The 72089-nt window shown below is 34.1% G+C and overlaps 3 protein-coding genes across 4 annotated transcripts; 2 read left to right on the forward strand and 1 right to left on the reverse strand.

Moving 5' to 3' along the window:
- Positions 1 to 1082: 1082 nt before the first annotated feature.
- On the forward strand, positions 1083 to 1421 carry LOC111022073 (auxin-induced protein 6B). The gene has a single exon (XM_022299235.1). It carries the CDS (start codon positions 1083 to 1085, stop codon positions 1419 to 1421), a length of 339 nt encoding a protein of 112 aa, XP_022154927.1.
- A 28850-nt stretch (positions 1422 to 30271) lies between these two features.
- LOC148213238 (uncharacterized) lies at positions 30272 to 30865 on the forward strand. Its single transcript, XM_088123761.1, has one exon. The coding sequence runs from the start codon at positions 30272 to 30274 to the stop codon at positions 30863 to 30865; it is 594 nt and encodes a 197-aa protein (XP_087979887.1).
- A 4493-nt stretch (positions 30866 to 35358) lies between these two features.
- On the reverse strand, positions 35359 to 38126 carry LOC111022082 (serine/threonine-protein kinase RHS3-like). Of its 2 annotated transcripts, XM_088126696.1 has the most exons (4): positions 37950 to 38126; positions 37391 to 37435; positions 36598 to 37304; positions 35359 to 36521 (listed from the first exon to the last, which is right to left on the reverse strand). In XM_088126696.1, exons 2-4 carry the CDS (start codon positions 37427 to 37429, stop codon positions 35588 to 35590), a joined length of 1680 nt encoding a protein of 559 aa, XP_087982822.1. In that variant the 5' UTR covers positions 37430 to 37435; positions 37950 to 38126; the 3' UTR covers positions 35359 to 35587. The 2 variants fall into 2 exon arrangements, with proteins under 2 accessions (XP_087982822.1, XP_087982818.1); XM_088126692.1 differs by lacking the exon at positions 37950 to 38126 and having other exon boundaries at positions 37391 to 37889.
- Positions 38127 to 72089: the final 33963 nt, after the last annotated feature.

Consider the following 72089-nt stretch of genomic DNA (forward strand, 5'->3'; position numbering starts at 1 on the left):
AACAAGAAACTTAACATTACCCAAAACGGTTTTGTGTTTTAAGTCCTAATTACTGTATGGAAAATTATTTTAGTCTTTACATATATAAATTTTTATAGATAATTTAATGTCGAATTACAAATTTAGTTCTTTTTTTTTTCTTTTTAGTAAAACAAATGCGGGCATAGTTGTAATTGAATCTTCCACCTTTAAAAGATGAACAAAATGTGTGTTGACTGTTGAACTATACTCATGTTAGTTGAATGACGTTCATCAAGCTCTACCTTCTTCAGTTCAGCTCTACCTTCTTCAGTTCTAACAGGTTTATGTTGTAAATACCATAACAAATTATTGGAATAACCAATGATAATTTGACAAAATACCATATTAAAATAAAGTCTCGCAGACCAAATAAGAAAAAGAAATGAAAAGACTTGTTTACCCACCCCATTAAAAAATAGATATATTGGCCATTATTATCCATTAGGTATTATTATTTATGAATCTTATTCCATAAATCACTTAAACATTCAATTAACCATCTTTAACTGGAACATAAATTAATTGAAAAATGTAGGCACCCAACCTACCACACAGCTTTAAACAATATCATTAAATAAATATATTAAACGCTGAACTGAGCTTAAACCGTAATTGACATGTATCTCCGATCAAGATGTCATGAGTTTGATTCTCCTACTCTACTTGTTGCATTAAAAAAAATTAATAAAAAAACATTTAATTAAAAAACAAAACAAAAGAAAAGAAGTCACTAGAATATATATATATATATATATATATCTTTTTCTTTTTCTTTTTCTTTTTCATCAAATGGAACAAATGTTAGGGAAAGTGGAGAGGCACACGCGCCTTCTCACCATCTTCTTCTCCAAAATAATAAACGAAATAACCAACAAAAATGGAGAAGTCAAAAAGCAATCAACACATGATTCGATTTGACAATCTCTTAAAGAAAACGAAATTCCCATTATATTATCTCTCTCCTCTCTCTATGTGTGTATATATATAAATATGTGTCCTTTAGAGCTTCGAGAATTAAGAAGCAAGAAGAAAAAGAAAAAGGAAAAAAAAAAAAAAAAGAGATGGGTGAGAGGAAGAAGATGAAGGTGAAGAAAGGATGGTTGGCAGTGGAAGTAGGGTTGCAAGAGGAGGAAGATGGAAGAATAGAACGTTTTGTGGTTCCAATTTCCTATTTGTACCACCCTCTTTTCAAGAAGCTTTTGGACAAGGCTCAAGAAGTCTATGGCTACCATGCCAATGGCCCGCTCCGGCTCCCATGCTCGGTCGACGACTTTCTCCAGCTCCGGTGGCGGATCAAGAAAGAATCCGACCAACACGATGGGCAAAATGATCGCCACCGCCACCGCCAGCACCACCACCACTACCACCTTCCATTGGCTTTGTCTTTCCAGTCTTGCTGATGGGAGTGCTTTTTTTTCAATTATTGGTTTGGAGTGTAGGGTTAGAAGTTGGGAACCCTAATTCATAAACTCTTCTTGGCTGTGTATCTTTTAAATTGCCAAAGGAGATAGAATATTGTGTGTTACGACTCAAAGGTTAATGAATTGGAGGTTTAGAATAATTTTTGTTCTTCCACACCCTTCATTTTGTGAGTGATTCTGAAGAAACAAAAAAAAGTAAAAGTACGATAACTTTATGGCCACAAGTGAAAAGAGTGTGGAATTTAGCATTTATGTTGATGAATTTATGTGATTTGAATCATTGATCAGCTAAAGGTGATCTTTATATGTTCAAGAAGTTTTGATGCAAAGGTAAAAAAAAAATTAAAAAAAAGGGTAGAAGATGTCAATCATTTGACACCACGTGTCCCGAATCAACATATGGTTTAGGGACGATTCATGTCGATAATAGATTCTAACTTGATTGTGAAGTTATGTTGATAAATAGACATAACTATACATATATAAAATTAATATAAGTAAATGTATACGCGAAGGATAATATTACCAATTGTAAATAGAGTCGTCTCATGGCTTTTGATCTGAAATTCAAATCTACCTCATAATAAGAAAAATAGAAAACTATCCTTTCATCCCTAAGATTTGAGTAATAGTTCCATTTCAGTGTCAATTTGAGCATAGCTCGACGGATTAAAACATTCATGTCTGACAGAAGGTTGTGAGTTCTTTAACTCCATTCCACGTACCGTACTAGAATATGTAAATATATATTTTGTTCCATTTTGCCTCTAGGTTTTAAAATCTTGTTCTAATAATAATAATTACAAAAGTAAAATAAAAAATTTACACCCATCCTCTTTCACCACTATTCTTAGTGTGACCCGCTCAAACACAAGAACTCATGTTTAAAGACAAGAAACTTTAGATACAAATCTTAGAGAAAAAAGATAACTTAGAGATGAGTCCGAGAAGAATATTAAAATTTTGGAGGGAAAGTTTCCAGTGTCCACAATTAAACTTTTTATATTGTATTCATTTTTTATGAGAAAGAAAAGAAATTATCTCCTCAGTTATTAGAAAAAAAAAGTGAGATTTTGAATAATTTATTAAAAATTTTACAGATTAGTCCCTTTGGTAACGTTTACATTTTTATTGTTTCTTATTATTAATAAAACAAAAATAGAATTTCATGATCTATATAATAGCAGTTTCTACATCTTTTTCAATTAACACATAAGAATAAATTGGAAATAGAAAAATAAACAAAAAACTAAATTTTATTGTCTCCAAAATTTCTATACAAATTTTAGACATATTTCTTAAAAAAATGACAAGTCAAAAACATACACACAATTACGATAAGATTTATAATAAATTTCGAAAAGAGAAATAAGAGTGGCTTAATGAAGTGACTCTAAAGTCATTTGATAACCCTTTCGTTTTTATTTTTAGTTCTTAGATTTTGATTTTTGAAAAGACAGATTCTTTCTTTTTATCACGGATTGAATTTTATAATTCTGTTTCCCACCAACGTTTTTAAAATTCGAAGTAAATTTAAAGAAAAATATATAGTTTTTAAAAATAGATTTTTATTTTTTAAAAGCTCATTTTTTTCTCCTCGTACTCAACTTTGTTTTTCTTTTGACATATTTCTTTTCACAAATTTCTTTGTGGGTCTAAAATTTGGTTGAGCATAAATTTCTCTCATTAAAAAATTTATATTTCTCCCTCATTTTTGTATATATATTTTTTCATCATGGTATAACATATCACTCTCATTTTTCAAACGTACTCTCAAAATTTAATATTTTCTTGAATTTTGGCCACTCTCCTATTTCAACTTTTATAACTTTTATTTCTATTTCTAACCTATTTTTTTCTAACAAATATAACTTCAACTTTTCTCTATTCTAAATTTTGTTCTCGTTCAATTTTATTTCACTATAACTTTTATTCTTCATTTTATTTATTTATTTCCTCTAACAAATATATTTTGAACTTTCTTTTATGGTCTAAATTTTTGTCTCTTTCTAATTTTTCTTTCTTTCTCTAACGTATCGTTCGCTCTCAATTTTTCTCACTAAAATTTTTTCTAACTTTTTTATTCTCTAAATTTTTTTCATCTCTCTAAATAATTTTGGCAAGGATAGCTCTAAAATTTCTTTTTTATAAAGTTTCCAATTTTTGTCTCAGGTAAACTTTTATTTTTGTATCTCTGCATTAGCTGTGACGAAAATTCCCGCAAGATCTGGTCCCTACTCCACAAATAGGAAAATCAACCTACCATGTCCCGACTCCGTACCCGATTTTATTTTTTAAATAATATATATATATATATTTTTTATTTATTTATTTATTAATTGTTTTACTAAATTATGAATAAAATATTAAATATTTTTTAAAACTAATTATTTATACTACTAAATAATAATTTTACACTAAAATACATATAAATTATATATATTTACTGCCCTTTTATTTTTTAAATTATAAAACAATTAAAATTAATTACTAAACCGATAAGTTTTTTCACGAAGATTGCTGTCCCCGGATCAGGTTTTCTCAACCTGGACTTCCATTCTCAGAATCAAGGACAAGGTGGAGACGCAATTAAAAATTTCTACGAAGATGCGAATGAGAGAGAGCGTCCCGAACTGTCACTCCACACTGTTGTTATCTCTACTCAACATAAATTTTTTTCTATTTAATACATCTCTCCAAGTTTCTAATTTTGTAAAAGTAGAAAATAAAAAATTGTTAGCATATTCAGTGGTCTGTTTTCTAAAAACAATTATCAAACATATATGGTTTTTGTTTTTAAAAAACAAAAAACAGAATTCATTATCAAACGGCTCTTAGTTGTTGAGAAATTTCTAAAATCATGAACTTTTTTAACGGTAAAATAATAAGTACGTTTTAATATCAAAATTATTGTCTCCAAGAGATATCTTGGGTGGCTTGGGGCCTCAAGGAATAACCGACAAAAGATCATCAACTCTTTGGTAATTAATATATATATATATATATATATATATCAAAATCGTTAAAATAAAAAACATTACAATCAAATAATTTAGTAATGAAATAAATTAAAGTTGATAATTGGGTATCATTGTTTTAATTAAAATTTATATTAGCATGCTATTTAGTAATTGCATTGTTTTATCTCATTCTAAGTAGTTTCTAGTAAACAGCATTTAAAAGAATAATAATCTTATTTCCATCGATTTCATTCCAATTAATTTTTGCTTTGATTCTTGTAATTCTAATTTATGGTATAAGTAAACAGGGTTTCAAATCTCAAATTGGCAAAAACAAAATAATGGAAAAGGAGTAAAATCACAACTCTCAAGAGAACGTTTAGAGCTTACAATAGAACTTCCAAGAACATCTAAGAAACGTAAACTTATATATGAGTTTGACCATTTATGTATTGCTAAACTTATATATGAGTTTGACCATTTATGTATTGCTAAACTTATTTAATAAAATCAAAATTTTAAAAGATTATAATAGATCGTAGTTAAATTTTGTTATTTTATTTCTTTTTTAATTCTATTTTGTTAAACCTTTGAGATTATTATATTTTTGGTCTTAAAATTCAAAATTTCTTATTTCTCTAAATTCTCAAGTGTACTCTATTTCAATCCATAACCGTTAAGAAAGGTATATTTTAGTTTTTGAACTTTTCTTTAACAAAGAATAATATTATGAATTCGAATATTTTTATTAACATACTAGCATAGATAAGAATTGGAGTCACATAATTTGGTTGAGGTAAATGATTTAGTGGCCATATATTAGGTAGTTGAATAATAGCAAAATTGTTATTTTTCAAAAGTTCGAGGACTAAGTTGACATTTCAAACATTAGGAACCAAAATGTTTATTTATTTTTTAGTTGAAAGACTATAATATATATTTTAAAATTTCACATACTCTAAGATAGAAATAGAATAGACTTGAGTTGTAAAAATAATTAGATTAAATTACAAGTTTAGTTTTTAACTTTCATATTAATATGATACGTCCCAGAAATTTAAAAGGTGTGTAAAGTCTTCAAACTTTAAATTTTGTGTCTAATAAGTAATAGGTACCTAATCTATTTGACACATATTAGACAATTTTTAAAATTAACAAATCTTTTGGACATAAAATTGAAAGTTGATGGACTTATTAGACACAAAATTAAAGTTTTAGCGACTCACTGTACACTTGTTAAAATTCAGGACCTATTAGACCAAAATTGGAAATTTAAGGATTATTAGCTACTTTTTAAAGTTCAGGAGAACCTATTAGATACAAACTTAAAAGTTTTGAGATTAAATTTTAAATTATATTTATCTTAAAATTTAAATAATTGTTAAGAGAAAAAAATGGTTAAAAACTATTTTAATACCCGTACAGTGAATATTTTGATCTATTCATTTTCATATTTATCTCACTATTTTTCTATCACAAGTTTAACATGACAATTCACTCACTAAATTTTTTAAAATATAGTCACAAACTTGTATTAAAGAGTTCATATCTCTATGACAAATTTTATAAAAAAATGTGGACTAGAATGATGTCCAAAGATCAAAATAGATATTTAAAAGGAACGTGGAGAGTAAAAAACTAAAATAAATCAAATTCCACGTAGATAAAAATGTAATCAAAATAAAATAAAATAAAAGAAAAAAGAATGAGAGTGAGAGAATTGGAAAGGAACAGTTCCATGATCATCTTTGCGGTGGGTCGGCGCCGGCCAGGCCAATATGCGCCTTGATTTTTGTTCCATGTTGGGCGGTGTCCGTACACTTTTTTTTGCGCTTCCTTTACATGTTATCCACATTGTCCTACACTGCAGGTACGAGCGTAGGACTAAAGGAATAAAAAAAAAAAAAAAAGTAAACTGACCATTAACCATGAGTTCTCACTAGAGTATTAGAATTTGAGATCATGACTCAAGGGAAGTAATGAGAATATCGACTTGAATAAGGTAAAAATTGGTGAGAATACAATTTCTCGAAAACTTAAGGATTCCTCCGCAAGGTTCACGGAGGGTGAGTCAAGGCCTAATATCAGGTCGAAAGGCGTAGCCAATGGACAACAGGTGAATATTCCTGTACTAGTCTTTGTTGGTCCTGAGGGACGGAGGAGGCTAGGTTAGTCGAAAGATTGTTATCCGTTCAAGGACGCAAGGTGCCCCTGCTTTTTCAGACTTAGAAGGGGTAGAGAAAATACCTCAAACCAATGTTCGAGTATCAGGCGTTACGACGCTAAGGACGTCAAAATAAGGAGTGAGTCAATATTTCCAATTTTCTATAATGTCACAAAAAATTGACGAAACATAAAAGAAATAAGGAAAATTTGCATAAAATCACAATTTTGAAAATGTTTCGAAACAAGAAATATAAATAGTTATAATATGCTTATGTTTCTTAATAAATTGAAAATGAGAAATAAGGAATTGAATACGATAAATTATGTGGATTGTTACAATCACACATGAATTTTCAATTTGATTAATCACTCACCTAAACTTATGAAGTTGTTTGCAATTAAACGCAACGCTATAACATCGATAATGATAGATTTTGCAAATTGCACAAACCACTCATAAAATATAAGAATTAGGTTTAATAACTCTTTGAAAGGGGTCTCTTAGCAATAGATTGCAATTATATTTTGTAAGTTTATGAGGACGGTTGATTAAATTTAAAATTCATGGGTGTGATTATGATTGCAACAACTTTTATAATTAAACGGTGGTTTGTGCAATTTTCTCAAAAGAATATCAACACAATATCATAAAGGTAGACGTAATATTAATAATAAGATTTTTAAATTTATTTAAAAAGAGTAAGAGACTTATTTGTTATTTTAAATATTTTTATATTTTTATGATATTTTAAATAATTTATCCACATAAATAATTTATGGATATTTTCATGATATTTCCATTATTATTTCTATAGGATTGGAACCTTAGCATTTCCACTCATGTCAACCTTTAAAATTTTTCATCTCACCTAAAAAAGAATTACAAAAATCACTTTGAATTATAAAATTTTTTGTAACAATACGACCAAACTTTCAATTTGAACAATTATCTATTAGGGTTACGCAACAATATAATTTCAATTAGATCGTACTATTATAGGTTTGTTAATGGTTAATCGTGGGATATCGTTCATTCTAGATCCCGTGTTTGATAATTTTCTAATTTTCTAACTTTTTATGTGAGATTATTTTCATAGTTTTGTTTGGTTTGTTGTTACTTTCGTTGATTCGTTCTTTCTTCTTTCTATTTTCTTTTTCTTTCCTTTTTATTTTTTTTTTTGATAGGTCTCTTTGATTTTTTGTGTAAAAAAAAAATCACTAGTTTTAAAAGTAATCTCATAATTTATGAATGTTTTAAGATTTAATTGTAAGAAACATTTATAGCTCAGGGGTAGGTTAAACATTTTTCATATTGCAACTAATAGGGCTATAAGTGATTTTTTTTAGAGGATGTTTTATTTTTCCCTAAAGATTTTATCCTAAATATATAAGTTGATTCTTATTTTATCATTTTTTACTTTTGTTTAGTATTTTAAGAGTTTTGATGTAATTTTTACATATTTAATTTAGATTCTTACTTTTTTTACTACTATTTATTAATGAAATTAATATGACATTAAAATAAAATGTTTTTCACTAAATTAAGCTATACTTATATTTGCACACTAATTCTTAAATTGCTTCTACTATTTTAGTCTTTGTAAGCATTTTTCAAATGTTATAGTATGTTTATACTTTTTTTTTAAGCTATATTTTTACTGACTTCATAAACTCAAGTAGGAACGTTCATTTTCTCCATGGAGCCCCATCTCCGTTGGGACCCACCTAAATGGAGCGGGGAAACCCCGTTTAAATTTCCCACGAGGCGGGGATGGGGAAAGTTTTTTCCCCGTCACCTAAATGGGGACGGGGATGGGGAATGCAATTCCCCGTTCCCGTTCCCCGCTCCACCTTGCATCGCATTTTTAATATATATATATATATATACACACACTAAAAAATCTTATTTTTCTTTCTATACTTACATATACTAATAAAACCATATTCTTCTCTCTCCACCAAATATATAGGGAATCCGATCCCAAACAAATATTTTATAAAGTTGAGTTATAACCTTGAGATTGTTGGGAGTAGTTATGTAGAAAGAGAATAATATGATGCACATGTGAGGTTTGTAGTTATTAATATCCATGGGTTCCATCTCAAAACCAATTGGCAATATGAGAGGAGTAGCTCATGTCTATTATAAACCTACATGAGGTACTTTTTTTATCAATGTGGGATCATGAATAGTTGTCCTTCACACTTCCTCTAATTCTTTACTAGAAACTATAATTACAAAATATGTTTAGGCTTCTGATAACTCTCCAGGACAGTTATCATGGTACAAGATTTGGGTAATTTTGTGCAAAATAATGAAGTTATGTGTCTGAGTTAGCTCGTGGGAGCAAGAAATTGATGTAGAATCTGAAGAGTGAGCTTTACTCCTTTAAATTTGATGTTTTGGCGTAAGTTAATGCTTGTTTCTCCTTTATTGCTTCTTTTGTGCACCAAGAAAAGCTGAAGGACTAAGTAGAGAGAAGAGCATTAGATCCAAAGGAGAAGTGGATAAGCATTCTTGTGTCAAAGCATGAAAAGCTAGAGCAGTCAGATGCGGTAGCATGAGATATTCACAGCATAGTAATTGACCCATCCAAGAATTTTTACCATGTCCGTACAAGTACCAACTGCGTGCCTTAAAATTAGGGCCCAAGAGAGAAACATACCTTGCGTGTAGCTGAAGACAAGGAAGGGAATGCTCGTTTTTGGGAAGATGCTGACGACAGAGGAGGAAGCTGCCAGTTTCGTGTGGCTGGCAATTTTTAGACTGCGTTTTTGTTTTCTTCTTAAAATGGGTTGTTTCTTTTACTTACCCCATTTCGTTTTCCCCCTTCCCCATGAACTAAACCCTATTTTGGGGGAGATTTCCATATTGTAATTTATGAACACGTAATACTTTAGCTGATTTAGTATGCTGTTAAATAGAGCTATGTGAATTTTTTTTCATCTTGCTGAACTTTGTTGGCCACTCTCTTCAGTTAGCTAGCTTCTGTATGGTCCGGAAGGATATACGGTTAGTGCGGTTTGCTCTATTTGTAGCTTAGCTACTTTTCTTTAGTAGGTTTACGGATACTTAGGAATAATGTCCCTTAACCATGCTTAGAACTCGTTTTTAATTGCTTGGATATCTAGTAATGGGAGTTGTGGGTATTCATGTTTGGGTATCTCGAGAGGGAACTGTATCGAGTTGAGTAACATATGCAAGATTATGCTAGAGTATAGACCGAAGGTGAATGAACGTTTAGAAGTCTCCCCCATCTTAAATCCATATTTGTTCCCCTTATTTTGTTCTCGGTGCTAGAGCTCATCTTGTCCCAGCATTCGTAAGCTTTGTTTATCTCTTGGAGTCGTTTACTGCGTTTGTTTTATGTTTAATCGCTTACCGTTTTAGTACAACTTATTATTATTTTATTGCCTTGCAATATTTGGTATTCTTGAACATAATCTTGAAATTTTATACTAAGTCCCCGTGGATTCAACCTCATTCGTACTACAACTGACGAATATAGTGTATACTTACACTGGTATTCACCTCAGTTGTTAGCATGTAATAGCTTCCCCTTGCTGACTATCCCAATTTTACTTTGGTTTCGCCAAAACTAATTGACCGCCAATGTGGTCGGTCTATCGACTCTATTAAACCTTCCAAAATTGAGGTTCTCCAACCAACATGTCAGTTGTAGGTGTCAGTTTGGCCCCAAAACTCATGGAGAATCAGCCGATGACTAGCCTTAGGGTTTACTTTCAATTATTTTGTTCCAATGATTTTAAAAGTTTCAATTTGATCCATATAATTTGTACTTAACTTCAATTTGGTCTCTATATGGTTTGATTAAAACCACACGCGTCATCCCTGAATAGTATTTCACCCACCAAAAAAAACTAGACATATTTTTTTTCTTCTATTTTTTACTCGAGCTAAACCCTACTAAAGCAGTAGCAAAAGAGAAAATATAGATCCATTGTCATATAAAAAAGTTTGCCCATAATGACAAGAATGACACATAAAATTTGACTAAATCACAGGGATCAAATAGAACTTTTAAAATATTTAGGTATTAAACTATACGAACCAAATTGAAACCATTAATCCTGAGGAACCAAGTTTGTAACATAACCTAAATATTTTCTAAAATCAAGCTAGATTAATACAAATCTCTCTCCTTTTCTTTCAAACAGTTGTAATTTGGTTTCTGTCATTTCAAACTCCCATACGAAAGAGACTCTAGCTACTCAAAATCATCTTTCAATTTGATGTTCTCTACATATTCAAATGGGAAAATTGAGTGAACTCTAGAATTCCCTTATGAAAATGACAAAGAGAAAATGCACCTTGTAAGCTTCAATACATACACGATTCATAGTAGGGTTTCAAAATTCAAAGGGTAAAAGAGAGATTTCACAATAACATCGAATCAAACTTCATGTTTTAGAAATTTTCTTAATGAATGACAAAATTTTACACATTCTAACTAATCGTTCAATTCTAAATATTTAAGAGAGGCAAATTAGAGAAAAACTACAAAATCTTTGTGTACGTAATTTTCGAACTAGGACAAAGTAAGAACGAGGGATTGTCCCGTCCCAAATACACATTTTAGTGGTTGGTGGTGTGAGTCTTGACGATGACTCTGACTTCCACTATGATTCTGTGGTACCAAAATAAATAAAAGTTATTGTCATTTTTTTCTTTTAGTGTAAGCAAAGGCTAATTTTGTCAAATATAGCAAGATAGGATGAATTTGGACATTTCACATCAACATTCTTCTTTCTTTCTTTTCTCTTTTTATTTTTCATTTCTTTCCTTTTATGGAGTCGAGATTTTTAAGAGTTGATGTCAAGCCAAAAATTCATGGTTAGTTTGATGAGTGAAATTCAATAAAAACAGAGTTGTTTTGAGTCTTTTCAAATATGTATTTGATAGTAAATTTAAAAATTAAATTTCAGTTTAAAAAAGTGTTCTAAGGTCTACTAGTAGTATTATCAACTAAATATTTAGTTAATTATAAAATAATACTAATTGATTTATTAACATATATATTATAAATTTTGTATTATTATTATTTTACCATATACTTTATTTTACATTTTTTAGTTTCAACATAGATGAAATGGGTTTATAACATTATATAATATATTTATCAAAGTTTTATCATTTTTATTGTAATTTTTCATTTGATTCACCTTTATGCCCATATTTTGTTTACTACAACATGTGAGGGGGATCGTCGAACTCGCAACCTCTTGGTTGGAGATATGTCAATACTCACTGAGCTATGCTCGTTTTGGTACCTTTATATCCATGTTGAACTCGTCAGAAAGTTAATTAATATTTGAAAATGAAAGAAAAACCCACATAGTTATTTTATAACCATCCACTCTGTTATTTTCTTTTAAACACTTTGTCTTAATCTCATAATTTTACATAAAAAATTATATTGAATTACTTTCCAATTTGGTCCTTTTGGTTTCATTTAATCTTTCAAACCTTTAGTACCTTAATTTAGTACAACAGGAACATAGTTTCGAACTCATGATCTCTTAGTCCATGATATATACCAATTATCGTTGAGCTATACTTGATTTAGCAAAAACTTTACATCATTATCATATATTTTAATGATATAGATGAATAGTTTTCTTTAAACATGATCGAATGAGGTAATGAGTCGACATTCTAAAAGATAATTTGATCTTAATTGCATGAGAGATTGTTGTATTAGATTTGAATTGGATTAAAAAGATAAAGGGACAAGTGAATTAAATTAGTTGAAACTATAATACACATTCAATCTTATACTATCAGTCAATTTAAAACTTCATAGACACACCTACCTTATACTATATGTCATGCCTCTCATAGCCAAAATATATAGTAGGGACAATTGAAATCAAGCACAAATTGTATAGGGCTCGTTTGGTAACTTTTCCATTTAATGTTTCTCGTTTTCAAATTTTAGAAACTTAAGCATTTTGCAACTAATTATGTTTTCTTGTTTCTCTTTTTTAGAAACATTTTCAAAATTGTATAGTAATTTTGGAAACAATCAAAACAAGTTTCTTGTTTCTTGTTTCAGTTTCTAATTTATTACAATACATGAATATAAATATTGTTTGATCATAATTAAATTCATGTTAGACCATACAATTCTATTTTTCTTTATTAAAAATGAAGAAACAAAAATAAGAAATGAAAACGTTACCAAATGAATCAATAGATACCAAAATTAGTTTAATAAGAAAAAAAAATTAGTTCTTGCTATTAATTTAAATCTAATATAGACACATGTCTTGTTCCCTTTGCCAATAGGTACCTGCAAGGACAAATACTTGAGTCACATACAATAGATTTGGTGTTGAATATAATTTCAAAATGGATTAATGTTTATTTGTCAAATAAAATAATGGAAAAATAACAATAATACATATAATTTTAATGCAAAGTTCGATGACTAAAACATAGTATTTGAAAGTCAAGGAACTAAAACAAAATCTAAATTTTTTCGGGGTCAAATGATAAAATAATATAAACCATCATGCCACAACTACCAATCACACAATCAAGATCCGATAAACTATCCAACCTAATCATAGTTCTACTAGTCAAGATACCTATCTCCGATCAAAAGATCGTGAGTTTGAATCTCCACGCACATTTTATATTTAAAAAATCCAATTATAAGCTACAAAACAAATATTATCACTCATATCGAATGTTTGATGAGCTCAACTTAGAGAAGGCTAAGGAAGGAAAGTTGAGTTGTTCACTACACTTTTATGGCAAATAAAACTACGAAGTAAGAACCGAATGAAACATTAGGAGAAAAAATGAAAGTACCAAATAAATTATTTTCCTCCTTTATAAAGAAATCAAGAGAATTAATACCATCAACTCTCTCCTGGCTAGTACCAAAAAAAATGTTGAGGTGTTTATCGATCAACACCTATCCTTTATGGACCAACCATCAACATTTAACAACTTTTTATTTTTTGAAAACATAAAAAATATCATTTTATGTATTCATCTTCTCTACTTGCCAAAAATTTAATGATAGTTAGTAAAAGATAGATGCAGACTGATGAACAACTAACAACTAAGTATTTTTGCTAGAAAAATAATCCTCTTCGTGCCAATTACCGATATACCCCTAGTTACACACATTTAGTAGGGTTATTTTGGTCTTTTAAGTTATATTCTTATGTAGGCCGAATGGGCACTGTTCTTTATTATTTGTTTTTGGGCCATTTGTGGGCTTGTGTTATTTTGAATCAATTGGTCTGTTTGATCCATAATTGGCCGGGGACCCTTGGAGTTCTGTTAGGATTACGAAATCAAGGTCATATTACACATGGTATGATATTTTACCAATGTCCTTTTTTCTTTTTTCTTTTTTTTAATATTTACAAATTTAGATTTTCAGAATTTAAATAAGTATTTTTTATTTTTAAATTACCCTCGATGAATTTCATTCTATTATATTTATTACTATATTTTAAAATGTATTCTTTTCTGGTGAGAATTGATAGTGTCATTTAATCAATTATTAAATGATAATATTTAAATAAATAATTAAAAAAAATATAGTAATTAATAAATGCACTTATTTTTTCTTAACTTCGGGCATATATTATTTTTTTAGAGTTTAAGGTTTAGGGTCTAGGATTTAGACTTTAGGGTCTTATTTCTTTATTAAAAAAAGAAATTGTCTCATAGGGAAATCCTTAGGAATGGCTACTCACACGTTATCGTTAAGCAAAATGGCCAAAGTTTTTCTAAATTGCATGGCATGGCCAAAGTTGATTTCCTACATTTTAGGAGAGGTGTATAATTCTTTATCTATCCATCTACACATTTCATGCCCATATTGCCCTTGCAGTCTTTCTCTATTTTACCCACTACATTCCCTTAAATCTCTCCTAAACTAACAATGTTATCGAGTTAATATTGAAACCACCTTAACAACAAAATCTACATAATTCCTAAAATCTTTCCACAAAATTTAAACCACAAAATCTACCTATATCATACTTAATATTGAAACCACCTTTAACTACAAAATCTATATAATTCCTAAAATCTTTCCACAAAATTTAAACCACCAAATCTACATATATGATTCAAACAAGTTTAAAATGTGTAATTTTTTTAAACAAACCAAACTAATTGGTTTGAACATTCCACTGTAATCAGCAACCTTAAATACAATGTTTCTTTAATATTCTTATACAAGGTATAATCCCCACCCATTTTATTTTTACATTTTTTCAAGAATTAAATCAATCAACACGGGAACATTATGCGATTATTGTTAGCGACGATTTTAGTTGGGAGGAGCACAACAATTATCAAGGGTTCATTACCGGGCACGTTTCAATTCCATTCGATTCCACCCTACAACAACTCTGCGAATGTATCTCTAGAGATCTTCATTTTCTAGAAGGAAAAAAATTACACGTCTTTCACTTTTCAAAAATGGTACTGGCAAGTCGATAATTATGAGGCTGTTAGTAGATAGGGATGTGGCGTGGGCCATATCCCTGTTGGCAGATGTCAGGTGCAGTGACTACGACATAGTTGTAGATACTGACCCCGTATATAACACCATCTATGGGGGTAGTGAAAGTTCAAACGCCGAAAATAGATTGAAAACTATCTGCAGAAAATAGTCATATTTTGCATCACATAATCTTTCTTTATCACTAAATCGGAACAAAGATCAATGCAAATATATGACAAAAAGGTAACCAAAACCAACAAAATCAAAAATGCATATTAGCAATCAAGGAAACATATATTAATATTTACCTAAGGAGAGATACGATGGATGTGTAAATATATGGTTACTAGAGGTTATCTCACAAAATAAGTAAGAGACGTCAATATAACGGGGTAGATATAGGATTCTATAGAGTAGATGACCATTTTGATTGGGTTATCCTTGTCCATCAACATTCATGACTAATATGCCACGATTATTACATTCTAAGAAGCTGCATTTTAATTCTTAATATATGAGAATTAGTCATCGAGTTACTGAAACATTACTCGAAAGAATCTTCCTATTGCAGCAAACCCAGTTCTTAGAAAATTAGATTATTGACGAAAAAAGAAAACTCCACAAGATTCAACTGTTGAATCAAGCCCAAAAAAAATTCGTCCGGCAGAACCAACAAATAAGAATGTGTATTCCTAATATTGTTAAAATTACTTAGTTTCTAATGAGTATCAATTAGTACCACATAAGTATCTATTAGTTCTACAGGAATCTAATTGGATGTTCTTGATTTTTTTACAATAAAATGGTTACATTGAGCTAAAAAACATCGGAATTGACAAATTCCAGGTACTAATGATATTTATTGAAACATCAGAATTGAGGTATGAGTTTAAATTTATTGAAATTTGAAATTTAAGGCGAGATTTAAGAATGAAAATTTATTTAATTTTTTTTTTTTTTTTGCAAACTAAACTACCTGACAATCTAATTTTAACAATATTTTTATTATTTATTATTTAATCAAAACTATATTTTCAATATAATCTCCCCAACTGACCATATCTACAAGGTGTCCGTTGTGTCCAACAAATTCCCTTGAATATTGGAGGTTGCTAACAAACAGTCAATTATTTAAACAATATTCAAAATCGATTGATGAATACCCTTGTTGGATAACAAAAACAATGAGGTTTGGAGTATTACAAAACAGTCGATTAAAAAAAAAACAGTCTACTACTTACCCTTGAAGGAGGAACGTCGAAATTTGGAGGAATTTAGAAGGAGGATTTGAGAAGGAATGCCGATGGATGATTTCAATTTTTGATTTCAAGGATTTTGTACCCGAAAGCTTTAAGGGATTTTGCCGAAGGAATGCTAGAATCTAAAATTAGGATTTTGTACCCAATTTGAAAGCACACAAGATTTCAATTGAAGTTTCAAAATTGAAATCACACAATCACCTAGAATTTCAATTTTTGATTTCAAGGGATTTTGCCTAAAGCTATCCACCCATTGAAATCAAGGGATTTTGATTTCAACTAGAGGAATCAGAGATTACGAAGCTAGGAGATTGTGTACCCCAAGAGGGACATCGAAAGCTAATTACCCGAAGGAGGTTATTTAGGTTCTGGCAAGAGTGGGAAGAGGGATGCCGAAGATTGTGTACGCCGAAGAAGGACGCCGAAAGCTTGAGGCGCACGAGGCTTGAGGGGCTTGAGACTTGATTGAATCAAATTTTATTTGATTTTAGGAAGGAAGAGTTAGGGCAAGTGTGGGAAGAAGGAGTTAAGGGCAAAAGCGGGAATGAGTCATTTGAGTTGCCTTCCCTTCCGAAATGGATCCTAATATGGTATTAATCTTCAACTACTCCATTTATAATTTTAAAAACAGTACTTTACGGCTTCAATCTTTATTTTTCCACTTTTCTAATTTGATTTTACGTTTTTTTTAGTCTATTTTACACTTTGATTCAATCTTTTTTTTATTTCAAAGTATTCAACAGATTTATCTTACAAATTTGGAAATTTTGAAATCTATATATTATTTAAAATTTTTGAACTCTATAATTTCCATTCACTATCTTCTTTCCTACAATTTAAGTGCACTACACATTTATTGAAGGGTAGTTTTGTCACGAATTTATAGGGGTAATGGTAGGATAAATTTACCTATTTTGATGGGAGGGTAAATTTGTCTACATAAAATCACGTAGTTCGGTTCTAACTGTTATTTAGCTATTTTTCTGATATCTGATTATTTTTGCCATTTTTCAAATCAAACTATTTAATTTAGTTATTCCTCTAGTTGCCCCTAATTTTTACATGGACATCGTCATAAACAAACATCTATTTTGACAAATCTAAAAAAATTAGAGATTTTAGACATTTATAATTATGTGCCTCTAGGTGTAGTTGTATTCTTATCCCTTAGAAAAATTTAGATGTGTCAGAGACTTTGGATGACCTACAGTCTTTTACTTTTTTTTTACAACAAGTGGTGGTGGGTGATTCAAATTCATAACTTGAGATATATACCAATTATCGCTGAGTTAAGTTCATGTTGGCAAATAGCGTTGCCTTTTAGCCCGTCAATTTTAACTTTGACGAATTAATTAAACTCCTTTGAACTTTTCTTTTCAACTAGCCAAGTGATTCTTGATTTTTTTTTTTTTTGCAATTCACCGCATTTAAATAGGCCAATCACTCTATTTGTAAATTTGAGTTAAAGAATGAGCCTCTTGATGATTGATCATTAGATAACATTTTTAAGGGTATTTTATGACTTTTTTTAGGTTTTCCTCCTAAATCCATTAGTATTGTGATCAAGGGGTATAAAGAGGAATGAAAGAAGGATTTAGGAAGAAAGTCCCTGCTGCACAAGATTAGAGAGCTCAAAGATACTAAAATATAGAAAATGAAAGTAAAAATATCTCTTATAATTACAGCAAAAATAGAAAGCAATAAGATTGAGACAATCTGAAGACCAGGCTCAAGATTGTGATTCTTTTAACTCATCGAGTTTTACCATATCAAATTTTTAGACCGATTGCTCGTTTGAGCATTTTAGGCTTTGATACCATATTAATATTCATGGATTCCATCTCAAAACCAATTAGCAATGAGAGGAGTATCCTATGTTTATTCTAAACCATTGTAAGGTCTCTTCTCTTTTCAACGTGAGATCTTTAACAACAATTAGTTTTAAGATAAATACAAAAGTCAGTGGTACTTCATCTAATAATTTGAGATCCTCTCCAATTTACAGCAAACCCCGACCCATAAAGATTAATAGGTCAATGTCTTATGGAAGTACATACCATATACTCCATAGTTTTTTCTAAAAAACGACTAATGATGTGTTTTACATCTTGAAGATCCTTGTGAGTTGGAGTTTGTAGGTGTTGACACACTTCGTTTATAATGTGTGAACAATGTTAAGCCAAGCGTGTAAGTGAGATATTGAAGAGCTCGAACAAAGCTGTGGTGTAAAAAGTTGGTCCATCATTTGGAGCTTATTTTCTTTGTATGTATTAGATATCTTATAAGTGATTAAATTTGTCCTAACTTATTAACTTAAGTTTTTGGATTCATTGATGATTTAATCATGTTTAAGAGTATGGTCATAGGTATGTTGAAGTGTGAACGTTCTCACATATATTCTTTAGCGAGAATATTTAATATATTAAGTTTGAGAAAGCTGATAGTCTCTTTTCAAGATACTTTACCTAAGAAAGTAACTTAGAGAACTTAAGCCCTCAGGAGCAAATTCGATACATAAGAATTGAAGCCAAAGCGAGTAGAGCTCACCGGTAATTGACATATATCTCCAACCATGTGAGTTCGAATCCCCTCCCCAACATGATATACTAAAAAAAATACTTAAAGAAGTGAACAAGCTATGTGATATACCAATTTTATTATTACCCATAAGTATAATATTGTTAGATATTCTATAAATCACTACAAGAATTAATTGTTTTCCTAACGAAAGTTTTCCCCAAGTCAAAAAAGTCGTCGGAAAAAGTTATTTTCTTTGACTAAAACATAACCGTCTAGAAAACTTTAAGTTTTGCCGACGTTTTCTTATAAAATGTTGGCAGAAGTAAACTCTATGACAACGTTTCCAAGAAAACGTTGGTATAGATTTTACTCCGACATTTTACATAAAACGTTGGGAAAATGAGTCTAAAAAATCAAACATAGCAAAATTGCATGGTAAATTTTCCTGTTGTTTTATAGAAACATGTGGCGAAGTGTTCCTTTCACGATACTTTCAGCAAAACATTGGGTAAAGTTCACTTCTCCATACGTTCTTACTAAAATGTCGGGAAAATATCATTTTTCCCCATGTTTTGATACAAACGTGGGGAGAAGGTAAGTTCGCTCGTGTTTTTATATAAAAACGTCTATAACGTTTTATTTCTTCCAACATTTTACAAAAATGTCAAAAATATTGGTTGATAAATTCAAATATACTAAAATTGCCGGCTAAATATTCCAAAAGTTTTTATAAAAACGTGGGGGAAGACATCTTATCCCAACGTTTTTTTAAAAGCATTGGGGATAGTACACCTCTCCCAACGTTTTTCTAGAAATATTGAGAGAGTTCACTTCTCCCCATGTTCTTATACAAAAGTTGGGAAAAGGTCACTTCCCCCACGTTTTCTTGTAAAAATGTTGGGAATATAGGTTGAGAAATTTAAATATATAAAAATTGCCCGTTAATTTATCCGGAAGGTTTTTTATAAAAACGTGGGGGAAGTCATTTAATCCCAACGATATTTTAGAAACGTTGAGCAAATAACACTTCTCCCCACATTTTTATACAAATGTTCGGAGAAAATAACTAGCCCACATTTTTTATTAAAATGTTGAGAGGAACCATTTAATGAAAACCTTGTTGGGTAAATATACGCTGTATATGTAAATTGAATAATACTAGCAAGAATTTATAACGTAATTGGCTACAAACGATACAAATTCGAACGACTTGATGAACACCACAAACTTGATTAAATTAGTCGAGGCATGCTTCAATAGCGTTGACCTAAAGACAATTATTCGCTTTGCACAAATTTCTAGCAGACTACAGTGATCATCTCAGCAGGATACAACGACGAACTCCGATAGAATTGCAACCTCGAACTACTTGGATCTGGCAGAACTCTTAGATGCTTGCTCTCAACACAGACAAGAAAAAGAACTCAAAAGAAGAGAGAACTTTTGTGAGGGGATGAGGAACTCAAATGAGATTTGATTGATATCTCAAATGAACACAACAATTACTATTTATAGTTGTCCAAAACAAGTAACATCTTACAAGTTTTTAATACATATGTAACCTTTTTACATATGTGACATATGTAACTTAACACATACAAAGTTACAAATGTGTAACTTTGTAACCTTAACAAAATAAAGAAACAATTTTTCATTTAAATAAATAACTTCAAGTTTAATAAATGAAAAAATAAAACCACTAAAGAAATAAACATATTCACAACGTATATGTGAATAAATTTCTTTAACTTTCACTTTCTTTCACACCTTAAAATCCAACAATCCCCACATGAAAGAAAGTGAGACAGACAAAATACGACTAAGACGTTGAGAGCACATAGATAAGTTATGCATTAGGAGAGATGTCTTTTGGACTTGAACCTTCCTTAGTGAATATTTATCGAATTTACCGAAGAAATAATGAAAACTAGTTCTAGAACTATCCTTCTCGTGATAAATTTAAACAACAAATATCACATATAACTTATCTTGTATCTTTGAGTTCTATACGGTTGTATCCATTTTGGTCCTAGACAAGATCCTAAATTCATGAGAGCTTTACCCTCTGTTTGACATCAAGAAAGTTGATGAAATGATTTTAAATTCCGTGATTTGAAATCCGAGAAATGATTTTAAATTCTTTATCTTGTTTGGAACAAGAATGATTTGAAAAGAATTAAATTAGATTTCCTTGTTTGGATGTTCACTGGAAATGAAAAGAAAATAGAAACTTTTACTAATTTAGGCTTTTATTCTAAATTTATTAGTTAGAAATTAAAATATGACGAGGTTAAATAGGTAATTTACTTCAAAAGTCTATCAAATCCTGCAAAATCGACTATTTTGATCTGGAAAGTTTTTTAAGTAAAAATAGGATTTGAAATCCGATAAGATGTCAAATCATTCAAAATCATGTGCTACCAAACAATGGAATTCATTTGAAATCCGTCATAATTTTGAATTCCTTCAAAATCCAAGGTACCAAACAGAGCATTAGAGAACATAAGTCATTTGAAAAGTTCTCACAGAACCGACCCAATTCTACTCTCTCATAGGCGATATTGATTAAGAGTATTCTGCCACTACCCCTCTTATAATCAAGATATCAATATGACCTTAACATCAATAGATCACACACATAACATCATAGAAACGGGAATAAACTATAAGTTTTTTAGTGTGTCAACTATGAATTATCCAGCCAGTTTGCTTATTGAACCTAGATATTGGGATCTCCAGTCAACTAGGTTAGCTTACCACCAGATACTTTATTTCATAGGCTTTAGTCTCATTTCCCTCGATGTATACGCAACTTGCTCTCTTGACAATCTTTTCGTCAAAGTACCTGCAATATTTTCTTTTGATTTCACATAATTACTAAGCTTTCACAATAAATATATATAGCACTTTCAAGCTTCGACCATAATGAAATATCTTTAAGAAAATTTCGAAGTCATTCTGCTTCTTCTCCAGCCTTATCAAGAGCTATAAACTCTGATTCCATAGTAGACCGTGCTATACACGTTTGTTTCGAAGATTTCCATGACACAGCTGCTCCACCTAAGGTACATATATACCCACTAGTTGACTTAGTCTTCGTGCTATCAGAGATCCAGTTAGCATCACTAAATCCTTCCAGTACAGATGGATATTTCGTATAATGCAATCCATAGTCTAAAGTGTACTTCAAGTACTTTAAAAGTCTGACTAACGCATTCCAATGATCATGCCCAGGATTGCTAGTATATCTTACTAGTCTTCCTACTGAATAGGCAATATCAGGTCTTGTACAATTCATTATGTACATTAAACTTCCCATAACTCTAGAGTATTCTAGAGAAGATACACCTTCATCATTATTCTTCTTCAACTTAGAATTTGGATCAAACGGAGTAACTACTGGCTTACTCTCAAAATTACCAAATTTTCTGAACACTTTCTCTATGTAATGAGATTGAGAAAATATATATCCACTTGGATTTCTTGCTATTTTGATTCCAAGGATAACATCAACAAGACCAAGGTTTTTCGTATCAAAGTTGGAATTCAACATCCTTTTAATGGAATCAATGACACTTCTAGTTGTGCCAATTATCAACATATCATCCACATATAAACAAAGAGTGACGCAATCTTTATCTATGGTTTTAACATAGTCACATTTGTCACACTCATTTATCTTAAATCCATTAGATAACATAGTGTGATCAATATTCTCATGCCATTGTTTGGGTGCTTGTTTCAACCCATAAAGAGACTTGAAAAGTTTACAAACTTTATTTTCAAGTCGTTTTACAACAAACCCTTCATTTTGTTCCATATAGATTTCTTCATCTAAGTCTCCATTTAAAAACGCAGTTTTTACATCCATTTGGTGTATTTCCAAATTTTGTAAAGGTGTTATAGCGATTAACATACTTATAGATGTAATCCTTGTCCCTGGAGAATAGGTATCGAAGAAATCTAGTTCTTCTTTCTGACGATAGTCTTTAGCTATTCAACGAGCTTTATATTTATCAATAGTGCCATCAGCCTTTAGCTTTCTTTTGAAAATCCATTTACTACCAATTGGTTTACTTCCAGGAGGTAAATCAACCAATACCCAGGTATTATTTTGCAAAATGAATTCTATCTCACTATTGATAGCTTCTCTCCAATAAAATGCATCTAGAGATGACACAGCTTCTTGAAAATTTTGAGACTCCCCATCTATCATATAAGTTATGAAATCAGGTCCAAAGGAACTAGCTTTCTTAGCTCTTTTGATTATTTTAGGTTCGAACTCAGTTTCCTAATCGTTTTGACCTTTCGAAGAGCTAGCTTCATAATTTATTTTGGTACCATTATCTTTCGATCTTTCTTCTTTAAAAGGAAATATATCCTCAAAGAATTCAGCTTCAATAGATTCCATAATAGTATTATTATTAATATCAAGTATTTCTGATTTAATCACCAGGAATCTATAAGCAGCACTATGCATAGCATAGCCTATAAAGACACAATCAACTGTCTTAGGTCCAAGTTTTGTCTTTTTTGGTAAAGAAACTTGTACCTTTGCTAAACACCCCACACTTTTAGTATTTTATATGAGGGTAACTCTTTTTCCACACTTCATAAGGTGACTTATTAGTCTTCTTATGTGAAATTTTATTTAAGATAAAATTTCATGTAAACAAAGCCACCCCCCCCCCCCCACAAATTATGGGGTAAACCTGAACAATTTAACATGCAATTTACCATATCCTTCAAAGTTCGGTTCTTTCTTTCAGCTACACCAGTTTGTTGCGGTGTATAAGGTGTCATAGTTTGATGGATTATACCATTAACTTCACAAAATTCAGAAAGTGATGATATTCATATTCACCACCTCTATCTGATCTAAGTATTTTTATTTTCTTTACAAGTTGATTTTCAACTTCTGCCTTATATGTTTTGAAAACATCTAAGGTCTCATCTTTACTATGTAATAGATATACATAGCAATATTTACTACAATCATCAATGAATGTGACAAAATGTCTCTTACCATCTCTTGTGGGAGTACTTTTCAAGTCACATACATCACTGTGGATTAAATCAAGTAACTTATTACTTATTTCCACAGATGAAAATGACTTTCTAGAAAACTTTGATTCAACACAAACTTTGCATTTTTGTCTATTATCAATGTTAAAATTATGCAATAGTCCTAAACTTACCGTTCTTTGTAAAGAATGATAATTAACATGCTCCAGCCTAGAATGTCATACATCACACAACTCAATAATATAAGCAGAAGAGTTATTATTATTATCATTATTCTTGGGCACTTGTGCCAATACATTCAATTTGAACATGCTATAATTCAGATAGCCCTTTCCCACATACATACCTCCCTTAGTAAGTATAAACTTATATAACTAAAATACAAGTTTGAACCCATTTTTGTTTAGTAGGGTTCCTGATACAAGATTCTTTCGAATCTCTAGCACATGCCATACATTAGTGAGGGTAAGTATCTTTCCAGAAGTCCATTTCAGCATGACTTTTCATCTGCCTTCCACTGAGGCTGTTGAAGTGTTTCCCATATATAGTATATCACTGCCATCTAGCTTCTCATAAGTGGTGAACAGTGATTTGTTCCCACAAACGTGCCTAGTAGCACCAATATCAATCCACCAACCTTTGGTGTCAGAGACCATATTTACCTCATAGATGACAACAATTAAATTGTCATCTTCCATAATATTGGCCTAGTTGTTGGAGCTTTGTCCCTTCTTGTGTCTACAATTTGCAGCTATATGGTCACTCTTGCCACAAACCCAGCAGATTGCACGAATGCGCTTGTTAGTATCATTCCTTGACCCAAGATTCTTTGTCTTGGATTGGTTCTTCTTGGGATGACGCCTTAAAGCTTTTGCAATATGTGTTTGAACTTCAAATTTCGGTGGCTCTTTATCCCCTTTCTATTGTCCTCTTCAATGTGAAGTTTCACAGTAAGATTCTCCATGGACAACTCATTTCGCTTGTGTTTGAGATAACATTTGAATTCTTTCCAAGCAGGAGGAAATTTCTCAATCAGAGTAGCAACTTGGAATAGTTCATTAATAACCAATCCTCACTTTGCAAATCACTAATGATAATTTGCAATTCTTCAAACTGATGAACTACCAACTTGGTATCAACCATTTTGCAATCTAAGAACTTTCCAACAAGGAATTTCTTAGTACCAGCATCTTCCAACTTATACTTCTTGTCTAATGCCTCCCACAATTGCTTTGAAGTATCAAAGGCATTGTAGTAGACATTATACAAAGTGTCATTGAGGCAACTTAGAATATAGTTACGGCACAGAAAGTCTGAATGCAACCATGTTTCCCTGGCGGCTTCAATTTCAGGAGTGATTGCTTCTATAGGAGTAGTTTGGCATACCTTCTTTAGGATGTGTGCAAGATTTAGGGTGTTGTGGTAGAAGATCATCTTCTGTTGCCATCTTTTGAAGTTTTCTCCCTTGAACTTCTCTGGTTTTACAGCATGTGATTGACAATGGTCGATCTCATCATCGTAAGAGCATTGGTGGAAGTGTTTGCAGCCATGATAATTGTCTCCAGATTGTTGGATAAATATACGTTGTATTTGTAAACTATATAATACTAGCAACAATTTACAACGTAACTGGCAACAAACGATACAAATTCGAACGACTTGATGAACACCAAAAACTTGATTAAATTAGTCGAGGTACACTTCAATAGCGTTGACCTGATGACAATTATTCGCTTTGCACAAGTTGCTAACAGATTACAGTGATCGTCTCAGTAGGATACAACGACTAACTCCAGTAGAACTGCAACCTCGAACTACTCAGATCTGACAGAACTATTAGACACTTGCTCTCAACACAAACAAGAAAAATAACTCAAAAGAAGAGAGAACTTTTGTGAGAGGAGGAGGAACTCAAATGAGAATTGCTTGATATCTCAAATGAACACAATAACTACTATTTATAGTTGTCCAAAACAAGTAACATCTCACAAGTTTTTACCTTTTTACATATTTTACATATGTAACTTAATACATACAAACTTACAAATGTGTCACTTTGTAACCTTAAGAAAATAAGAAATAAATTTTAATTTAAATAAATAACTTTAAGTTTAATAAATAAATAAATAAAACCACTAAAGAAATAAATATATTCACAACGTATATGTGAATAAATTTCTTTAACTTTCACTTTCTTTCACACCTTAAAATCCAACAAACCTAATCTCTTTTGTTACTAATTGTGCGTCACGACCCCCCCCCACCCCCCCACCCCCCGATTCCCTTCTTCTTCTTCATCTCTTTCTGCCGCGAAGCTGTCGGTCGTTACCCCTTGTCGTCGCTGTTCGTTGTTTAAAATGATATCATAGTTAGAGATTTTGTGTTCCAATATCTGTATTACATTGTCTCCCCAATTTGTTGGGCAATTTGTTTGACCTTGTGCAAATTTCCAAATTCACGAGTTAATTGTGCGTCACGACCCCCCCCTCGCGATTCCCTTCTTCTTCTTCATCTCTTTCTGCCGCGAAGCTGTCGGTCGTTACCTATTGTCGTCACTGTTCGTTGTTTAAAATGATATCATAGTTAGAGATTTTGTGTTCCAATATCTGTATTACATTGTCTCCCCAATTTGTTGGGCAATTTGTTGGACCTTGTGCAAATTTCCAAATTCACGAGTGAGGGGAGTATTAGATATCCTATAAATGTTAAATTTACCACAACCAATTAATTTAAACTTTTGGATTATCATCTACATCTGTATAAGCATTTCTCTTTTTCTCTCTATCTCCCAATGTTCTTTTTCTCTATCTCACCTGCATCTACATATGTATAAGCATTTCTCTTTTCCTCTTTTTCTCTCTATCTCCCAAGGTTCTTTCTCTCTATCTCACCTGCATCTTCATCTTGTGTCAGTTTCAACTGAAACCAATCGATCGATAGTATAGTTGGTTGATTGGTGCTACAGAAACTTTTAAAACTAACAAGTACCAATCCAAAAAATCGATAGGTCGATTGTCGGCGTCGGTTTGAGTCCAAAATCGATGTCAACCGACCGGATGATCACCCCTAATTCATAGTTAAACAATTGTTCTATAAGACTTTGAGAAATCATCCACCACTTTCGTCCGCACAAGTGGGATGAGGATTCTACCTTATATTTATAGTAAATTCCTTAATTCTTTGAATAATATATATGACTCTCTTATTATGTGAATTAATAAAACATGAGATATTTGTAAAAAAAAAACATTTTTTAGACTAATAAAATAATATACATAATCTAAAATAAAATAGGGTAAGTATTTTTTTAATGAACTTTTGAACCTAAATACTCTTTCCACACACTTTGGCACCTAACCGTAGTTTACCGACTATTATCCTTTTTTTCGAACCTATCCAATCAAACAATTGGTGGCTTCACAAACATCGTTTATTTTGTATTTTAAGTTCAAAGATACGTAATGGAAAGTGGATATTGCAATGTTAGCATATATACCGTGGTTAAGTTGTACTTAGGTCGCTAAAAGTCCATTTGGTAACGTTAAACATTTTTTATTTGCAGGGATTCGAACACAGAACTCCCGCTCTGATACCATATTAAAGATTAATAAACCACAATTCAACCCAAAAGATTAAGCTGATGAGTTGGGTAAATTTAATTCATTTATGAGTATCTCAATATAAATAATAAATCAAGTTTCTTAGTGCCTGTTTGGTAACGCTCTCATTTTTGTTCTCGTTTCCAAATTTTATTAAGAAACTTAAAGCATTTTTCAGCGAAATATGTTTCTTGCTTCTCATTTTTTTAAAACATTCTCAAAATTATATAGAGATTTTTGAAACAATCAAAACAAGTTTCTTGTTTCTTGTTTCCGTTTCCAATTTGTTACAGTAGATAAATATAAATGTTATTTGATCATCATTGAATTCATGGGTGTTGGGCTATATAATTCTTTTTTTTAATTCAAAATGAAGAAACAGAAACAAGAAACGGAAACGCGAAACGAGCTCTTATTTTTTGTTCCTGTCTCTAGTTTTTTTTCCAAAATATAAATAAAGCTATTACTTTATTATTCTCGACTTATAAAATGCATAATAAATATTAACAAGCAAATATAACATACCTTTTTTTAATATTTAATTAAAAAAATTAATTTTCCTATAAAACTTTACTTTTTTAATTTAAAATTTTAGAGAACAAAAAACTAGTAATGGTTATAAAACACATTTATGTTTTTGTAGAACCATAAATTACGTCATTATTTATTTTATTTATGGATTAATTATATATTAACCCTAAATTAAAATTAAAGATAAATTGACAATTGAAATATGTCACATGTCTCTTATTTGGACCCCTAGGTAGAATTTAATTGGTTTAATTGGGTCATATGGAGAATTGGACCTGGAATCAATTTGGTTTACAAACTTGTCCCAAAACTCAAATTACCATAGGTGGATTAATATTTCACTTTAAATCCATTTAAAGAATTTGAGTTGGGTCCAAAATTATCCAAGCCCAAAAGCCCACCAAGCCTATGGAAACCTCTATAAATAAAGGGGATCTCATTCATTTAGAAGGTTCAAAATTTCATAATTGAGAGAATTCACATAAAATTGAAGACTCTCTGAAGACTTGAAGATTCGAAGACCAACTTGAAGACTTTGAAGACTTGAGGACTTTCAAAGAACATAGAACTTCAATCTAAATGTTAGTTTTATGGCTTCAATCAAACCAAATATTTTTATGATTACAAACCAAGTATAAACTAACAATTTGAGTGTTTCAAAGTGTCCATAGTGAGGACATGCCGGGCATAGATCCGAAGATTATGGTTCATCACCTTAACATCGACCCATCATTCCAACCTGTCAAGCAAAAAAGAAGACCTGTAAATAGAGAGAGAAGTGATGTAATTGTTGAGGAAGTAAACAAACTTCTAAAAGCTGAATACATTAAAGAAATTTTGTATCCCGAGTAGCTCTCTAATGTTGTCTTAGTTAAAAAATTCAACGGGAAGTGGAGAATTCACCAATCTTAACAAGACTTGCCCAAAAGATTATTTTCCACTGCCGAGGATCGACCAGCTCGTAGATCCTATGGTCAGGCACGAGCTGCTCACCTTCATGGATGCCTACTCCAGATACAACCAGATAAAGATGCACGAGCCAGACCAAGTCCACACCTTTTTCATAACTGATCAAGGCATATACTGCTATAAGGTCATACCCTTCGGTCTAAAAAACGCAGGAGCAACTTATCAGAGGATGGTGAACAAGATGTTCGCCAACTAGATCGGACGCAATATGGAAGTCTACATGGACGACATGCTTGTCAAGAGCAAGCAGTCCAGGTCGCACCTGGCCGACCTGACTGAAACTTTCGAGGTCCTCCGAAAGTACCAGATGAAGTTAAATCCTGCCAAGTGTGCCTTTGAAGTCTCATCTGGCAACTTCCTGGGGTTCATGGTGAATAATCGTGGCATAGAGGCTGACCTAAAGAAGATAGGGGTCGTGCTCGAGATGCAAGCCCCAAGGACCGTTAAGCAGCTACAGTGCCTTAACGGGATAATCGCTGCCCTCAATAGGTTTGTCTCCAGCTACGGATAAATGCATCTCTTCTTCAAAACCCTAAGAAAGAAGGGACGTTTTGAGTGGACAGCCGATGTGAAACAGCCTTTGAAGAACTCAAAAGCTACCTCTGCTCGGTACCATTGCTCACGAAGCCTATGCCAGGGGACAAACTACATTTATATTTGGCCGTGTCTAACAACGCAGTCATTTCGGCCCTAATTAAGAAATACGGAGTGCGGTAAAGTCCTGTTTACTACACAAGTAAGGCCATGACCGAGGCCGAGACGAGGTATCCCCAAATGGAGAAACTGGCCCTCGCCTTGGTCACCTCGACACGAAGGCTGAGGCCGTACTTCCAAACCCACATTGTGACTGTCCTCATAAACTTGCCTTTGAAGCTAGTCTTTCATAAGCCAGAAACGTCTGGCAGATTGATAAAATGGGCCGTGGAGCTGAGTGAGTATGATATTCAGTTTGAGCTCTGAATGGCTGTGAAGGGGCAGGTTGTCGCATACTTCATAGCCGAACTCACTCCCCCACCGGCTCAAACATCCGCGTTCGACCAGTCATGGGCGATGTACGTGGACGGGTCTTCAAATGAGAAAGGATGCAGCGCAGGTGTGCTTCTTCTCGCCTCTGATGGCATGCGTTTTGAGTACGCCCTTCACTTCAACTTTCGTACCTCAAACAATGAGGTTGAGTATGAAGCCCTGTTGGCCGGACTGCGTATGGCAATAGGACTTGGAGCTAGCCATCTTGAAATTTTCAGTGATTCATAGCTGATAGTCAATCAGATCAAAGAAAAGTATCAGACAAAAGACCTTCAGATGGAGAAATACCTAGGAAAGGCCAGGTCGCACATCGCCCATTTTGAAGCTTACGAAATCAGCCAGATTTCAAGGTCACAAAACTCCAATGTCGATGCCTTGGCCAAATTAGCATCAGCCTACGAGACCGACCTGGCGAGATCAGTCACGATGGAAATCTTGGACAACCCTTCCATTTTGGAGCCGGATATCATGGAAGTCGACTCCCAACCTCTGTCATGGATGGATTCGATCAGGAACTTCCTAGAAGGCAATATCCCAATAGACCTGAGGGAAGCCAAAAAGATGACAAGGAAAGTAGCTCGGTACTTGCTCCAAGATGGAACAATGTACCAGCGCGGATTCTCCCTACCCCTCCTTAAATGCATTTCCAAAGAAGATGAGAATTATGTCCTCAGAGAAGTGCATGAAGGAGTTTGTGGCAATCACTCAGGGGCTAAGTCGTTATCAGCGAAGGTCATTCGTCAAGGTTACTACTGGCCCACGGTTGATCAAGATGCAAAAGAATTCGTGAAAGCATGTGACAACTGCCAACGCTTTGCGAACTTCATCCATCAACCTCCCGAGCTGCTGACTCCAATCTCAACACCATGACCCTTTGCACAATGGGGAGTTGACCTTATTGGACCCTTCCCATTGGGCAAGGGGCAGACTAAGTATGTTGTTGTAGCCGTGGATTACTTCACCAAGTGGACCGAGGTCGAAACACTCTCGACAATCACGAAGGCTAGAGTCACGACTTTTATTTGGACAAACATGGTCTGCCGCTTCGGCATACCCAATGCAAGTGTGACGGACAATGGCAAGCAGTTTGACAATGCCATGTTTAAAGATTTTTGCCACAAGTTCGGAATTAGCCACGTCTGCTCATCCCCAGCTCACCCTAAAGCCAACGGGCAAGTAGAGGCGGTCAACAAAATCATTAAGTGCGGTCTTAAGCTACAGCTGGATGCAATGAAAGGACGATGGGCCGAGGAGCTACCTGAAGTACTCTGGTCCTACCAAATTACACCTCGGGAGTCCACTGGTGAAACTCCCTTCGCCATGCCTTCGGTTCCGAGGCCGTGGTGCCTGTAGAAATTGGAATGCCAACTGAGAGGGTAGACTACTACGAGCATGTTAGGAACAAGGAAGAGTTGCTCTTTAACATTGACCTCCTTGATGAAAAGAGGGAAGCAGCCCAACTGCGTTTGGCAGAGTACCAAAATCGAATGGCAAGGCACTACAACTCGAGAGTCCGACCTTGGAGTTTTTAGGTCGGACATTTGGTCCTTCGTAAAATACAGAAGCATGTCAATACGTTGGAACCAAGCTGGGAGGGGTCATTCGAAATCAAGGGCATAGTCCGACCTGGGACGTATATGCTTGCCGATATCCAAGGAAAGTTACTCTTGTATCCATGGAACGCAGAGAATTTGGAGAGATATTACCCTTGAAATGTCAAAATGGTCCAAAAATGGATCGAACTTGTAAAATTTTCAAGGAGTAGTACCGGTATTAGACTCTGTGTTATTTAATTTCATGTATCCTAAGGGCGTGAGTTCGATGTGAAATTAAATGGGGGTGAGATGTGCATTAAGACTTAGAAAATTCGAACCTTTAGAACTTATGAGTTCGAGGAGAGCCCCGTCACATTCTTGAGAAGATGGATTTGGATCATCGTCTTCGTTGAGCTCGGCGTCGGACTCGAGCTCTTTCAAGCATTGCTCCACGAAGTCTTGGGGGCCAGGGATACCATTGGGACCCAAAGCCCACTTCTCCGCATACCTTAGCTTGAAGGGTGCAAGATCGAGCTCGGGAGCCACTTCCTGGATTCCTTTTATTAGGAACCTAAAGCCCGCATCGCTGAAGTCCTTGGCAAAGCCGTCGAAGTCAGGATGCTTGCGAAATGCCTTCTCCAGAAGAACCCCATTGCTAAGTTTGGACTCTTTGAGCTCGAGCGTAGCCCTCAATTCTGCCACCTCGGCGTCGCGAGCCTTTACCTTGCCCTTCAGGTCATCTTGGAGGCGTTCAAGGTCGTCGTTCTGCTTCATCAGCGCGAACTTCTCCTTCTCAAGGCACTTGGCCACAACGTACGCTCCCCTCAGGTTCTCCAGGTGCCGAGCAGCCTCCGCTTGAGCACTTCTGAGCTCGGCCTTATCAGCTTCAGAGGAGGATATCCATGATTGAGCCTCCACACAAACCTCTTTGAGCTCTCCCTCCAAGGCAGCAGCGGCCTCCAAGGCAACCAAAGAGGCCTCCCGCTCCTTCATAGTGAGAAGGTCGCGCCCCTCCAGTTTGGCCTTCATCATAAGAGCGGCCTAACAGATGGCACCGTGAGTCTAGAAAAAAGAAGCCAAAAAATAAGCAAAGGTTAGCCCTGAGAAGATTGCGCGAAGTTAAAATAACATCAGATCTTACCTCGGCCGAATAATCCAACATTCGTTAAATAACCGACCCTGAGGCACTAATGAACTTGGACGCTCTACTCCAGCAACGGTCGAGGCAGGCGCTCAATATCCGCATTGCATTCTCCCTCACCCCTACGCTTGAAGATTCCACCTTGAACCTTATATCGATGTCCGAGGTGCCGCTCATCCTGGCCTTAGGGTCATCTATCAAGTCTCCGAAGGGACTTACCCATTGTTCAGCGCGTACCTTCCTCACCTCGTCCTCGGAGTGGTGAGCCTTGCGCTTCTTCTTCTTGGACTTCTTAGGGGAGGCCTTCCTCCGAATCTCTTTAAGGGGAGAGACCTCAAGAATCTCTTGATCCTGAGGGGCTCCAGCTGCAGTCACCTCCTACGTTGAAGCAGCTTCATGTCTGACCTCAACCCCTCGACCTCGGTGGGAGGGTCAACAATAGCAGAGCTTGGTGCCTCCTTACTCTTGGAAACCTGCCCAACCCGTGGGCGCTTGCACCTAACATCTTGGGAAAAGCCACAAACCATGGCTGCAAGGAAAACATACGAGGGATGAGTATCAAAGAAGAGCAAATGTATGATAAGTGCAAAAATTACATCAAAGGTACACCAACCTAGTTCCGAATTCGGTCTCTGAGCTTCAGGTGGGGAGAAAAAGGGATTGTAGTCAAGCAGTCCCGAAGTGAGGATAAGCTTGTCTGTTATGAGTGTGCTGATCTGCCTGCCGCTTTTGAACCTACCTTTGAAAAATTTTAAAGCATTGAACGTCGGCTCGGAAAGTTGGGGAATTGGCCTTATAGCAACTGAAAACATTAAAGTTATGAGTTAAACAAAGAAAGGAAACAACTAAAAGCGAGTAAAGACTCCACTCCTTACCTAAATTCCCAAACCTATAAGGGACACCGAAGAAAGGCAGGTTGGACTCGTTCCTGGCTAGCCATGTACCAAAGGCGAAGAACCACTTCCCAGCCTATTTCTTTATGGAGGTCGGACCCTTCAGAATGCCTCCCGCGCCCTTCTTAGCACACAGATAATACCTCTCTGGCTTCCTAGATATTCGCTTAACCTTAAAACAGGCTAAGAGTTGGTCGACTCTAAGGAGATCCAGATCGTCTACCTCCCTACACTTTAGCCAAAACAAAACGGCTAGACTAAAGATGACTCCCCACCCGTTGGGGGCCACCTGAGCTGGAGCTAACCCAGTTCGAGGTAGGAACTCCTGCACCAAAGGATGAATGGGCAAGTGAAAGCCATACTCGAACATCTTTAAGTATAAGGTTACACACCCCTCCAGGAGGATTGTCATCTCGCTTCCCTTCCTTGGGAAGCCTAAGTATGATATCATCTGGTATGCTATATCTCCTACGAAGGGGGCCAAGGTAGTTCTCAGGCATCTTAGAAGGGAATTCTAAACCTTGCCTCGAGGTTGAAGTATCGCTATCATCCCCGTCATCTTCTGAAAACCTAAAGTTATCTATCTCCTCTTCTAGTTCAGAGTCTAACCTACTCGCAAACTGCTCTATGGAATCGGCCCTCTTAGGCGAAGGGTCTCAATTCCGAACTGCGCCACTAGACGAACTACTATTACTTGAACTTGAGAAACTAGAAGACGTCGACATGACTTTGAAAAAAAAAAAAAAAAAAGAGAAAACTTAACAAAATTGAAGGAGCAAGACTGACCTAAAGATTCTGATCTGATGAGGTCGGACTCAAAGATTCAGAAAGCGTAAAAAGTGAAGATTAAGATTTAGGGGTATTTATAGTAACCTGAGTTTTAATCTCCACCATACACGTGTCAAAAATTGGACGACCCAGATCGGTAGAAGTCCGAACGTTAGGGGTACTCGAGTGCGTGCTGGATGACGGTTCCATTTTCAAGGTTTCCAACGGTAAATAATTAATTATGACGGCGTCGGAAGTCACCAAGTGGATTGGTTCTTCTTACAAAAAGAACTTCTCTGCCAGATCGAGATCGAACCTGGTAGAGAGGGGGCCAATGTTTGGGATGAAAAATCCTATTGCCACGTGGAGGATAGAGATTCGCCGCTGACAGAAGATTTGAATGAACAACTTGTGGAGTTCCATCTCGGAACCCTCCGAGATGAAAGTCTTGCCTTTTCCTATTAAGGAATTAACCTGTCATTTTAATGTGTAGTTCCATCGGCCCAAACTCGACACGTCCGACCTCTAATCCGACCAAGGTAACCGCTTGTCGCAACCCCTGTCGGAACCTAAACCTATAAATAGAGGGCTTCATTTCACCTTCAGGTATCGAATTTCTCCTCGAACTTAATATTGAGTCCGAGCTGCTTACTGACTTGAGCGTCGGAGATTTTGCCCTCTTGTGCAGGTCTTCCCCTAGTGTTCAAGCGAGATTGACGTTGTGTGAATTCTCGCATAAACAGTATTGAAACTTTTAAAAGGAAAGAGATATTTTTGAAACAAATGAGAATGTTTGAAGTCATATTTTGTAATTTAGAAAAAGAAAAAAGAAATACAATCTTTCCATATAAAAGAAAAAATCCAGCTAATGTAGTGGTCAAGAAAGTTACACCATCATTAACAACGTACTCTTTTTTTTTTTTGTACAACAACACCCTGTGGGCGATAAAACTCAGCCTAAATTGAAACAAACAGTAGGACTAGAAACATAAATTTAGCAAATAAATGTAATGATGAAAAAATATTTCGTCAAAATGGTGTGTCGTTTTAATTTATAAATGATGTAAATAATTACACAATGAATGGATTAACCACTCTTCAACAAAAAAAAAAAAAGAAAAGAAAAAAAATTAAAATTAAAAAAATCCAAAAAATTAGAAAAAAAAAAAAAAAAAGAGAGAGAAAAAAAAAACTATTTATGTAAAAAGAATATTTATCTGAAAACATTATAACAAATAAAATTTCCCTTTTTGCCCTAGAAGTACTCAAAATCCACATAATTGGGATCGCTACCAGCAGAAGGCGAAGAATTGTCCGCCGCGGCCGCGATTCCCCCGCTCCCAACGTCCATCGTCTTCTTCTCCTCAACGGCGGCGGACGCGGCGGCGGAGGGCGGCGTCTTCTTACTAGCGAACTGCGAGAAATCGACCGGCTCCGGCACGTGCGGCGGCATGGCGCTTCTGACGAGCGCCCAATTGACTCCGTCGAAGAAGGGGTGCTGCTTGATCTCGGTGGCGCCTCTTCTGTACGCGATTCGCTTGTGCGGCTCCTTCACGAGCAGCCCTCTGATGAGATCACGCGCCGCCAGGCTGACTTGCGGCGTCTCCGGGAATCTGAGCGGCTGGCCGACGACGTTGAACAGAGTGGCTCTGTTTCCGGATCCCTTGAAGGGCGTGGTTCCGTGGAGGAGTTCGTAGAGGAAGATCCCGAAGGTCCACCAGTCGACGGCGCTGCCGTGGCCCTCGCCCTGGATGATCTCCGGCGCCAAGTACTCGTGGGTGCCGACGAAGGACATGGATCTGACGTTGGTCGGCTCGGCCATGAGCTCCGGGAGGGCGCCGCCGACGAAGAGGCCGAAGTCGGACTTGGACTTGCGATTCTTCTTGGAGGGGAGGATGCGGGGGAGGAAGTTGGAGGGCTGCATACAGCCGTGGACGGCGAACTCGTCGTCGAGGATGCCGCCGCCGCCACCTCCGCCGCCGCTGCCGGCGTTGGAGGTGCCGTTGACGTTGACGGAGGAGGATTTGACGAGGGTGGGGCTGACGGAGCAGCGGAGAGAGAGGTCGAAATCGGAGAGCATGATGTGGCCTTCGTCGCGGATTAGAAGATTCTCTGGCTTCAAATCTCTGTACACTATGCCTAACATGTGCAGATATTCCAGGGCTAACAGAACCTCTGATGCATAGAACCTGAATTCAACCATCCCATCAACAAGCAATGCAAAACAACGCTACAACAAAATTAAGAAGGGAAAAGGAAAATGACCTGGCAGCTTCTTCTGTAAAGTATTTGTTGGGCTGCTTCTGGCGAAGGGAGTGAAGATTCCCACCGCTACAAAACTCCATAACCAAGCAATAGAACTTATCAGTCTCGAAATATGAATAGAGAGTTGGCAAAAACGGATGATCCAGAAGCCCCAAAATCTCCCTCTCAGTCTGCGCCCTGAGCAGCTTGTTCCTGCTGGCCAGCGAAGCTTTGTCCATCACTTTCATGGCGAAGAACGTCTCCGTCCCCCTCAGCTCCACCAGGTACACGCTCCCAATGTCGCCGTACCCCAGCCTCTTCAGCAGCCGGAAGTGGCTCAGGTTCAGCGACCCCCCTTTCGACACCATGTTCACCGCGTCCCACCGCGCGTCCCCGCCTGTGTGCGGCTTTATCACCACCCCCGGCGTCTCCATGCTGTCGCAACGGTAGTGGTTCCCTCCTCCCCCCTCCCCGCCGCCGCTCTTCGTTGTATTGTTGTTGCTGCTGCTGCTGTTCTTCGCGGTCGTCGTCGGTAGCGGCGCGATCGATCCCCCGAGCGCCTGGCCGTGTCCGGGGTATGAAACCTCCGCCATCGCCGCGTTGCCGGAGTTTACTCCGTTTTTGGAGATCTGATCGATTCGTCGGAGGGAATCGGGCGGGTTTTTTACGAAATTCGGAGCGGTGTTCGTTGCTCCGATGAGAGATTCGTCTTCCGGTTTGTTAAACATCTGGAGGATGATCGATTTCAGAAACACAATTAATTGCGAGCCCTAAATTGTCGTATGAACAAATTAATGTATGTGTATGTATGTACCTCAGATCCGTCTGGTTTGTTATCGGACTTTGACAACATTAATGGCTGCAGCAAATGGTGATCTCCGATCAGATTCCGACGAACATTATTATTATTCATCGTGATTTCAATAAAAATCATTGCTCTCAACAAACAAAAGAAAAAAAGAAGAATGAAAAGAGAAGAGTTTCTATTTCTAAGTCGTTGGAGCCACGAACAAATATTGGTTAATGGCCAACACGTTTTTTAAAATTAGAACACCAACTGAAAAAAAGATTTTATTTAACCAAATCGACACGAAATACGCCTTTGATAGTCTGATATTAGTTTCGTTCTAGAAAATCTGGTATTGTTAGTGTTTAATGTAGGACCCACGTTATAAAGAGTTTGAACACAGAACTCTGACTCAACATTGTAGGAATTAGAACACAGATTGAAAAGTCTAATTTCATCATCGACATAACATTCTCGCTAAAAAGACTTAAAAGTTCAAGCGGGTTGAGTGTATTTAACCTTTTATATACATATTGTTAACAAAATCATGAGAGAATGGACAAACGAAATTAAGCGAAAGACAAACCAGGGGTTCTTGATCGAAATATGGAATGGACGAAGAAGAGTCTTGTTTTTATGCAAACTCCATGGGCATGTGTTTGGGTGAGAGGAAGAGAAAGAAAGAAAAGGGAAGAAGGGTAAATGTTTGATGAGATCAATTTGGGAGAAGAGAGGAAGAACAAGAGAAAATATCAAAAGGGGAAGGGAAGAGAGGAGAAAAGACAAAGAATTAAGTTGTTTGTTTTTCTTTTTCCTTTTTAGTAACAATGAATTGTGTGGTTGACAAGAATAGCAAATATGTTGGTGGATGGTGTAGCATGCCCTTTGCCAACTCTAGCCTTGCTTTTGTTTGCGGAATGTAGACTTATGCATGTAACCTACAACCGCTCGATTTGTCAAATTTTAAGAAAAACTACGTCTGGATCTAGAAAACGTAAGAAATGATTGGGAAAACGATATATATAGCTAAGTATCTTTAATTATCGATCAAAATGAAAACAATGTTTGATAGCTTATTTTGAAAATACTACAAAATCAATTATTTTGATTTAGTTAATTGTTATATCCTTTCAAATTATTTCAGATTTAAAAACTACGACTCTGGGTCAAGGAGAATATAATATATATAAGAAAAACATCAAAAACATTTTAAAATTTGAAAAATATTTGTCACATAAAATAAAAAGCATGAAGGTTCAAATATTGAAAATATAAGAAATGAAAAGATCCATATACATACAATTGAAAAATCTAGTAGATCAAACTTGAAAAATGTTTAATAGTTTTTAAAATTCCAAAATGGCTAATTTAAAAATATCTTTTTTTTAGTACATTTAAAAATACTACAATCAATTCATGATTTCAAAAAGACTCATTAACTAACAACTATCTATTCAGACATTTAATAATATTTAAAACATTTCAAATTGAAAAACGACAAGTAGAATGAAGGTAAGATTTTAATATACGTATATGTTTTCAAATATTTTGAAGTTTTAAAAATATAGGATTGATGGCATAAAATAGAACAATTAAAAAATACAAAAAATAAAAAACAAAAACAAAAACAAAAGTTTTATCGAAGGAAAACAAATGTTCAACCAAGAAACTAAATAAGAAATGATTTAAAATAGAATACGAGTCATACATACATACGAAACTCGATTATTCGGAACGTTCTGTGATTGTTGTTGAGTCTTCACTTTTATTACATCGATATTGATTTCCTCACGAAATCGCAATTCCAGATGCTTTTAATTCATGGTGGTGGGATCAAAATGGAAAAATGTCTAAATAATTTCAAAAGTTAAAAAAATGGATAATTTAGAAATATTACATCATCAGTTATTTATATCTCCAACCCTCACATTTGTTCTACTAAAAAAAATTACTATTATCTTTTCAAATATATGTCCGCATTTGGTGAGGTTTTTGTTTTTGGTGTCTAAGAGCTCATTTGAAAAATGTTTCTTACTTGTTAATAAAATTTAAGTATTTGTTAACTATTTATGTTTCTAATTGTTTCTCATTTTCTAGAACCATTATGATAATGGTATAGAAATTGAAAACAATCATAAAAATTCAAAACAACAAAAGCTCTTTCTTAAATCAATTTTCAATTTGTTCTAAAAAATAAATAAAAATATTGTTTTATCTATTAATATGGATTAGAGCTTAGCACGTAGGCGAAGAAGAATTCAGATTGATAGCACTCTTTCACATAAAACTGAAATTGCTCTTAAATATTTCCACCAATGTTCCAACTTAATTTCTATCAAACTCAGCACCACAAACTATTTGTTGCGGAAATCATAAGTCCTTCCACTTGTAACAAGTCTTGGAGTTGATAATCACTTGATCTATGACAGTCCGCCTCATGCAGAAATAACCAACAATGATGGGAAAACATAAATCAATTCTTGCAATTGTTTGGGGTGAAAATCGCACGGCCATATAGAGGACAGATAAAGGTCCAACTTAGGTGTTTCTTGGTGGCCAACCTGAAGATCTTCCCTAAGACCGACCTCATCAAGGTCTTCCCCGAAGGCTAACCTAAAGGTCTTTCCTGGTGGCCAACTTGAAGCTCTTCCTTGGTGGCCGACATGTAGGTCTTTCCTAAAGATTATTCAAGGAAGGAACACCCTTCCATACTTAGCCAAATTCCATATGACAAGCGTATGAACTGGAATAGCTACTCCCGACGGGCCGACCTTGGTCCCGACATGCTCAACCGTTGGTTGAATTCCTTGTCGGGTACTCGAACCTATAAATAAGGCACTTCACTCTACAGTCAAGGATCGTATTCTAGCTCCATCTCCATACTAATGTCAGACTAAAACTGACTTCCAACTCGCCTTTCAACTTCTTTTAGACACTTCAGCTCATTCTAGTCAGCCTACCTTTACCTCTCGAGCTGGTCATACCTCGATTGATTTTTTTTGCATAAACAACAATGATTAAAGGTTTGGAATCAGCCCACCAGGTATGGAAATCTTTAGACGAAACACTCGTTGCAATTACAAAAGAAAATGAAATTCATATCGTGAGTCATTGCATTTGCCTTAAAAAGAGAAATATGTCTCTTGAAGATTATATCAAGAAATTAAAGGCCTTATGTGATAAGTTAGTTGTAATAAAGAAACCGCTAGATGATTTAAACAAGGTATTTCTTCAGCACAAGGATTGGGCAACCAGTATAAGGAATTTAGGACATGAAGCTTAATTGGAATGAAGTCCAATCTCAACTCCTCACTTTTAGAATGTGTCAAGCTCAATTTCAAGCCCTAAAGAATGTGGTTTTAATCAACCAACCTTCTGCCAATCTTGCTGCAGTTAACTCTCAAAACAATCAATCTCGACCACAGACAAAAAAATCATACCAACAACTTCCACAAGAACAATCAAATTGGGGGCAAAGGCGTTTATTTGAAAACTCAAAGCCCATCTATCAATTTTGTTGTAAGGCTAGGCACACTGCAGCTAATGTTACTACCATTTTGAGAAAAATTTCAACCACAATCACAACTTCAGCAAATGAGGAGCCAATCCTTACCCAAAACACTCATCTGGAAATCCAACAACCGTGATAGCTACCCCAAGAAACTGTTCATGACACTGCTTGGTATTTGGATAGGGGTGCAAGCAACCATGTCACTACTGACCTTGGCAACTTATCCATCAAGAGTGACTACATAGGTATGGCACGTAATACTGTTGGAAGTGACTGTCAACTTCCTATATGCTTTGTTTGTAATTCCATCATACCTTACAATATTAGACATTTAATCCTGAAGGATCTATTACACGTGCCTCAGATTAGCAAGAATTTGATTAGTATTTCCCGCTTAACCGTGGATAATTCTGCAGTAATTGAATTTTATGATTACTTTTGTGCTGTTAAGGACAAGGTCACGGGGAAGGTTCTTCTGGAAGGAACGCTTAAGGATGACTTGTACCAAATTCCTCATTTTTCAGCCTCTTTTCATGCTTTTGGTCAAGAATCTTCAAGGAATCAGTTTACTTTTATTGCTTTTGTATCTAATATGACAAGGAAATGTCAGGATGATGCTTTGTTAGTTACCTCTCCTGGCAGTCATCACATTTTGTATGGTTCTAAGGATCTTTGGCATAGTAGGCTTGGACATTCCTCTGTTAGAACCTTGAGTCGAATCTTGACTTCTTGTAATTTTGAAAAGCATAATAAATGAGAAACTCTTTCTTTTGTGAAGCTTGTCAGTATGGAAAGTCGCATAAATTACCATTCTATATCTTTCAATCTTGAGCCTTAAAACCTTTGCAATTGATACACACGGATCTATTGGGTACCTACCCCTATTGCATTTTCGAATGGATACTTATATTAACATCAACTTCCTTAATGATTTCTCTTGTTTCACTTGGATTTTTCCACTCAAAAGCAAAGAAGATGTCATAGTCATATTTGAACAGTTTAAATCTCAGGTTGAGAACTTGTTTGACACAACCATCAAGACCATTCGATGTGATGAAGGAGGAGAGTTCAAACCATTATCCCATTATGCCTCAGAAAATGGAATACACGTTGGGTTTTGTGCCCTTAACTCGTATATTTGTAATTTATGAACGAATTATTTATTCAATAAAGATTTATTTTATTATTTCTTTGTATTACTCATATTCCAATAAACTAAGATCCAAGATTATTTAATGTAACTAGAATAGTATATTACTGATATACCATATATATTTAATATAAAGTTTATATATTTGATATACAATATATATTAAATATAAAGTATATAATCGATACACAAGTGGATAATTTTCTAGTAATAACCTAAATAGTTCTATAGTACATGGATAAGGTTAGGTAGTAACACTATGGATACTATCCGCTTTGTAATAGTTACAATCGACTAGTCCACGTCATTCACATGCAGGCATGTGAGTGGGGTATCTTATACAATGGGTTTGTATAAGACTAGATCGAGAAATAATTAATTATTAGTTATAACACCGTAAACTAACTAGATTAATATTTAATAGAATGACCATGTAACTCAATCTTAATCCTGAGCGAGTTATGGACTACTGCCTATAAGGGATCGTCCTTTGATTTGTATGGGTGAGACTGGTCTGGGTTGTCAGCTCAATAATCCTACCATTTTGAGCACGAGACCGAGTGGGGAGCTGAGAACATAACTACACAAGATATCCCGACTTTAGGGTAAGTAGATGAGTGTTCCCTTAATTACTGACTCTGTGACTTGAACAAGGGGCTCCACCCTTTTACTGACCTGAGAAGGACTTATGTTTAATGGTCGGACTATAAATATGCTGTTCATTAGAGGAGCAGTGGTACTTAAGGTGAAAGAGATAACTCGGGGGTAAAACGGTAATTTGATCCAACAAAAGTTATGAAGACTCGTGAAGGATTGACTTGTCGTCAACGGTCAATTTCTGTGGACACAAAATATTCTGCAGTGAGACGAATTCAGCTGCGGGTTTTTAGTGGAGTGATCTGCCGTTAACGAATGTTGATTAATTTTGGTTAATGAGTGTAATCAGTTAATCTTGCATCGTTGGAGCTTCTGATCTGTAGGTCCATTAGGTCCTCCTACTGGCTCGTAAAGGATAGTTAATAACATTTAGTTTTGAAGAGAATTTGAATTGTTCAAAGGAAATTAAAGATAACTGTATGAGATGCAATTAATATAATGTATATTGGTACATTATAATTGAATTTGATTCAAAATTATACTATTTTTTTATCATGAGAGAGTTATTTGAATAAGATTCAAATTAAAATTTAATATGAATTGGATTCATATTAAAATTATAGGTTAAAATTAATGTGCATAAGATACACAATAAAACTATAGGGGATGATAGAATTATATTTGAATTTGATTTAAAGATATGTTATTAATTAGTTATTGGTTTTTTTAATAATTAATTATATTAATTATTTAATTAAACTATTTATTATTTATTATTTATTAATTAATTTAATTTTAATTCATTAGTAACTTCCCACCCTCCTGCATTTTTTGCACAAGAGTGAGGAAGTGATGAGGTGGGTAACTGTAACAAAGCTCTTAACGTCCAGAGGATAGTTGAGAAATCTATTGGTGGTGTGATTGATTTAACAGAAGAAAGGTTCTTCAAAGGTAAGAAAAACTCATACCCTGTATTTTACTTTTATGTGTTTTTAATTTCAAAAGGATAATCCAAAAACACGTGTTACTGCTTCCACTCGGGATTCACATCTCATAAATACATATACAGTTCGCTTGTCCCCATACCTCTCCTCAAAATGGTAGGGTTGAAAGGAAGCATCGACATATTGTTGAAACTGGACTTGCACTTCTAGCTCAAGTGAAAATGCCTCTGATTTATTGGTGGAATGCATTTCACATTGCAGTATACTTAATCAATAGGTTGCCCACTGATGTTCTTGATGGAAAGGTTCCTTTTGTGGTGCTTCACAAGAGACAACCTGATTATAACACCCTTCGTGTGTTTGGATCTGCCTGCTACCCATGTCTTCGACCTTACCAACAACACAAGTTTGATTTTCACACTACTAAATGTGTTTTTCTGGATTATAGCAAAAACCATCGTTGCTATCAATGCCTCATTCCTTTAGGGAGAAATTATGTTTCTCAACATGTATGCTTCAATGAAGATCAATTTTCCTTTGCTAATCAGTTATGGAGCAGTAGCCTTCTACTGCTAGTATGAACAATGACACCATTTTATCCTGACTTCTCATTCAATATGGAACCCCTCCCGATCCCCCACCAGCCACCATCAATCCTTAGCCATATATTTCCAATCATGCACCTTCTTCTCCTAATCCCTCTCATATTTCGCCCATTTACATTCGTAGCCCTCAATCGGACTCCCCTATTCATCAACCTACATTTTCCTCCCCTACCTTTAATAATGCTTCTATATCTCCTGCTACCATCTCTTCCTCTTCCACCTCTCCTAACTTGCCTTGTACTAGTAACCATCCCATGGCAACCTGTGACAAGGTTGACATCACCAAACCAAAGCAATTCTTTGGTTGTTACTCTCAAACGACTGATGGTGTCGATTGGTCTAAAATAGAACCTATCAAATTTTCAGATGTTTCTATTTCCCCCCTGCAAGGTTGCTATGGATGCTAAATTTGCTGCTTTGCAACGCATTCAGACGTGGGAGTTGGTCCCTTTTAATGATGTTTATCATCTGATAGGTAACAAATGGGTTTATAAACTCAAACGACATGTTGATGGGAGCATTGAGCACTATACAATGCGTCTCATTGCCAAAGGTTTGTTTCAAACTCCCGGCATTTATTTTCATGAGAGTTATAACCTTGTTATCAAATCGGTCTCCAATCGAGTGATTCTTTCTCTTGCTACTACTTTGAATTGGTCTGTCCGACAACTTGATATCAGTAATGCCTTCAATGGTGGCCTCAATGAAATCTTTTTCACGTCTCAACTAAAGGGCGGTCCATTGCGCCCTCACCATATCGGTCGCTTGAAAAGCCTCCTTATGGCCTTAAATAGGATCCACGAGCGTGGTACGATGAACTCCGTATGACTCTTATAAAGTGGAGATTTCGTCAAGCACAAACTAATGCTTCGCTCTTCTATTGTCGCACCTACCAGCTTTATCATACTTCTTACTTATGCTGATGATGTTCTTGTAACAGGTTCCAATGGTCCTCTTTTTTATCACCTCATTTTCCACCTTTATCAATACTTCATCCTATGAGACCTTGAACCTATACACTATTTCTTGGGAATTCAAGTTGCTCGGACGTCTGCTAGTTTTCTATTATCTTAGGCCACCTACATCTGTGACATTCTCACTCGCCTTCAAATGAAGAGTATCAAGGCAGCCATTACTCCTATCACCACCACTTCTGCTCTCACAGCCTCTGGAGGTGAACCTTTTCATGATCCCTCGCTCTATCGCAGTGTCATTGGCTACTTACACTATGTGCTTCTCACTCGTCCGAGTATCACCTTCTCCGTAAACAAATTAAGCCAATACTCTCAGTCTTCTTCTATTTCCAATTAGCAATCTCTCAACACATCCTTCATTATCTCAGCGACTCCTTTCATCTTGGTCTTGTAATCAAACCGCCCTCCACTCTCACACTTATTGGTTTCTCAGATGTTGACTGGGTCGCCTATTATATTGATCGAAAATTTGTTGGTGGTTACTGTGTTTCCTTGGTTCTATGTTAGTCTCATAGTCCTCCAAGAAGCAGCAAATCGTGGCTCGATCCAGCAGTGAGTCTGAGTACCATGCCCTTGCACATGTATCTTGTGAACTGAAGTGAATTACTTCCCTTTTACCTGAGCTTCAAATTTCTCTTACTTCTCCACCAATCACTTGGTGTGATAATGTCTTCGCTGATGACATTGCTTGCAATATAGTTACTCATGCTTGCACAAAACATATTGTGATTGGTATTCATTTCGTTCATGATGAAGTGCTTCAGCGACAATTAGACATCCGATATGTTCTCTCTGTTGACCAATTAGCTGATTGCCTCACCAAGCCTATTCACATTTCCAGATTTTGTTATCTTCATGACAAACTTGGCTTCGTTGCTCTCTTGCTGAGTTTGAGGGGGATGTTACGACATGTGACTTCGCTTGGTGTCACTTTGGTTATGTTTTCTTTGCTACACTGGGGAGTTAGTAAGAGTTGATAGTAAAAGGTAGATCATCTACCTCTTGAACTGTCTTGTAATTCATTTATTGATTTCCCTTCTATTTTGGGAATATATATATTCTGCATGTATTCTTCTTCTTCTTCAATGCAATTAATACATAGAAAAATTTCAAAGGAGTCTCTTGTTCTGTATCACCCTCTCCTAACCATCTTTTTTTGAAACTTAGCTTTCCATAAGTCAGTCACATCAACTTTTCCATTCAAAATATTAATAGATAATTGCTCAAAATATATTTTTGAAACATTTATTGAAAGGTGAAGGTAGTATTGAAACTTTTGAAATACTAAAGGTGCTTTTAAAGCAATAAGTAAAGTTAAGGGGTATCTGTTGTAATTTAACATTTTTTTCATTCTCTCATCTTCCCTCCTTCGAAAATTTGGGATGATAGTTTCGAATATCTTGTTTTTATCGATAAATCTGATATATTTCATCACTTCATTTCCATCACATTTATAATTTCCAAAACAAAGTTCATATGGGTAGTTTTGTACTGTATTATTTTTCTTACTTAGGAATAAAGTTAGCAAAAAGTTACCTCTTTAAAGGGAAAAACCAACATCATGTGATTGTAACAAGGAAGTTTTCCTTGTAAAAAAAAAATAAAAAAAAAACAAGAAAGTTTTCTTTTTTCCTTTGTTCCTTCTTAAATTTTTTATTAAAAAAAATGGATATAAAAGTTGAAGAACCATCGTAGTCTTTTTCTTCATTTTCTCCTTTTTATACCTTCAAGTCATGTTTACTTCAACGGAATGAGAATGAAGAAACAGTAATCAATTTTTTCATTTCTTGGGATGGTGTTTACCAAATTTGGTACTCACATCCCCTAAAAATGGGCAATCTCATTCCTCTCCTGCACCCTGGTCGACTACATTCTCATTTCTTATTCGGTGGACCCCACACATTTATTATTGTTATTTTACTACTTTTATCTTTTCTCTATCATTTATTAATCAAACCCATAACTTTTTTTATTATTTATTTTATACTTTGAGTATTTCTTTTTCATTAATACTACTAATATTTTTCTTCTAATAAAAATTTTTACAACTTTTATTAGTTGATGTGATTTTATTATAAAATATTATAAATTTATATTTAATTTTTTAATTTTTATTTTGTTCTTATTAATTAATACCAATAAATTTTTTAAAATATAATTCATTGTTATTAAAAATCATAATAATAAAAAGTATTTTAATTTATGTAATTTTATTTTATTTTAGTTATTAGTTATTAATTATTTATAAATATTAAATAAATTGTTATAATAAAAAATATTTACTATCAATAATATAGTAATAAAATATATTATTATTAAAAAAAAAAGATTAGCACAATAATGTATTTGTAACTAGCAAGAAATAAGAAAGTGGTATACTAATAATTTTTATATATCTGATTTCGATGTCGATTTGAGACAATTTTAGTAAACAATATCAAAGAAATTCTGATTCTGATTCTAGAAAATTTCTGGCAAACAACATCGAGGAAATAACATTCTCATTTAAATTGTGTAGACATCATATTTGGTTCGGCTCAAATTTTGTTTTTATTTATAGTATTTTCACCTTCTAAAAGGAGATGTTCTTTTCTCGGAAGGGAGACCTGTTGGTACTCTCTTTCCGTGTCTCACTATATCACAACATAGCTAGCTACCTCCCACTCTTTCTCTCTTTACAACCCCATCACTTCCACAAGGACGCAACCGGCTTCCACTCTGGCGAATAGACCCATAACTTTTCCTATATAGGTGAGCAAGGTGGGTTCAATTGTTTATGTTTACCGTGTTCGTTATGATTGCGTTTTGCTAAAATTTGAGGCTTTTGGATCTATTTATTTGATGAAAATTGAAAATTTCGTGACTGTTTTGCATTGTTGTTTTGCTTAAATTTGAAGTTTTTTTGGACCGTGTTGTGCTGAAAATTAAGTACTTTGTGGACTGTTTAGTTGTTGAAATTTGAAGATTTTTGTGGTGTTTTTCGTTGTTATTTTTGCTGGATTTTGAAGCGGTTTTGAGGACTTTTAGAACTATTAATTTTCTGAAATTCAAGGTCTTTTGGAAGCAAGGTTTTACTTGTTTATTTGCTAAGATTTGTAGGGTTTTTTTTTAAAAAAAAGTTTTTATCTTTTAAATACAAGGTTAATAAAAGATGAGTTTTCAAAAATAATAATAATTTTTTTAAAAATAATGTTTAAATAAGTTTTTAATAAGTAAAGGAAGAGATTTTGATAATTAAAATTCGTTGCAAAATAAAATATATATATATAAAAGAAAAGAGTTTTTCTTTTTCTAAATTCTAAATAAAATGTTGAGTTTTAAAAGAGGATAATATGTTTTAAAGTTTTGTTAAATAAATTTTAGAAAAAAGAGTAAAAGATTTTTTAAACTAAGTTTTGTTTTTAAAAAAAATGAGTTTCTGTAAATTGAAAGTAAGTAAAAGTTGAGTTTTAAAGAAGGAAAAAATAATAAAAGTTTTAGAAAAGAAAATAAAAGACATTTTCCAAAAGAAAACTGAGTTTTAAAATCTACCGCCTTTTTAAAATAAACATTTTTTTAAATTAATAATTATTTCAAAAACTCCATTGACGGCAATTGGAATCTTCTAATATTCTCGAGGGATTAGTAGATTGATGGACTATTTAAAGATCCTAATTACATAAAAGGAGGAAATGTATGGAATTTACACTTTTGTCAGGAAACAAACTTATTTAAGATGGTATCCATCACCTAAATTACAAAACTATCCTTTTGTATACACACATTAATATTAATTGATTTTTAAATTCCAAAATTCATTAATTGGAAGGTTATATTTTGAATCTCATGATATTTGCTTAATGATACTTTCCAAAAGAAGCTAAAATACCAAAACATCCAAAAATATCTTCAAATCCCTCAAATTCGAAAACTTCCAAAAATATCCCCAAATTCGAAAATAGTGACGGTTCGTGTCTTCTTCTCCGTTTGCCAGGATTATTCTTCTGACTGCTTGCGCCTTCTCCGACGATTCACCTCGATTTCGTCTGCTCCTCCATTTGTTTGCTTTGTTAGTCTCAGAGGCTTTGTATCCATCACAGAGCTGTCCATTCCCATCGCCGAGTAGCCCGTTTCCGTTCTACCATCGTTTCGTTTCTGTCCGCTCCTTCGTCTCCGGTCCGCACCTCCGTTTTTCTCCGTCGTCGGAGCAGTTAGTCTCCGTTTATCTCGATCGAAAAGTTTGTATTCCAATATATCCTAATATATTCTAATGTTGAAAACCTTGTTTTTTTTTGTACTGTAAATGTTGGATTTAAAGGTGTGAAAGAAAGTGAAATTTAAAGAAACTTATTCACATATACGTTGTGAATATGTTTATTTCTTTAGTGGTTTTATTTCTTTATTTATTAAACTTGAAGTTATGTATTTAAATGGAAAATTGTTTCTTTATTTTGTTAAAGTTACAAATACATGTGTTAAAGTTACCTATGTAACATATGTAAAAATGTTACATATGTGTTTAATTTTGAGTGAGATGTTACTTGTTTGTACAACTATATATAGTTGTGGATTTCTTCATTTTGAGATATCCAAGCATACCACAATTGGGTATTCTCCTCCTCCCACAAGAATTCTCTCTTCTTTTGAGTTGTTCTTCTTGTTTATGTTGAGAGCAAGTATCTAAGAGTTCTGTCAGATCCGAGTAGTTCGAGGTTGCAGTTCTACCGGAGTTAGTCGTTGTATCCTTCTGAGACGATCGCTGTAATCTGCTAGCAACTTGTGCAGAGCGAATAATTGTCTTCAGGTCAGCGCTATTGAAGCGTGCCTCGACTATTTTATCAAGTTTTGGTATTCATCAAGTTGTTCAAATTTATATCGTTTGTAGCCAATTACGTTGTAATCTGTTTGTTAGTATTACAGAGTTAATATATACAGCGTATATTTACCCAACAATCTGAAGACAAAAATCTGATGGCTGCAAACACTTCTGCCAATGCTCCTACGATGATGGGATCGACCATTGTCAAATCACATGCAGAAAAACCAGAGAAGTTCAAGGGAGAAAACTGGAAAAGATGGCAACAAAAGATGATCTTCTACCTCACGTACCCTAAATCTTGCTCACATCCTAAATGAGGTATGCCCAACTACTCCCCTAGAAGCAATCACTCCTTAAACTGAAGCTGCCAAGCAAGCGTGGTTGCATTCAGATTTTCTATGTCGTAAATACATCCTGAGTTGCCTGGATGATACCTTGTATAATGTCTACTGCAATGCCTTTGATACTTCAAGGCAATTGTGGGAGGCATTAGACAAGAAGTATAAGCTGGAAGATCCTGGTACTAAGAAATTTCTTGTTGGAAAATTCTTAGATTATAAAATGGTTGATACCAAGTTGGTAGTCAACCAGTTGGAAGAATTGTAAATTATTATCAGTGATTTGCAAAGTGAAGGATTGGTTATTAATGAACCATTCCAAGTTGCTGCTGTGATTGAGAAATTGCCTCCTGCTTGGAGAGAATTCAAATGTTATCTCAAACACAAATGAAAGGAGTTGTCCATGGAAAATCTTACTGTGAAACTCCGCATTGAAGAGGACAACAGAAAGGGAGACAAAGAGCCACGTAAAGTTGAAGCTAATGCCCATATTGCTGAAGCTTCAAGGCGTCATCCTAAGAAGAATCAAGTCAAGACAAAGAATGTGAATTTTGGGCCAATGAATGACGCTAACAAGCGCATTCGTGCAATCTGTTGGGTTTGTGGCAAGAGTGGCCATATAGCTGCAAATTGTAGACACAAGAAGGGACAAAGCTCCAACAACCAGGCCAACACTGTGGAAGATGACAATTTAATTGCTGTCATCTCTGAGGTAAATATGGCCTCTGAAACCAAAGGTTGGTGGATTGATACTGGTGCTACTAGGCACGTCTGTGGGGATAAATCACTATTCACCACTTATGAGAAGCTAGATGGCAGTGATAAACTGTACATGAGAAATGTTTCAACAGCCTCAGTGGTAGGCAGAGGAAAAGTCCTACTGAAATGGACTTTTGGAAAGATACTTACCCTCACTGATGTGTGGCATGTGCCAGAGATTAGAAATAATCTTGTGTCAGGAACCCTACTCAACAAAAATAGGTTCAAGCTTGTATTTGAGTCAGATAAGTTTATTCTGACTAAGGGGGGTATGTATGTGGGAAAGGGCTATCTAAATGATGATATGTTCAAATTGAATGTACTGGCACAAGTGCCCAAGAACAACAATAATAATAACAACTCTTTTGCTTATATTGTTGAGTTGTGTGATGTATGACATTCTAGGCTAGGGCATGTCAATTATCATTCTTTACAAATAATGGTAAGTGTAGGACTATTGCCTAATTTTAACATTGATAATAGACACAAATGTAAAGTTTGTGTTGAATCAAAGTTTTCTAGAAAGTCATTTCCGTCTGTGGAAAGAAGTAATGAGTTACTTGATTTAATCCACAGTGATGTATGTGATTTGAAAATTATTCCCACAAGAGGTGGTAAGAGATACTTTGTCACATTCATTGATGATTGTAGTAAATATTGCTATGTATATTTATTACATAGTAAAGATGAGACCTTAGATGTTTTCAAAACATATAAGGCAAAAGTTGAAAATCAACTTGAGAGGAAAATAAAAGTACTTAGATCAAATAGAGGAAGTGAATATGAATCATCATCACTTTCTGAATTTTGTGAAGTTAATGGTATAATCCATCAAACTACCGCACCTTATACACCACAACAAAATGGTGTAGCCGAAAAAAATAACCGAACTTTGAAGGACATGGTTAATTGCATGTTAAATAGTTCAGGTTTACCCCATAATTTGTGGGGGGAGACTTTGCTTATAGCAAATTTTATCTTAAACAAAATTCCACATAAGAAGACTAATAAGTCACCTTATGAAGTGTGGAAAAAGAAGTTGCCCTCATATAAAATACTGAAAGTGTGGGGGTGTTTGGCAAAGGTACAAGTTCTTTTACCAAAAAGGACAAAACTTGGACCTAAGACAATTGATTGTGTCTTTATAGGCTATGCTATGCATAGTGCTGCTTATAGATTCTTGGTGATTAAATCAAAAATACCTGATATTAATCATAATACTGTCATGGAATCTATTGAAGCTGAATTGTTTGAGGATATATTTCCTTTTAAAGAAGAAAGACCGAAAGGTAATGGTACCAAAAGAAATCATGAGGCTAGCTCTTCGAAAGATCAAAACGATCAGGAAACTGAGATCGAGCCTAGAAGAAGCAAAAGAGCTAAGAAAGCTACTTCCTTTGGACCTGATTTCATAGCATATATGATAGATTGGGAGCCTCAAAATTTTCAAGAAGCTGTGTCATCTCCAGATGCACCTTATTGGAGAGAAGCTATCAATAGTGAGATAGAGTCCATTTTGCAAAACAATACCTGGGTATTGCTTGATTTACCTCCTGGGAGTAAACCAATTGGAAGTAAATGGATTTTCAAAAGAAAGCTAAAGGTTGATGACACTATTGATAAATATAAAGCCCGTTTAGTAGCTAAAGGCTATTGTCAGAAGGAAGGGCTAGATTTCTTTGATACCTATTCTCTAGTGACGAGGATTACATCTATAAGGATGTTAATTGCTATAGCAGCTTTACAAAATTTGGAAATACACCAAATGGATGTAAAAATTGCATTTTTAAATGGAGATTTAGATGAAGAAATGTATATGGAACAACCTGAAGGGTTTGTTGTAAAAGGACTTGAAAACAAGGTTTGTAAACTTGTCAAGTCTCTATAAGGGTTGAAACAAGCACCCAAACAATGGCATGAGACGTCTGATCACATTATGTTATCTAATGGATTTAAGATAAATGAGTGTGATCTATATGTCTATGTTAAAACCATAGATCAAGATTGCATCATTGTTTACTTATATGTGGATGATATGTTGATAATGGGCACAACTAGAAGTGTCATTGATTCCACTAAAAGGATGTTGAATTCCAACTTTGATATGAAAGACCTTGGTCTTGCTGATGTTATCCTTGGAATCAAAATAACAAGAAATCCAAATGGATATATACTTTCTCAATCTCATTACATAGAGAAAGTATTGAGAAAATTTGGTCATTTTGAGAGTAAGCCAGTAGTTACTCCATTTGATCCAAATTGTAAATTGAAGAAGAATAATGGTGAAGGTGTATCTTCTCTAGAATACTCTAGATTTGTGGGTAGTTTAATGTACATAATGAATTGTACAAGACCTGATGATATTGCCTATTCGATAGGAAGATTGGCAATATACACTAGCAATCCCGGATATGATCATTGGAATGCGTTAGTTAGAGTTTTAAAGTACTTGACGTACACTTTGGACTATGGATTGCATTATACGAAATATTCATCTGTACTGGAAGGATTTAGTGATGCTAACTAGATCTCTAATAGCATGGAGACTAAGTCAACTAGTGGGTATATATTTACCTTAGGTGGAGCAGCTGTGTCATGGAAATCTTCAAAACAGACGTGTATAACACGATCTACTATGGAATCAGAGTTTATAGCTCTTGATAAAGCTGGAGAAGAAACAGAATGACTTCGAAATTTTCTTGAAGATATTCCATTGTGGCCGAAGCCTGTAAGTGCATATGTATTTATTGTGACAGCTTAGCAGCCTCAATGAGAGCTAAGAATAATGTCTACAATGGGAAGTCACGACACATAAGACGCAGGCATAACTCTATCAGGCAGTTGCTATTTAATGAAATAATTTCCATTGATTATGTAAAATCAAAAGAGAATGTTGCAGATCCTTTGATGAAAGGATTGTCAAGAGAGCAAGTTGCTTATACATCGAGGGAAATGGGGCTAAAGCCTATGAAATGAAATATCTGGTGGTAACCTAACCTAGTTGACTGGAGATCCCAAGATCTAGGTTCAATAGGCAAACTGGCTGGATAATTCATAGTTGACACACTAAGAAACTTACGGTTTCATCTCACGTCTATGATGTTATGTGTGTGATATGTTAATGTTAAGGTCCTATTGATATCTTGATTATAAGAGGAGTAGTGACAGAATACTCTTAATCAATATCACCTATGTGATAGTAGAATTGGGTCGGTTCTATGAGAACTTTTCAAATGGCTTATGTTCTCTAAAGCTCTCATGAATACAGGATCTTGTCCAGGACCAAATGGACACAACCGTATAGAACTCAAGGATACAAGATAAGTTATGTGTGATATTTGTTGTCTCAATTTATCATGAGATGGATAGTTCCAGAGCTAGTTCTCACTATTTCTTTGGTAAATTCGATAAATATTCACTAAGGAAGGTTCAAGTCCAAAAGACACCTCTCCTGATGCATAACTTAACTATTTGCTCTCAACGTCTTGGTCGTGTTTTGTCTGTCTCACTTTCTTTCATGTGAGAGATTGTTGGATTTAAAGGTGTGAAAGAAAGTGAAATTTAAATAAACTTATTCACATATACGTTGTGAATATGTTTATTTCTTTAGTGGTTTTATTTCTTTATTTATTAAACTTGAAGTTATGTATTTAAATGGAAAATTGTTTCTTTATTTTGTTAAAGTTACAAATACATGTGTTAAAGTTACCTATGTAACATATGTAAAAATGTTACATATGTGTTTAATTTTGAGTGAGATGTTACTTGTTTGTACAACTATATATAGTTCTGGATTTCTTCATTTTGAGATATCCAAGCATACCACAATTGGGTATTCTCCTCCTCCCACAAGAATTCTCTCTTCTTTTGAGTTGTTCTTCTTGTTTATGTTGAGAGCAAGTATCTAAGAGTTCTGCCAGATCTGAGTAGTTCGAGGTTGCAGTTCTACCGGAGTTAGTCGTTGTATCATGCTGAGATGATCACTGTAATCTACTAGCAACTTGTGCAGAGCGAATAATTGTCTTCAGGTCAGCGTTATTGAAGCGTGTCTCGACTATTTTTATCAAGTTTTGGTATTCATCAAGTTGTTCAAATTTATATCATTTGTAGCCAGTTACGTTGTAATCTGTTTGTCAGTATTACACAGTTAATATATACAACGTATATTTACCCAACAGTTAAACCCTTTTCTTGTACTTTTGTTTTTTTTTTTTGTGTATATATTCCAATATATCCTAATGTTCATTCCATACCCAAGTAGTATCCAATAGTTGTATATATAAGGTTATATGGAAATATATCTTATAGTGAGTTTGATCTTAGCATACAAAGCATTATAACAATTTTGTGCATTTCCTTTTTTGTGTGTAAGGATATATGGGGATATATCTTATAATCGTTGCGGTTGCACTCTTTACCTTTTTGTGTATAGGGATATATTGGGATATATGGGATATATGGGGGAAAAGTGCTCGAACGGAGAGGAACTTGTTGAATCAAATCTGAAATGCGTCCGGCGGTGGCTTCCAACAACCGGTGGGAATTTACACACGAAGAGAGATGAAATTTGATATTTTTTCCATTAATAATAATAGTAAATCATGGGAATAAATTTTTTTAAAGGAATGAATCAAGCAATTAGTATTGAAATTTTGTATGGGGCCCACAATAATTGAAGGAATATGATTACAATTTAGGGATTCAAATCTTTTAAATTTCCAAAAAAAAAATAACTATAATAAAAGTAAATGCAATAAATAAGGGTAAAATCGGTATTATAAAAAAAACCTACATGCAGAAATCTGTAAGTGTAAAATTTGAAAACTTTAGACATTTGTGAAATTAAGTTTAAAAAAACAGTCATCCGAAGATATTATCTCTATTCTTGAGGTCATAAAATTTCCTAATGGCTTTCGTGCCACCAATAGCTATTAATTCATATTTTATAAAAAAAAATGTGCATTCATAGAATGTGGGATATTTAAAATTAATTACAAAAAATATTTTTTTTACCAATAAAAGTAATAGGATAATTTAAGATAAAATTTGGTAACCGTTTTCAAAGGTGTTGTAGGGTGCTAACACCCTCCCTACGCTTAATCAACTCTTGAACCAAAACTCTATTATCGTAGACTGTTTTCTTTTTTAGGTGACAATTCTTTAGGGGATGATGTTGGCCACTCTGCGTCGCGATGACGTTGCTACATATTGATTTCATTCTCATTCATTTTCAGTCTAATTCATTCTCATTCTGATTCCTAGTAGGTAAGATGACCTTAAAGTGAAATAAATTGTGTGAAGATCTAAATTGGTTTGGTTAATATTAGGTAAAATTTTGTCTGGGTAATTTTTAGTTTGGTTTGGTTAATTCCTTTTCTCTTTTCATAAAATTGATTTGTGTCATATGGTAATACTCCTTTCGAGACGATCCAACATATAATCAATAAATGGTAAAAGGAAATTATTTTTCTTAATTACCTTGTTTAGTATATAGTAATCCATGCAGACTCTTCATCCCGATATTGTTTGTATTTGTTGATGCAGAAATTTGACTCCTTAGAATTCCTCCAAATTTGCATCAATCTTCTAAATGTGAAAAAGATCGACGTGACCTACAAAACAGAATAGCGCTAGGACCGATATGGCTTTTGCCACACGGGCTCCGTGCTTAAGTTAGCATCGAAGTAATCAAGTGTAAAAAGTAAGGTATTCAGGCACACCTTTAGGATTTGGATTACCCTTATATTTATAGAAGTTGAATCTTCATTCATTTAGGAGTTACCAAAGTTGAATCCTAGTGTGTCTAGGAGATCTGAACTCATGGGCTTGTGCGTTTCGTAATGAGCCCAATGTCGAATCCAGGGTCGAGACAGATCGGGCTGTGCGGGGATCGGGAGAGAACCATCATGGTTCTCAGCTAGGGGGTCGAGAACTCTTCGGCGTCGAGAAGGTCTCGGCACCGAGATTGGTCAGGTTTTGGCTTCCTTACCTAGTAAGTCGGCTCCTTCCCCAGCCCAGCTCATGTCTTCTGCTCGTTCCATATGATCTCGCTTTATCTTCCTATAACAATAGCCCCTACTCTCAAAATAGAAGGCAAGAAACATGATAAGACTTCTATATTGAGATTACTCATCGTTGGGTCATTTCATGGATGGTTATTTTGTGGAATAGACCCCATACTCTTTTGTCGTTGTCGGTTATCGTTTCATGGGATGGTCTTCCTAGCCCCCATACTTGTTTTGTCATAGTTGGCTACAATCAAGTCTCTTGGGCTCTGCTATACGCTTAGTTTTAACCGTTAGATTTTAGCCTTGGGATCTAACTTTTAGCTGGGTCGACGGTATTATCCATGGGCTTTTAACAAAGAGACGACCAAGTGCTGATGTGTTATGGTTGTCTCTCGAAGAGACAACCATCTATTTTCCAAGCATTATTCTTGGAAATAGCTTGGGTAGTGGCATATATTTGGAATAAGTTTTAAAAATAACATTATTAAAAAAATCCCTACAAAGTTTGGCTCAATAGAAGAGAAAATATTAGGAAAAATCATTTAATAGTGGAGATTTTGGTGCTCTAACCTTCAACTTATTGTCACAAGCCATGAGCCCAAACTCATAGGTTCGGTCTAAAATCACGTAAGCCCAAAGGCAAATAAAGCTTGTGGGAAACTCTATAAATAATGGGGTCTCTCTAATTTTAAAGGGCTCGAAGGTTCAAAAGTTTAGAAGTGGGAGGATTCAGGTAGCAAATTGAAAACTGTCCCTCTCTTTGAAGACTTGAAGATTTGAAGACTTGAAGACTTTCGAAGCTTATAGAAATTCGATCAAAGTTCAAGAACAAGCATCTCAATCTTCACATCAAGATTGAAAAAAAGAATAAAAGAATAAAGAATAGAGATTGAATTCATTACATAATACATACAACAAAATCAAAGTTCAACTTCGTAAAATATAATTTCTTTGGAAATCTCGTGTGAACAAATTGGCACGCCGCGTGGTACAATATTTATCTCTCATATCTTTGTTAGGACTCGAACTTTTCCAAGAAATGGAATTAAAAAGGGCTTCTTCAACGGCTGCTATCATGAGCGACCTTCATAGAGGTCATACTACCCATGGTTGCTCTAATGAATTCCAACTACGTGAAAATCCAACTTTTCTTATTGTTGCGAGCAAAGTAATGATGCTGTTATAAACATCTATTGTATCTGAGTTTCTTGTTAATCATGACCCCTTATTTGATCCTAATCCTGACTAATACAAGCACTAAGGATAAAAAAAATGGCAGAAACAGAGAGGAAAATCAGAAACCTAATGAAGACAGTCGAAAAAAAATTCTCAAATCTCCTCTCTGAAGAACATGGTTGAGAGCCGAGATTTTGATGCTGCTGAATCAAGTGATACTCTAGTTTTCAAAGACAAGAATAAAGGGAAGACCATCTTTCAGAAGGATCAACCACAACACTCAATATCAGTCGCTTCACTCTTTGTTTAATAACTACATGACATGATAACAAACTACATGAAGGCTCAATTAGGTAGATCATCTCAATACTTTGTATTCAGAACCATATTTTAAGACAATTGACAACTTGAGGATGGTCATTGGATATAAGCCGCCTAAGTTTCAGCACTTCGATGAGGACACTCAAACAACACATTACTCACTTTCTGGAAACCTGCAAGAACGTCAACACTAGAGGCGATCAACTAGTCAAGCAGTTCGTCCGGACATTGAAGGGGAATGCCTTTGATTGTTATACTGACCTAAAGCCTGATATGATCAAAAGTTGGGAACAACTTAAAAAATAATTTCTAAATCGCTTCTATAGTATTTGGGGAGCTGTCAACATGATGGACCTTACCAATACTAGAAAATGAAAAGGTGAACCCGTTTTTTATTATATAAACGGATGAGAGCTTTGAGTCTTGATGGTAAAGATAGGCTTACTGAACTATCCGTTGTCGAGGTGCACTCAAGGTATACACTGGAGACTTCTTTACATCCTCTAAGGTATAAACATCGCACCTTTGAAGAGGTAGTAACTCGTGCTCACGATACAAAGCTAAGCATTGCTAGTTGAGCAAGTAAGGATTTCTTAGTGATAGATTTAGAGAAAGAAAGCAAAAGTGTCGAGAAAACATCAAATAAATATTTTGTTGTAAACATGACCTCTCTCAAGTTGTCTTCAAATATTTAAAAATAAATAAAAATCGGAGAAGTAACAAGGAAATGAGAAAAGATGCTTAACCTTGAAGGAAAGACAAGAAAAAATCTATCATTTTTCTGATTCCAACATCCATGTTGGAATAACTACTGAAAACACGTTGATTGTACTTCCTGAGTGTATATGGCCAAAATAAAATGGGAGTTGATGATCCCAAATATTGTAAGTATCACCAAGTTATCAAACATCTAGTAGGAAAAGTTTTTGTCCTAAAAGAGTGTGTCCTAAAGTTAGCTCGAGAATGAAAGATTGAGCTGGATTTCAATGAAATGGCTTAATCAAATCGCGCTGCAGTAACAATAAATACAAAGCCAAATACCTCAAAGTTTATTTTACAATAAAGAGATTAGCTTGATATAATTTGGAACGTTGAAGCCTATATTTCTTCACTCTCAATGGAAGACTCCAAGAAATGTCTTTAAAGATGTCGTCAAACCCTTTAATTATGAAGAGGAAGGTTGGGTTGTTGTGACTCGTCGGAAAAAACATAAATCAAATTTTGCTCAGAAGAAGTCACGTCTGCTGAGCAAAGAGAATGGACATCAAGGAAAGAAAAATTCAAGGAATCCAAAACCATAAGGGAAAGGAAATAAAGACTCCTCTCGACCTTAGATATCGGTGACCTTAAAAGACTTTTCCCAATAAAATTTGTCTATGTCAAAACGGAGAAAGCAAATTTTGCAATTCACATTACATAAATGTGGAAGAAGTTGACGTCTCAAAAGTACTTAAGCAAAGGACTCGTGTCTTCGATCGCATCAAGCCTTTAACTACTCGACCTTCAATCTTTTAGAGGAACCACAGCAGAAGAAGAAAATCAATGTTTTACCTCGATCTCCACTTGAACTTCAGGCTTAGGCTAAGCATCTCCACGTCAAATAAAAACAAATCTTCAACGTCTATTTTTTATCGCCTCAAAGTGACAAGCAATTAATACGAAATAATGATAAATACCAGAGAGGCAAAATCATTTGGTGAAGAGAATGATGACAAGAAAATTCACAGCACTATTCCTTCACGTATGAAGAGAAAATTTTCCCCTCTCATAAATACATAAGGTTCCTTAAAAGTAAAACAAAAGCTTCTAATCTTAATCAATCCTAAAAATGGAGGTGAGGAAAGTTGCAATGAAAATGTGAGTATTTTGAAATACTAGTACTCTAGCGCAGTACCACGTGCGCTGCACGATATATTACTATTTTTTTAAAAAAGGATTTTAACTATTTTTAGTGGAAAATGTTAACGTACAAATAACAGCTACACTTAATCAAAATTAAAGTAGTAAACTTTTTTTTATCAAAATATTAAAAACTATAAAGTAGTAAATTTTTTAGTGTGTTTTTAAAAAATATTTCTCTAATAACTATTATATCTTTTAATTTCATTTATTTTCATACCGAATGTTTGTTTTTTTAGTTGTAATTTTTTTTTCGACTTTCCAACATACTATTGTTATTTTTTCAAACTCTAATAATATAGGACTTTCATTAGAGACTAAACTATTGATAGAAATAAAGATGTTTCATTATTAAAATTATTTAAAATTTTCTTACGAAATATTCTAAATGATTTGACTATTCAAATAATTTGACATTTTTTAGATTTGATTGACTTTCCTTTATTAGAAGTCATTTAATTTTCTAGTCTATTTATTTATTTTGAAATGAAAGTAAATTTGGTGCTATATTAGACTATTAGTTTATGTGATTGACTAAAACTATGACATAATTTAATTTTAAGTATATAATTTAAACAAAAACCATTATTTAATTTCTAAATATAAATATATTATAGAGATTAAATATATTGTCACAACCCATGAGTTTGGGCTAGTTTAATCAATCAATCTCGTATCGTTAGAGCTTCTAATTTGTAGGTCCATTAGGTCCCCTGGTAGCTCATAAAGGATAATTAAGAACATATTGTTTTGGAAAGAATTTGAATTGTTCAAATTCAATAAAGGAAATTTGAGTTAATTATATATGACACAATTAATATAATGTACTATATCAAAACTATATATTATGAGAGAATTATGTAAATTAGATTCATATTAAAACTATAGGTTAAAATTTAATGTGAATTAGATTCATATTAAATACTCTAGGTTATGAGAGAAATGAATATTTAAATATGATTCAAATATTAACTAATTTAATTAAATGTGATTTAATTAAATTAAAATAGTTTCGATTTAATTTATTATTAAATGATATATATATATATTGAATTAATTGATTTTACTAATTAATTAACCACTTCCGAGCCGTTCCAACAGTTGGGTAGTGGTGAGGTGGAGAGTGGGAGGTTACTCTCACTTCTATCTCTTCCCTCCCTCGTTAAAAACAAAACACAAAAGTGTTTCGTGTTGATTTTTTTTATCCCCAAAACTCTCTCTCTCAAATTTTTCCCTGTATGTTTCAAAGGACGGTTCCACTTAACCAAGTTCTTTACGTCCAGAGGATAGCCGGGGAGATCTATTGGTGATGTGATTTATTTAACAGAAGAAAATTCTTTAAGGGTAAGAGTTTTTTCTTCCCCGTATTTTTGTTCTGTATAATTGATAATTCAAAAGAAAAATCAAACACAAGCGATAAATCTCTTACACTGGAGATTCGATCCCATCAAATATTTCACAGGATGCCATGTAACTCGATCTAATCCTAAGTGGGTTATGGACTCCTGCCTATGAGGAATTCTCCTTTGATTTGTATGGCTTATATTGGCTCAAGATGGGGCCTCAATATGCCTAGTATTTTGGGAATGAGTCCGAGTGAGAAGCTAGGAACATAACTTCGCGAAATGGAATTCACTCCTTCCCGACTTTAAGGAAGTAGATTAGTTGTTCCCTTAAGTAGTGGTGATCAAAAAATTTCGAAAAATCGCTCCAACCAACCAGAACCGACCCAACCGATGTTGGTCGGTTGATTTCATAAACAGTTGGAATTGATTTTTTAAAATAAGAAACCGAATTCTGGTCGATCGGTTTGGCCGAAAACGTGATTTCCGACAGACCGACCGACCATTTGCTTTAAATTATAAAAAAAGCTGAAAACTGTATTTAATGCAGTCTGCAACACGCTGGCCACGAAAATTAAAAACCAGTGGCGCATTAAATGCGCCGCTGGTTTTAACGAGCATTTGCTTTTTTTTTTAATTATCATTTCAATTTTGTTTTTCTCCCAATCATCCCTTCCTATTTTTTCATTCTCCTCTTCCTTCTCCTCCTATTCCTTTCTTCTCTTCTCAGTCGCCATTTTCTCCTCCATCTTCTTCGCCCTATCTTTTTCATCCCATTTTCTTCTTCCCATCTTCTAAATCTATGAGTTTCTTTCTTTGCACAGAAGTCCGCTCACGACCATTGCTCAAGAGTCATTCACAGTCCCTTGGGCTCCGACGCCGACCCTCACCTTCATCTTTAGTTTTTCCGTTCACAGCGTCAACCTCCACATAAAAGAAAAAGAAAAAAATTGTTTTGAAAACCGACAAAACCGACTAACCGTACCAACTGGTCGATCAGTCGGTGAATGCTGTGATTTCGGAGTGGAAACCGACCTAGTCGCTTTCCAGTGGTGGGGTTGGTCAAAAATCGACCCCGACCGATCGATGCTCACCCCTACCCTTAAGTGCTAACTCTATGTCTTGAACAAGGGGCCGCTTAAGTTGTTCTCTTACTGGCCCGAGAGGGACTTTATTTTTGGTAGGACTATAAACGATTGTTCATTAGAGGATCAGTGGTACTAAGGAGCAAGAAGTAACTACAGGGATAAAACGGTAATTTGACCCAGCTATAGTTACGGACAACTCGTGAATGATTCACTTATTCATTATGGTTATATCCATGGATGCAAAATATTATACACTGTGAAGAGAGTGCAGCTGTGGGTCTTTAGTGGAGTGACCCACAATTGGAGTTTCTAATCTAAAGGTCCATTTGGTCCCATTGCTAGCTCACAACGGGTAAAACAAAGATCAAGAATTTGAAAGAATTTGAATGAAATAGCATCTTCGTCGCCTTTTGGCTTTGCGACGAAAATGTTATTTCGTCGCTTTTTTTATTATTTTTATTGTTTTTATTTTAATTATTTCGTTTTAAATGTTTTAATTTTTAATTTTTTTTCATTTTAATTTTCCTTATTTGCAAACCTGAATTTCCACTCAACTTTGAATCAACCTCAAAATTCATTGCTAAATTTAAAATGTTCAAATAGCCAAATTGCTTGGATAATAATGTAAATTTCATTAAACAGTATATGTGATTCAAAACATTTACAAGTTTCTGAAAATAAAAACAACTAAATTTTTTTCTAAATTTACAAATAACATTCTTCATCTCTATCCGAACCAATATTACAAAATATGTTTCCATCATGGTTGCATTGAATTGCATCAACTCTAGTTGTGCTACCGTTGCACGCTTGACAACTCTTGTCAAGAATTCACCACGTGTTTCCCCAAGACCTCGCGTGATTCTAGCAATGGGTTCATCACCTCCATTTTTTATGACATTATGATTAAAAAATATTCAGGGTTGATAAATAATTCCTAAAAAATATTTCTTCTACTCACAAACATACTTCAGTTACTTCCCAAGAGCGACTTAGAAGAATTAATGCTAAATTTCTCCTTGAGAATAAAACAAAAGTAATTCTCAAACTATGCAATCATAAAATCTCATAAAGCAACATTTTCTACCCATTCGTTTCAATGTCATATTCATAGCAGATCGGAGGCGGGGCAAAGAGAGAGCAGACAAAATTTTGATTTGGAAAGGAAGGAGAGGAAGCGAGAAAAATAGTTAAGGTTTGGAATAAAGGGGTATGAGACGAAATAGGTTTTCGTTGCAGATATATGCAACGAAAATTTATTTCGTCGCATATATTTGCGACGAAAATATGATTCATCGCTTGAAAATGCGACACTACCCATTTTCGTCGCATAAAATGCGACCCATTCTATTTTCGTCGCATAAAATGCGACGAATTTATTTCGTTGCTTTTTTCTGTCGCTGAAAGCACTATTTCTTGTAGCGAAGATCGCCAAAACACCTTACAGTGGCCAAACCCACTCGACCCAATCGACGGGCGGCAGCGTCGTCTCTCCAATGTGGGTTCGATTCTTTCAACGGAGCCCTTCTTTCTCACGGTGACAAGAAAAACATGCACCCTTACCTTCTGTAGCTTTTTTTTTTTTGGCCTCATTTCCAAAATGACCCAATCACTAAAGGAGATATGCAACAGATTTAATAAAGGAGTTAGTGTTTGATTACTTCACAACAAATCACTTAATAATAAATGATTACTAAGAAATTAACTCTAACATTAATGATTCAAAATTCCAAAAATCCTGGCTGTTGAGAAAGAATGTTTCTCCTTCAATTTTTTTCACCTTACTACTTTGGGATAATGATATCTCAATTTTCAAATGAACATTCTTGTATCTTACATCAATCGGTTTGATGTTTCCATCATTGATCACATATATGTTTTTCCGTTTTGAAACATATTTCCAAACTTTTCAATAAAGTAATTAAACAAATTGACTTGAATATTATTACTCCATGCATTATGAAACATTATAGATATGTGGGAGAGAGAAAAAATTAGATGACAAACACTAATTTTACATGCTCAATAAAACATTTTATATCTGTCTATTACTATCCATTTCATAATTCTCAAAGGTTCTCCTTTTCTGTTTTTCAATTTTTGTATGTAAAATTTTCAAACGATGGTAACCTTCATTATCCAACCTATTTGAAATAGCTAATGCTCTTCAATCACCATATTCATCTTTGCGATCTATGAATCATGGAAGAAATTTAGCATAAACATATGTTAAAAAAAGACACTTGAAATTTTAAGATGTATACTTAAAATAGAGTTTAAATAGACTTACCAAATTTGTGAATCTAAATTTAGTGTGAGCTCCCCAATTACCAAATCTGGAATTCAAGATATGAAAATTGCTAAATGCATGCAGTGTATTTAATAAGTACATAAAATGAATTGAAAGGTCAGTGTAATAAATGTCAATTTATATAGGCAACTTAAATTAAAACATTAAGTTGAGTCCAAGTTAAAAAAAAATAGTGACATCACTGTTGGCTTTTTGGCCTTAATCTCAAATTAATTAATTTTTAATTAATTAATTAATGTTTTGATGATAACAAACTTAATTTTATTTATTGACATTTTTTGTATTTTAAAGTGTCCACACTGTAGAGCTTGTTACAACGATTCCAACGACTGTTAGATCATCCAAATCGAAGCTCAAACGGAGAAGTTACGATCGAAACAAATTGGAATGAAAAATACCCGAGAAGATGACGTGGACAGTTCGTAAGCTGACAAGTGACAAGTTTCTTTTTAAAGTATATATATATATTGAAAAAGAAAAGAAAAAGATTAAAAATAAAAAGTAAAAAAAAGTCAAAAGTTACCAACGGTAACTTTGTTAAAAAAAATAAAATAAAAATAAAAAAAATTGAAAACTTTACCGTTTTCTCTCTCTCTCTCACACACACACACACATATATATATATTTTATTTTATCATTATTATATATATATATATATATATATATATTTCAAAATTATCTCAATCCTTGATTTTTAATGATTAAGATCTAATGGTTCAAAATTAAACTTGATTTTTTTACCATTTTCTTCCCTCTATTTAAACTAAACTTCTCATTCAAAATTACACAACAATTCTCTTATTCTCAATCCTCCATAACTTCAAAATTCTCATTTTGTTAATCTCTCCAAGTTCTCAATTTTTCTTTCCATCTTATTTGTGAGAGAAATTTTATTGTTGTGAGGATTGAAATTTTTGTAAGCTCAAATTTGTATATTTACTCTATTTGAGAGTTTGTAAGTGTGTGTTTAAAAATCTTCAACTCATTGTAACAGTGTAATCCTCACCGTAAAGAGGATCGTCTTTGCTCTTGTGTGAAGAGCAGTGTACCGGTTTGACTCCTACCGTGGAAAGAGTCAGAATTTCAATTTACAACCCAAGAGGTGCTTGGGAAGTGGAGTAGGACAGTTGTGCCGAACCACTATAAAAATTCCCGATGTCAAATTTCTCTAACCCTCTCTCTTATTTATTTTTGCATTTAATCTTAGAATTTTATTGTTTGCTTTAAATTTCTCTTGTTTGCCTTAGAATTTATTTTATCTTACTTTGTTAAAATTGCATATCTCAAAAAGTGTATTATTTTTGTTTAAATTGGGCCCATTTATTAAAAAATTTATATTTTGTTAATTAAACCCTATTCACCCCCCCCCCCTCTAGGGTTGTCATACCGATCCAACAATCACAAAGACGATGCAAGACAAATATGTATAACATTATCAAGTGTGATGACATGACGCTCAATCTATTGACTATCTCTCTTGCATAATCTAGGATGATAACCAAGGGCATAAGTAACCAAATTAGGTGTTGCTCCTTAGACATCATATCCCAAGCTGAATCTTCGCATGATGGTTATCGAAGATATTGTGATCCATTTGATGGTTTGACGATGTTGCAGCCACTTGATGGTTGGCAAAGTTGTTACAGTCGCTTGATAGCTGGCAGAGAAATTGTAGCCGCTTGATTGTTGGCAAAGAGATCTCCATTCACCCACGAGCAAAGAAGCCTACCTTAAGTGCTACACAAGAGAAAATAAAGTGTGCACTGCATTCATGAAGAAAGAAGATAGTTACAAAATGACCAAAGAGAAAAAGAAGAAAGAGTACGAAAAATTTTAGGTAAAAAGATACTGACTAATGTGTTCTTTTGAGGCACATTTCATCCCACTTTATAAGGATTCAAATCCAGTTGGAATATGATTGCAATTCAAATGATAAGAATTGCAATTTTAATCCGAATAAAATAAAGAGTCAAGTTCAAAAATTATCCGAAAATTCTTTTCAAATTTGAGTATAATTTAACTTTTAGCCTAAATTTTACAAAATAAAATATCTATAGAGTTTTTAAATTGAGCATATTCAAAATTTTTTCAAATTCAAATTTTCAATTTCGGCACATTTCAAATTTTACCAAATTAGAATTTTCAATTAGGACATATTCCAAAAAGATTTGCAGTTTAAAAACAAATCTCAATTCAAATTTTATTCGAATGCAAGTAAAAATAAATAAATCTATTTGAATTCAAAATCTAGCTAAAATTTTAATTAGACATATTCCAAATTTTCACAAATTTTTATTAGAAATCAAATTTCAATTTGGGCGTATTCCAAATCTAGATTGGCATAAAAATTCAAATTCAAATTTTACTCCAACTCAAGTCAGAATTCGAATTAAAAAAATTTATCTAAATTTAAAATCTCAGCACAATTTTAACTTGGGCATATTCCTGATTTTTGCACATTTTCATTCGAATTCAAAATTTCAATTTGGGCATATTCCAAGTTGAAAATAGAATAAAAATTATTAAATTTAATTAAATTGTATTCCAATTCAAGACAAAATTCGAATATAACTAAAAAAATCTACCAAAATTCAAAATCTGGGTAGAATTTTAATTTGGGTATATTCCAAATTTTGTAAATTTTGTATTCGAATTCAAAACTTCAATTTGAGCATATTCTAAATCGAAATTTGAGCGAAAATTCATATCTAAATTTTATTCCACTTCAACACAAAATTCGAGTAGAGCTAAAATAATCTATTCTATATATAAAATGGACAAGTTTCTCCCTATTCTACCATTTTAATTTAAATATTTTCATATTTATTTTGAGAGCAATTTTGTCCTTCAAATATTAAAATTTTCTCTCCCATCCACCTAAACCACCCCTCAAATTTTTTTTTTTCAAAATATTTTATCTCCATCCTTACATATTCTACTTTTCTCAAATTAAATTTCTATCTCTCAAATATTTTTCTCAAATTAAATTTCTATCTGTGAAAGAGTTATAATAAGTATAGTTTTGCCTATTTGTTTCTAAGAATTAATTAAAAAATTGTAACTTTTTTTAATTATACTTAATATGAAATTTCAAAAGTTTTATAACTTTTTATTTTCTACCGCTATATAAAAAACTTTTTCTTCCTCTTTCTTCCACCTCAAAACTCGAATCTTCTTTCCTTATGCTTTCTCCTTTAGTCAATGTCTTCTGTTTTCTATTTCGTTACCTTGCTTAATCTAAAATTCAACTTTTTGTTTTTTTTTTCAATGCAATGTTAATAATTGTTATTTAAAAATACTTGATTACATACAATATATAAGTAATTTATTAAAAAGCTCAAGAGATGACATACTTGCGGTTTTTTTTCCTTTCTTCTTCTTTTGTTTTATTATCTTTTTCAATGACTCAAATAAGAAATTAAACAAAGTTCTCTTTCATTTTATGCATTGCTATGTAGGAACGAAAAATGATGAAAAATCCATGGATATGTGGTTTTTTTAGAAAACAAAATTAAGTAAACAAATAGTAAGTGTTAAGTTGTTTATTCTTACTTGTATTTTACTTATAGAAAATTTTCAAATAATCAACACTTCTCAATTTTTTTTTAGTCACACCAACGGATCAGTGGATGATCAGAAAGTACAAAAAAAAAAAAAAAAAACTTGGTGAGGTAAACATTGAGAGATAAAAAAGCCAAATTATATTTTTAACTATTCAATTAACTTTTATATTTTAAACTAATTTACAATAAAACTATGAAATTTCACATGCACCGCACATGTTTCCTACTAGTTATTTTCAAATGTAAAAGTTGATTCATTTGACACATTAAAATGATTTGAAACCAGAAATAAATAATATATGTTTTGATACTATAATATTTTCAAAATTCATTCATAATTATGTTTGGTATAAATTTTGAAAATAGAGCATTTGTAGAACCACAATCGTAAACAGTCAGTCGTTATTGACGAAACTATATGTTATTTTGGGGTCAATTATAAATTAACCCTAAAATTAAAATTAATATTTACAATTCCCAAATAATGTTACATGTATTTTATTGGGCCCTAGATTGTGTTTAATTATTTTAATTGGATCATACGAAAATTTGTCCCAAAATCAATTTAATTAAAAAATTTATGGTAATTTTGCCGGAGCTTGAAACTCAAATTACCACATGAAATTGGGATGTCTACCACATTTTATAATCCATTTGGATTTTTGACCCCTCCATGAAAAAATCTTATTTATGACCCATCTCATTCTAATTTTTTTACCCATTTTCACTTTTTACTCTTGTAAAATTACTAAAATATCCCCGATTTTTAAAAAGTTAAATTCTCCACAATCTTAGTTCCCTCCACCAATCTTGATTTTTTTTAAATAATGCTAATCTTTAAAGTATTTACGAAAATATGTCACTTCTCAAACTATTTACCAAAATAATTCTTTGGAAATAGCAGGTCGTCCTCTGAAGTGGGAACAACCGGTCGTCTCTTCAAGAGGGAATCAGCTGAGCGCCACGTAATTTTTTTTTAAAATAACACTTGGTCGTCTCTTAAGTCCACTTTTAAACAGCGTGGCCCGCCACGTTGTTTTCTTTTTTTTTTTAAATTACTTAACATGTCGTCTCTTCATCTCTTCAAGAGACGACCAAGCGGGATTTCAAAAAATCCTGCGCAACATGTCGTCTCTTGAAGAGACGACCAAGGCGCTAGGTGTCTCTTCAAGAGACGACCTAAGTTAGGGTTTTATTTTAAAACCCCTAACATAGCTACCCCACCACCGCTCCAACCTTCTTTCCCCCAAATCGCCGCCAACATCTTTCCGTCCAGTCGCTGCTGCCAATCACGGCTCCGTCCAGCCGCCGCCGCCTTTGGTAAGTAAATGGGTGATGAGATGTTCTTTTATTTTGTTCTTTTTGTTTCTGTTTTCGTTTTTTCTTTTGTTTTTCCTTTTGTTTTTTTTTTCTTTTTTTTTAATAATTTTAGTTTTACAACATGATTACAAGACCACTTGCATCAATTCCAATTTTTTTGGGACCACTTGTCATAGAAAAAGGTTAGTTTTTTTTCTTTTGTATTTATTTATTATTCATGTTTTTTTTTATTCATATCATGATTAGTATTGTTTTGTAGTATAGCAATATTACAATGATTTTGTCGTTTTATGTTTATGTTATGATTTTCAGTTTCTTGACTAGTTTTCTGTTTTTTTTTAATTATTATATTAAATTGATAAATGAATTCAATAACATTAATAAATTTAGAATTAACTAGTTTAAGTAATGTTAACAAAGTTAGATTTAGATATTTGTAAGTAATGTAATTAATTGGTTGATTATTATTAATTAGATAGTTAACTAAAACTTTTTAATTTATCTTTTATTAATTTGTATAATTAAATTTAGTTACCAAATTTAACTTTTGTTTGTTATGTTCTAGGATAAAATATGACAGCTAAATGTTTGGCAATTATTTTGTATATGAATGGTTGTATGGTGGAAGGTGTGAATGGAGTTGAATATAATCGACCGCCATGTGGAGGTTTCACTGTTAATAGTGGTATTGATTTTGGACATTTTGTTGAAACGGTTGGATTATCATTGAACATAGATGTGAGCGGCAGTGAATTAGAAATAGTTTGTAGACATCCTACTCTTACACGTTCAGGATCAACTAAGTACATTCCTATTCCAATTTCGAATCACTATGCGTTAGAGTTGATGTTCTCTATTGCAGTGCCCTCCCCAGACATGGTGGAATTATTTGTGTGTGTTAGAAACATAGTTACTAACACACCTAGCCAATGTCTCAACGAGAGCCAATGCCTTGACCTTGAGCCTGAACTAAATGTTCCCCAAACTGATGATCAACCAAATGTTCCCCAAACTGATGATCTAGATGATGATATGAACTTGCCTGCTGAAAATAGTTTTGTAGAATTGAGAACTGAAACAGATGATGAGTTTGATATGTTGGATTTCGAGGGTCATGAACATAATATCCCTTCAAACATGTTCAACGACTTGGGAATGGACATCATGAATAGTACTATAGAACATGATCTGTTGTACAAGGGGTTCAGATGTAAAGATAAACAAACAATGCAACATATTGTGAAACGATTTGCTATTAAAAGTCACAACCCATATAAAGTTGTGGAGTCGTCACCATCAAAGTGGGTAACTAGATGCAAGAAGTGGGAAGATGGATGCAAGTGGCGACTCTGTGCGGATCCTAAACAAATGTTATAACCTTTGGGAAATCACGAAGTACGAAGATCAACATTCTTGTGTTTACTCTGAACTCAATCAAAGTCATCCTCAATTGGATTCAAATATGATTAGTATTGAAATCTGTGATGTGGTGAAAGATAACCCTTGCATAAAAATAGTAACACTTCAAGGTTTGATAAAAGAGAAGTTTGGATATCATGTTTCTTACAAAAGAGTTTGGGATGGAAAAACAAAGGCATTGGCTCGAGTATTTGGTGATTTGGGATGAGTCATATCAGCGTTTATCGAAGTGGATGTACATGGTGAAACACACTAATCCAGGAACAATTATTGAGTGGAAACTCAAGAATTACGGGATGCTAGGTCATGCCATTCTTTATTCCGTTTTTTGGGCATTCGGTCCTTGTATTGCAGCTTTTAAAACGTTTCACCCCGTACTTCAAATTGATGGAACTCACCTTTATGGAAAGTATAAGGGAAACTTTTGATTGCAACATTAGTTGATTCCAATGGACATTTGTTGCCACTTGCTTTTGCCATTGTTGACGAGGAGAGTCGAGAGACTTGGGGCTGGTTTTTAAAAAACCTACGAAAGATTGTTACGCACGAAGAAACATGTTTGATATCTGACCGACACGGGGGTATTATATCAGTCGTTAATA

Source organism: Momordica charantia, assembly GCF_013281855.1.
Source record: "Momordica charantia cultivar OHB3-1 chromosome 1 unlocalized genomic scaffold, Mcharantia_2.0 BLBB01000001.1, whole genome shotgun sequence".
Lineage (NCBI taxonomy): Eukaryota > Viridiplantae > Streptophyta > Magnoliopsida > Cucurbitales > Cucurbitaceae > Momordica > Momordica charantia.

What these genes read in the sequence shown, in the direction of transcription:
- LOC111022073 (XM_022299235.1), top strand. Translation starts at nt 1,083, where the DNA reads ATGGGTGAGAGGAAGAAGATGAAGGTGAAGAAAGGATGGTTGGCAGTG.
- LOC148213238 (XM_088123761.1), top strand. Translation starts at nt 30,272, where the DNA reads ATGGAGAAATACCTAGGAAAGGCCAGGTCGCACATCGCCCATTTTGAA.
- LOC111022082 (XM_088126692.1), bottom strand. Translation starts at nt 37,510, where the DNA reads ATGATTTTTATTGAAATCACGATGAATAATAATAATGTTCGTCGGAAT. An exon ending in ACAAACCAGACGGATCTGAG is followed by an intron (nt 37,305 to 37,390) that starts GTACATACATAC and finishes ATCATCCTCCAG; the next exon opens with ATGTTTAACAAACCGGAAGA. An exon ending in TTTACAGAAGAAGCTGCCAG is followed by an intron (nt 36,522 to 36,597) that starts GTCATTTTCCTT and finishes GGTTGAATTCAG; the next exon opens with GTTCTATGCATCAGAGGTTC.